At 43.5% G+C, this 72,089-nt stretch overlaps 1 protein-coding gene across 1 annotated transcript; it reads left to right on the forward strand.

Annotated features, from left to right (window-relative positions):
- The first annotated feature begins 1,841 nt into the window (after nucleotides 1-1,841).
- Nucleotides 1,842-39,398, forward strand: HORMAD2 (HORMA domain containing 2). Its single transcript, XM_060249150.1, has 10 exons — nucleotides 1,842-1,941; nucleotides 2,047-2,191; nucleotides 2,730-2,793; nucleotides 3,001-3,037; nucleotides 5,589-5,609; nucleotides 8,375-8,401; nucleotides 10,639-10,706; nucleotides 13,234-13,385; nucleotides 13,997-14,303; nucleotides 38,792-39,398. The coding sequence occupies exons 1-10, from the start codon at nucleotides 1,891-1,893 to the stop codon at nucleotides 39,396-39,398; spliced, it is 1,479 nt and encodes a 492-aa protein (XP_060105133.1). The 5' UTR covers nucleotides 1,842-1,890.
- The last annotated feature ends 32,691 nt before the right edge of the window (nucleotides 39,399-72,089 follow it).

Consider the following 72,089-nt stretch of genomic DNA (forward strand, 5'->3'; position numbering starts at 1 on the left):
TTACCTGTTCAGGGTTACGCTGTAAGGATGTGGGAATTTTTAAAAAATCAATACTAAGCCTGTTTCCAGGGCTTATCCAGGTAGGGCTTCCAAGAAGTGAATAATTTTTGTACAACAAACTTCTACAACCTTGTCCCCAAGAGTAAATGTCTATATGTGTTCAATATATAAGAATTTTCGCATGAGAAATGTATATGTTGAATTAAGAGAAGCCCGTTTTAAAGTTCAGAATGGTTAATTTACTTATAATTAATACAGAAGTCCAGTGGCGCTTTAAAGACTACAGCATCTCCTCTGGAATTACTTAAATCAATAACTTGTAGCTTCCATTAAATTTCTTGGTAACTGCATTGTTTCCTGTACCTTCTTCACAGTCATAGTAACAAAATGAGGATCTCTACCACACCAACACCTTAACTATAGCAAAAATTCAATGTGAACTAAAGAGATTTTGGATGGGCACATGGGTAAAATTTGCAGAACTATCACAAAGATGAGCACAAGCAGTTAATGCTTTGCTTTGAATAATGCAATCTTTCCTTAAATAAACCAGCATACTTCTGTGGATTTAGGAGTTAGGAGTCCACTAAAAATACCTACATTTTCCTCTTCTAAAATAAAATTCAAAATCTTCAAATGGGAGCTGCCATGCCACAGCCTGTTTGTTTGTTACAGCAAAGAATAAACAGGAATTTTGTGGCACTGATGTTGTTCTTAGACATAGTAATGGCTGTAAATAACAGCAGGAGGCACTACTTTATGCAAACTGTACAGTGCAGTCCAAAAACGGTTACACCCTTCTTAGCCCATTGACATCAATGAATTTAGAAAGGTATAGGATTGCATTGGTAGTCTGGTAGGATAGGAAGCAGAAGGGAGAGTTGGCTTTTGAATTATACAGCAGTTATCCAGCCTGTTTAAGTTATAAAATAAACATAACTGTGAACTTAAATTGTATTAAGTTGCTTAATACAATACACCTTACACTCTAACAGATTTTTATTGTAGCATAAACATTTGTAGGCTCTGGAAGAGTATATGCTACAGTAAAAAAAATTAAAGTTTCCACAAGTGTCCTGTTCACTGTTTCATAGGATCTCAGGTAGCAACTGAAAAGACCTTTCTTAGCCTGAGACCTGGGACACCACTGCTGAGGAGAATAGATAGTACTGAACTTCATAGCAGTCTGACTTGGTAGAAGGCAACTTTGTATGTATGTTTATACTGGGCTGCTAAGCAAGTAAGCAAACTAAAAGTCATGAGAAGACTTTTGAGAGACTGGATAGGTCTCTGGTGATATGCAGTGGCAAAGGAAGAAGGTATGATTGAACATAGTATGAAGCCAATCTATGCTTCCCAAAAAGCTGCTCCTCTGTGGCAGGGACCCCTCTTGATCACTTGCAAGGAGGAACTGAAAGTTTGTAGCAGGAGGGAGAACTGGCACAAGTCCTCCTCCTAGCAACAGAAATCTTCTGGGGGATAAAAGCCATTTTCTCTGGAATTTTTTGCAAACTCTAAACTGTTATATTAATGCTATTATTTTAAACAGCAACATGTGGACATGGGACAACTTACAACAATCACAATTTGTTAGTTAAGTTAGAATATAATGCATCAGCCTTGGAAATATGCCCCCCCACCCCGGTTGCCAGCCTATAAAATAAAAACTGGCTTGCTTAGAAAAGGAGGAGGGGCCAGCAGTTGAATATCCTAAATAACTGGTTGCTAAGAACCAATTATTACTATTGACGATCAGGTTAGTTACTGTTTACAGACCTGGCACAGGTAGTGTATATTTAATTTCTTTTTCTTTTTGTATTTCCTAAGTAGCTAATGCTTCTTTTACTGCAGGTCCCTGGCTGCACATGGAAAACAGCTGACTAAAATAATATGGCAACTGCTCAGCTCTTGCACAGTGAACAAAAGCAAAAAACATCCAAGGTACAAAACATGGGACCATAAGAAACATTTGAAAGGGAAAAAATTGACCTATAATTTATTCATTGTCTTCTAAAACCAATAGCAGAAACATCTTTGTCTTTTCAGGAAACGGTTCTGTTTCCAAATAGAGTTGCTACTGAGCAACAGTCTATGCTTCTGGTGAAAAGGCTCTTGGCGATTTCAATCTCCTGTATAACATACCTCAGAGGGCTGTTCCCAGAAAGCTCTTATGGAACTCGCTATTTAGATGGTAATAACATTTGTTGTCTTTAATTCTTCTCTTTGCTCGTGAACGATGCTAGAATTCTGTGATTGGAACTTCAGTTATGTCACTGTGCCGGATTCCTCATCTGATGAAGTGTGCTTAAGAGCTCACAAAAGCTTACGTTCTAGATAAAATTGGTTGGTCTTAAAGGTGAAACTTGACTCCTGCTTTGTTCATTCACTCCAAAGAGTTATGGGGCCCTTGTTCTGAATGAAGGCTATGGTGCTGAAGAGGGGAAAGGTAATCCTTCTCTTGCATGTCACATCTGTGGCCAGAATTGCTCCAGGCTACTTTTGCCCCAGCATGGACAAAAAACCCAAGCACAATTATGTAAACCTATCTTCTGTACCTACCTGGATCAAAGCATTCAGGAAGAAAGGGAATTCCAATTGAGAAAACTGGGGAGGGGTGTTAAACCACATTCCTTAGCACTATGAAACATTTAGGTGGTCTCTTCATGGTTACTTTATAAGGCTAAATTGCAACAATGAAAATGTTAACTCTGTGTTTGTGTGTTTTTCAGACATGTGCCTAAAAATCCTTCGGGAAGATAAAAGCTGCCTAGGTTCACTGCAGATAGTCAAATGGTAAGGATCAAGAAAATGCAGAGAATTTGGACCTTTTAGCTGGTCCCTGGCTTTGTACAAACTTCAAATAAAGAGAGAAATTATGTTATTAATTACTGATTTGTTATTCCAGAGACCCTTCATTTTGTTAGCTGACAGCTTTAGATGCCTTGTAAAAGGTCAGACTATTCCGCTTTTATACACATCTATGCATTTCTGTCTTATCAGGATTCAAGGATGCTTTGATGCACTGGAAAAAAGCTATGTAAGTTATTACTTAATTTTTAAAGTGTGTTTTAAATATTGTGCAGTTTTCTCACAAGCTGTTTGTTGGTATTGTGGTGGTGAGGATCCTTTTCTGCTGAGTTTTCTGCAGATTTCTTGTGAATTATCTGTCTTGTACTACTTGTCTTGATTAATGTCCTCAGTCACCAATGTGCTTGGCGCTTTATAGAGTACAGGATCCATGTCCCAAGGAGTTGACAGTATAAAGGAAGACAACAAAAGGAAGGCCAAAAGATGGGGATTAAAAGGGAAAGGCTATACATATGTGTGTGTATGTTCTTTCCCAGATTTAGATTTGAAGGGCAGTAACTGAAGCAGAGCTTGTGTGTGTGTGTATGTGTATATCTATATCTTTATCTATGGAAAAGATGGAAAAGATTCCTTTTTAACACAGAGAAGTTCAGAGACCCCCCCCCCCCATTAAAGCTCTCTTCTCTCTCCTACCCAGTCAGTAAAAGAACAAAAACATTTTAAAGTGTTTGTGTAGTTAATGAAAGTATAGTAAAGTGTTGTTCCATCCATAATTTGAAATTTCTTTTGCCAACTGTTTTGCTGTAAACAACTGAAGAGCATTTGGGGTATAGAGGACACAGACTTGTGTTGCCTGCTTTCTTCTGGAATCTTTTAACAGTTGCATAACATGGTATAGAAAGGGACTGTATATAGGACTTTAATAAAGGTGGATGCAACTAAAGCAGGGGTGTCAAACATGCAGTTCGGGGACTGAATTAGGCCCCTGGAGGGCTCCTATCAGGCCCCCGAGGAACTGGCTGTCATCTGCTTCCTTCTCCCTCTCTCTTGCTACCTTCTGCATAACAGCTTGCTTTGCAAGGCTTGCTCAATTGCTCAAGAGCTACCTCTGTTTTCTCCATTGGCTGAGGCTCCTCCCCCAGTCCCCCGGGGAAGGAAGAAAAGAGCCAGAGTTTCCTTTGTCCAGTTCCCTGGATCCTATGGGAGAAATACAAAGAAAGCATCCTTAAGACCAATGAGTGCTAATGTTTTAAGTTTTTTAAAATATATATATTTGTGTTTGTCTGTGTTCTTTATAAAATTTATATCTCTGCTACTTAATCTTAAATAGGTACACACATGGGCCGACCCGACATGACCTGGCCCCTCAAGGTCTCATTTATGTCATATCTGGGCCTCATAATAAATGAGTTCTACACCCCTGAACTAAAATATAAACTGAAATTATTGTTTGAGTGCATGTAGGTACCCCAATTAGCCACAAGATGTCAGTGGTGCCTCTTGCACATAGGTCTGAATTGCATACAAAAATCATGCCAGTTCAGATGTTGCCTTGAGGAAGGGAAGGAATAACAGAGACTTGAAATTAATGGCCAAACTATACATGATACTAGAGATCTGATTGTCTCATCCAGTGTACAACTTAGGCTCAGAAATCAGCCATAGAAGGCAATAAAAATTGGGATTTTTTGAAAAGTTTTTTTGAAAAAAACAAAAACACTATGCTTTGTCTGCCCATTTGCTCAGTAAAAATTGGGATCCATTATTTCAGTCCAAAGAAAAATGCACACTTACCTTTTTGCCTACCAGAGCTCAAGGCAACTGGGGAGAATCAGGTTTAGTCAGGGAGTCAATACCAGAAGGATTCATGGTGACTAAGAGGAACCTCCACAATCAGAGGCACTAAGCCTCTGAATCCCAGAGCCAGGAAGCAACATCAGAGCCTGAGGAAGACCTCAGCCTCTATACCCTGTTGTTGGCCACAGTTTGAGACAGGGTGCTGAACTAGATGGACCATTGGTCTGATACAGCAAGGCTCTTCTTACGTTTTTAGGTCTTTTAGGGCTCTTCTAGCTATAGAGGAGAAAGTTAATTTTCCTGTTCCCCACCACTATTTGTCAGGCTTTATGTCCCGCACTGCTTTTTTAGACTAAAATATATTTGGGGACTCTATCTGAGATTTTTATCCCACCTTTCCTTCAGGTAGTTCAGCATAGTGTTCAGCCCTCTTATGAAACATAGTGACTGGTCCAAGGAGCCTCATGGTTGAACAATTATCTGAAGATGGGTCTGTGAAGTCTGTCTTCAACATTCTAACAATTGTGTTATCTGAAACATGGATTGCCAATATATGTTTAGCCCTAAGCAGTTATCAGTGGCTGAGGTCACATTGTGCTTAATAAAAAGAAGCCAGATTTTCTTTTTCTAGAGTTTTGGGTCTCTGTCCTAGATAGCCCAGCTTAGCCTGATCTCATCAGCTCTGGGAGGCTAACCAGAGTCAGCTCTGGTCAGTGTTAGGCTGGGAGACCCCAAATAATACCTCTCTGTATAGAGGCAGGCAATGGAAAACCACCTCTGAATGTCTTGCCTTGAAAACCCTACAGGATTACCACAAGTTGACTGCGACTTGATGGCAAACAAACAAACAAGTTGTAGGAGTTTGTAGTGGTTTGAATAAGGTGATGGGTATACACCAAATTCTTCATTGGCTCTAACTATAAAATCATTGCTTTTTACATTTTAAATGAAGTGCAGATTTTTGACTTTCTTTTTTCTTTCAGCTCCGTGTGGCTGTCTTGGCAGTAAGTAGAATGTGAAACTATCGTACACTTTATGTTTGAGTAATGTTGACGTCAACCTGGGACACTTCCGTCTACCTTGCCTGTCTTTTTGAGATCTGAGCATTGCACTTAATGTCAGTATCTGGGTTGCCTACACAAGTTTTACTTTCACATGTGATAGACATTTCCATGAATGCTTTTTAAAAGCCCTGCCTTTGCTCAAATCTACATGGATTTATTTGGGCTGATGGTGTGGAGATCCCCTTTGCCTTGTGAAAAGGAGACCCCTCTTCAAGCCCCACCTTCAAACCTGAACCCTTGTTAGGGAGAGCCCCTAGGCTTTCTATTGGGGCTATCTCTGCCAAGTGAGCTATGGAGGCATCAAGATGGAATAGCCACAGTTCCTTCCCTTTGTGTCTGCCTTTTGAAAAGGAATGTTCTTGCAGGAGATAAATCAAACCCTATCCATGCATAACATCAAGGGAGCATGCTGACATCCAAGTGTGTAGGTTGGCTGCTTCCATGTGTGACTGACACGGGGTTGTTGTCAGTATGCCACTCCATGGACGGTGGGTATAACCATTGTTGCTCTGGACTTCTTTGCAATTACTATGCTCTTTGCTCCTTGGAAGTGAGTGTTTTTGTTATGTTCTAGGCTGAGAGAGAATAGGATGTAATAGCTATGTTGGCACCACACTAACACTGCACTGTCATCTCAGATTTGAGATTGGGATACCTATCACTCACTTGCAAGGAATTACCTCAAAACAAATTTTTAACCTTTAGCAGTTGGCACAGCTCAATCTGTGTTGTGGTCACCTAAGCATTTGTTTTGGCTTGATGAGGTGCAATGCTGAATACAGTAGGTGACCTAGGGCTTTTTGGAATAAAGAAACAAATGAAACACGGCATTGATAAATTTCTTTGGCTTTAGGAGCCAGCCCAAAAATTTAGAAGCCAGATGCATTTTTCAGCCTTCAGGGTTTTGTGCTATAACGACCATATTTTTCTTTTTTGCAGAAATAAATCTTAAGCTTTCCACCATTTTTTTCTAATTTTATTAAAACTATGACAAAAATGCTGCAGTGTATAGATAAACATGGTGTAGCCCTGTCTGTCATTAACATAACAAAAATATAACCTGTAACCCTAACCTAACTTCTTTCCAATTGTTCAAAATTTAGTAATTACTTTTAAAAGCTCCATTTAATTGAAAATTGGAGCCAGAAGCATGGAAAGCCACTGCAATGAAGAATTGAGTAGGAATGTAACTCTGCATGCTCCATGTATGGGCAGTTGGTTCATGAACAGAACACATTTAGCTCTGAAAGCTTCAGAAGATGGTCTCACAGGATCCCCTCAGTGTGATGTGCAGAGACCAAAAAAAAGATTGAATTAATCTACCACCGGTTAATGGTTTAACATTAAAATCTAAACAAACAGTGACAATAACTTGTTTCATGTGCGGTTTTATTTCATAAAACAAAATATTCTGATGTGAGATTATAAATAAACTCGTACTTTAGAGGATTGCTGAGAGACATTAAAATGAAATCATTGCTGAAAATATTAGGCACCATAATGAGATTTCTAGATGCCATGGCACCAGTATTCCCTCTAAGCTGAGTTGGCGTGAGCTAGCTCATAGATTTTTAGCCTTCTGCTCACACATTTTTGTCTTAGCTCAGAAAGGATAACCCCAGAGCACAATAATTTATGCAGTAGCTCGCAACTTTAATGCCAGAAGCTCACAAAGTAGAATTTTTGTTCAAAAGATTTTGCAGCTTAGAGGGAACATTGCATGGCATGCAAGATTTTTTCATCCCTGTATTGTCAGATAGAATATGATGACATTGGATTTATACTCTGCCCTCCACTCACGAGTCTCAGAGCAGCTCACAATCTCCTTAATCTTCCTCTCCCACAACAAACACCCTGTGAGGTGGGTGGGGCTGAGAGGCTCTCTCAGAAGCTGCCCTTTCAAGGACAAGCTCTGCGAGAGCTATGGTTAACCCAAGGCCATTCCAGCAGCTGCAAGTGGAGGAGTGGGAACCCAGTTCTCCCAGATAAGAGTCCATGCACTTAACCACTACACCAGACTGGCTCTCAGTACAGACAATAGTGCTGAAAGGTATGTTATTTAAAAGAGCTGGGAATCCTTTGGCCACTGAGGAGATGCCCAGCAACAGCGAATTCATGTACATCACATTTAATGTCTGTTAAAAGTGATGTTGGAATGCAATGTAAGGTTTAATTATCCTAATAACTAGTGAGTTTTGTAACTAAAAAGGCAGTTTCTCCAGTTTGCATGATAATTTTTTTTAAAACGTTATAACTCTTCCATTTAACAAAATCCTGAAACCAGTTTCATAGTACTCATGTTTCTAGCTTGGCTTTGTGGTAGGCTTGATACCCTAGATATTGCAACTGAAATTTCCAAATGGGTTAAGATCTACTGTTAGAACTGAAAATTTTTGGGAAGTGCTATCTGGTGGGTGGTTTGGAAACTGACCACAGGTATCATTGTGGGTGGTACAACATGTTGAATTCTTTGAAAAGAAACTGAGCTAATGGAAAACTACTCGGTTGAGGCAAAGATAGATATTATTGATAGTTCTCAGAGTTTTCACAATTTATTCAGTTTGCACAACAGTTATAGGTGTAGGAAGGAGGATGAAAAAAATTATACAGTTTGTCAGGGACCAAACAAAAGTGTACCTAGCTTTATTTTCCTGTAACAATGCAAGGAAATGGCAACATTGATTCAGTCTGCTTTCTTAAAACAGGTCTATACAAATCCCCAAGAACCCGAGGTAAGAGTCTGATGAAACAGGAAATCAGAGCTATCATAGAAATGATGCTTAAGTGAACCAAAATATAAGCTCCCATCAACATGTGCAAACATGACACATGCTTACTAAATGGGGGGAACAGCAGGGAGCCATTTCCAGAAATTTTCTCTAAAGGCTTCAATCACCATTAAAGCGATGCCTCTTGCTACTCTTTATATTTATCTATACAAGTAATGCATCTGCCAAAAGCAGACGGGGTTAAGGCCATCAGCCCTCCATTTATCACCCCCACTTAGGTTAGAATATGACAGTCCATAAGCCAGAAATGTGGGGGATGTTACAAAGACAGGCCAGTTTAAAGTAAGAGCCAGGGCTTTTTTTGAGCAGGAATGCACAGGAACACTGTTCTGGCTGGCTTGGCATCAGGGGGTGTGGCCTAATATGCAAATGATTTATGTTGGACTTTCTCTACAAAAAAGCCCTGTGTGAAACAATGGTGATGTCAGGGGGTATGGCCTAATATGCAAATGAGTTCCTGTTGGGCTTTTTCTTTAAAAAAAAAAGCCCAGGCAAGAGCCAATCCAAAATGTGAGTGAGGGTCATTCCCGACTGTTGTTAAGTAAATAAAAGTATTTTCTACACATGGACAGGCGTGTGTAATTTAATCTGCTACTGCTGCAACTTCTAGTACACTGGTGCACAGTGGGGCTTCTACCTGGCGAGTTTTGTCATAATTGTGGTGCCTGGGTTTCCCAATAGTGCTTATTCACCCCCTGCCCTGTGTCAACAGGGCTTTTTCTTTTTTCAAAAATCAGCAGTTTAATATTGTTGCATTGTTTCAGAGATATACCTTTCCCCTCATATCCTCTCAATGAAAGAATTCAGTTGGGAGAGTAGGTAGTATATATACCATTGCTTGTTTAATTTTAAACATTGATGTTTAAAGCTACTAGGCTTCACCAGGCCAATCCCCAATTTCTCTCTGGTTTTGATAGACTCTTAACTGCTATCAGTGATCTGTATGCTCTAAAGCAGGCTGAGAACTCATCATACTTCCCCCCCCCTTTAGTTAATTTACAGAGTTATACTTTTCAACATAAATAAATAGTTTATTCACAGCCTAAGCCAGCATTTAAAACAATAAAATCATACAAAATTAAAACTGATTGACCATAAAATCATACATAAAAGGCATAAAATACTGTTGTAAAACTACAAATATAATTGAACATGGCAGTTATAGCAAACAGATTGGCAAAGGTGTTTAGCCATTTCCTGACTGAATTATTAGAGTTTTCCTTATGTTTGTGGCAAGCCAGCCAAATTTTGCTAATTTGTATGTAACCTCAGGGTTCTTATCGCTAAGAAGATTCTTAGGAGTTGCAATTTTTGGCTACTTGGTAAAAGGTATGGGTGTGGGAAATGGAAGTACTTCTCAGTGATCATTATAAGCCTCAAATATGACATGGACTAGAGATTCGATACCATCATTGCAGCAGGGACATAATCGTTCTTGGAATGGCACCTTTTTGTATCTCCCCTTCACCACCGCTGAAGGAAGAACTCGTAAGAGTAAACGTTCTCCTATATTCATTATTTGTTAAGCGGTATAGGTACATATCTAGGGATTTCTCCCTAAAAAGAGACCACCATACTTTGGGAGAGTCCCACCACACTTTTGGGAGATACCACCCTCCTCCTTCCTGTGTTTCCCCGGAGGTCCCCAGCTTGTATAAGAAATTACTGCTTGGCAGGAAATGTTTCAGTGGAGCAGCCCTAATTCATGATGGATACTAAGGGCAACGGTATGTATGGACAAAAAAAATCCCTAAGTATGGGATTTCTCCCTAAGTATTGTGGTCTCTTTTTTCTGCTTTTGTAATTAACACAAACCACCTTCTTTATTATTAAGAGTAAAATAAAATCGTGATTAAATTGTAAGAGCAAGGCTGGAAGGACATGTCAGCAATTAAATGGGCACAACATGGTATTATTACCTATGAAACACTGTTGTACATGCAATAAACTTGTTTGTTCTATAAAGCTTGGAACTGCCCTTCATGTAGCATGTTAAGAGTGACTGTGGAAACATAAATTGACTGAAGGAAAAGGGAAATGTTAAAAGCTCACTTGAATTAATCTCAAGAGACTGAAGCAGAGTGGGTATTCTTGTATGATAAGAAAACCCTTGATGGTCACAAGTGTATTTGTTATGATAGCTTGTTACAACTAGTCTCTTTTTCCTTTTGGTTATCTAGCATGTGACAGAACTCTACCAGTTCAAATTCAAATACTTGAAGACTGGAGTCCAGATGGATTTTGCTAGGTACATTATCACTGTTTCTGGAGAAATGGAGAGAGATGTTTGCGTATGTGAATGAAGCAAACTTCCTGCTGTTTGCATAGCCTTTATTTATATTTTGTATCATATTTTAATATGCAAAATATCTTACAGTCCTTGATAGCTCACGCCCCTCAATAGCTTGGTTCATTATAATAAGACGTTTATGGTTGAAGATTGGTGGGAAATTACTGGAGATTCTGTGGTGGAGTTTGAAGAGGGCCTAGGACTTAGGGCTTCAGAGTGGGGTCTGCCAGACACAGGTTCTTGCTGTGGAAGCTGTCTGGGTAATTTCAGACATCACAGACTTCCAGCCTAACCTGGCTCACAGGGTTGTTGTTCAGATCAAAGGGGGGAGAAGAGAATGATGTAAGCTGCTTTAGTTCTCCTTCCCCCACTGTGGAGAGAAATTGTCCATTTCTATGTAGAGGCTCCAGGGAGAGGGGAGCTGAAATCAGAGGGGCAGATAAAGGGAAGGAGATAGGGTTGCCAACTCCAGGTTAGGAAATCTCTGGAAATTTAAGGGGTGGGGCTTGGAGAGGGTGGGGTTTGAGGATAGGTGAGACCTCAGTCAGGTACAATGCAATTTTCTCCTGGGGAATCACTTGCCAATCTCCAGGTGAGGGCTGGAGATCACTCAGAAGTACAACTGCTCTCCAAATGGCAGAGATCAGTTCCCCTTGAGGTGGAGGGGGGGGAGTGAATGTCTTCACTTGGATGGGTGGGAAGACAGCAAGGGAGGGTATTCACCCAGAGCCTCTTTCTAGAGCCTGCTGTATTTTTTCTCCACAATGGGCCTTATTCCTAGTATTCTTTATGTGTTAGTTGATGTTCTATATTTGATACTGGGGCATGGAGAGTGGTACTATTTCTGCTGCTCTTGCTATTTTTGCTTCTGTAATGCCTGAGAGATTGATGTTTCACTCCTGTAGAATAGGTAGTTGCTCGACCAAATACAAATGCTTGCTCTAGTACCAGAGAGTGATACTATGGCTGATAACAGACCAGCACTTTGGGCCGAATCAGAGATGCCTCTGAAGTCAGCCCAAAAAATCCCTGCAGATGGCAACATCTGCCTCCCGTCCCCATTCCGCACTCACCCCATCCTCCAGGTCGATCCACCCGGCCCCAAAAGCTACCACTTTGAAAGTGGTCGCAAATTTTTGGGCCGGCCGCCAGTTACCTTCATGTTGGGCAGAAGGGAAAGGGCGCACACGAGGTGACTTGGCAGTGTGGAATCACCAAGCCGCCCTGAGCCATTTCCAGCTTTCCCCCCCATGCAGCCCGCAGGACCGCTCTGCCCCTTTAAAAAATACCAAGCAGCAGCTTCTGAGGCGCCTCCCTGTGCGGAGGCGTCTGGCTGCTGCATGGACAGGATGGGGCCGCCTCCCTGGTACCGTGGGGAGGCTCTGGGACGGTTCTTTTTGAGCTGTCCCACTTTCGGCTGCCTCCCGCCCCAGAATGCCTGTCTGCTCTCAGCCTATGAATGGTAATCTTATTTATGGGTTGCATTCTTGTTACAACAGTGTGCTACAGTATATCAATTCAGATGTCTAAAATTCTCTATAAGAAGCTCAGCGGTTGTCAGAACACCTTCTGGTGGCAGATGTGTAAGTGAGATGTATTTCTAGTACATCTCTCATACTATATTCCCTCTCAGCCTTAGTATATCTCACTTTTGTCCCCATATTCCATTGGTTGGTCAGTCTTGCAAGCAACTGTTCATGTGATTGGCCTAGTAGTATGACTAATAAAACAAGCTGCAAACCCACATTCAATCATGTTTTCTATACTGTGAACTGGACAATTAGTAGCAATTTTTTAGTTTAAGGAATTGAAGTTGCAATCTTGTAGTCTGATTGTTTATGAGGTATGCAGCTTGTATGAGGAGTTGGTTATCTGCAGGAATTTAGTTGGCTGTAGCAATTGGAATAGATACTTCACATCTTACAATAGCATCTGTTACCAGTTTAGTAGTAGCATTGTTGCATGCTACTCTTTATCTGGTGCAATACTTTGAGTAAGTTCATATTGCCATCATTCAGCTATAAGTCACAATGCTGTTGGCAGAAGTCCAGAATGGAGCCCCTGGATCATTTTCTCCTCCCACCATCCCCCCTTACTGGAGCCAAACAAGGGGTGGCTCTCTCCTTGTATAAGGTAGGTGGGAGCTGCCAGCTGCCCAAGCCTCAAGTGGGGCAGGCTCAAGTGATAACAGGAGCCTGCTGTATTCTTTTCCCCTCTCTTTTGGGGGACAGGCCATGGGCAGTAAGAGCCCCCCTCCAAGCATGGGTGTGGGGCAGCTTTCCCTGTTGTCCACTGGCTAAGACCACCCCTAACAGTGCTGCTCAGCTCCAGCAGAACAATCTTTGCACCTAATGCTGTGCATGTATGTTCAAGCACACTAGCTTTTGGGGTTAGAGTGTGCTTCTTAGCAGTTATTGACCTCTTTTTGTCAATTTTTTACAGTGGCTTGGGAAAGGCTTTGATTTTTGTCTTCTTTTGGTTGTAGCACTCAAGTGAGCTCTATGAAAAGAGTAAACAGTGAGGAAATTAAGGAAGCCAGCATCCTGCTGATCCGCAAATTGTATGTTTTAATGCAGAATCTTGGACCCCTTCCTAATGATATTACTTTGGCTATGAAACTCTTCTACTACAGTGATGGTATGTGGAGAGACTGCCACCCTCCTTTATTTATTTTAATTATTTTATTGAATTTATATCCCACCCTCCCTGCAGGTGGGCTTTAGAGGTCAGTAGATAGCACTGAAGAATGGGAACTGGTTACTGTCTAATTGTGTGTTAGAACTGGCAGCCTGGGAGAAAGCTGGCATGGAATCTGAAAACAAGGGGTGGAGGGGCAGTGTGAGATCCTGTGATGAAATGCTCAGATTGAGCACTCTGGTCACCGTAACTTCAGAGGGCTGTGCAAAGACATATCAGACCTTTGTGTCACCTCCTGTAGAGCTGGAAGAAACAATACCACTTTCTGACCAGCTGCAGTGATAGTCCTGAAGCCACAGCAGAGTGTGGGGCAACAACTCCCTCTTTTCACTTGTGTCTCACTGTTTGAGGCCTTTGATGCTTTGCACTGTGCTCAAGACGCATTTATAAAGGTATGCAGCCATAGTGCCCAGTGGACTAAGCACTATTGCTTTTTTGTGTTCTCTCTTCCTCTGTCCAACCCAGGTTCTTGCTGTCAGAACTGCATTTATCCCTTATTGCAGATTTAAAAGCTTGTGTAATTTAGGATTGCATGTATCTTTCCTTTGCAGTCACACCTGATGATTACCAGCCTCCTGGCTTTAAGGAAGGTAGCAGACCAGATTGCCTGCTTTTTGATGGCAACCCAGTGAACCTAAAAGTGGGATCGGTTTCCACTGCGTTTCATGTTCTGAAATTGAGAGTAACAACTGAGAGCAAAAGGATGGGGATGCTGGAGAGCAGCCTGGTTGAAGAGAGTGGTCCTACTGAGATCTCCCATGAAGGACTAGACTGTGAGGAGGAAGAAGAGGAGAACAGCACTAAGGTACAAGAACAGATTAGATTCATTTTCCAGAACCTACAATGCAAGCTGGGAAGGCAGAGTTACATACTATTATACATTTAAAAGTAACTGCTCAAAGATAGGCCATTATATATTAAAATATCAATGGGGAGTATCTGTTCACTCTTTAAGGTAAGATGGTCTTAGAGGCAGCTTTGTTCATTGATGAACTGCTGTCATGCTGAAGAAATTCTGAGTGCATCTAAATAAATGCTTTTAACATTTATTTGTTTGTTTAAAGAATTTCTATATTGCCTTTCCACCCAAATAGGTCCCCAAGATGGTGAACCTCAAGGCATTAAAACATTAAAGCCACATTTAAAATGTAAAATATTTAACAATACAATAAAAACATCTACACACACACAACGCAACCATGGAAGAGGACCTGTAAGAGTTTACTTAGGGGTACACCGAACAAAACAAAAAGGTCTTCACCTGCTGGTGGAAGACAATGACAGAGGGAGACAGATAAATCTTCCTGGGGAGGGAGTTCCAGCGTTTCAGCACCATGACATTTCTTCTTGGTCTTGATAGAAGGAAATACTACTTCACCCAAAGGGTGTTCAACACTGCCACAGGAGGTGGTGGCAGCTGCAAGCACAGACATCTTCAAGATGGGATTGGATAAACATATGGAGCAGAGGTCCATCAGTGGCTGTTAGCCACAGCGTATTGTTGGAACTCTCTGTCTGGGGCAGTGATGCTCTGTATTCTTGGTGCTTGGGGGGCACAATGGGAGGGTTTCTAGTGTCCTGGCCCCACTGATGGACCTCCTGATGGCACCTGGTTTTTTTGGCCACAATATGACACAGAGTGTTGGACTGGATGGGCCATTGGCCTGATCTAACATGGCTTCTCTTATGTTCTTATGTCAAGCCATTTCTTAGATAGGCCCCGTTAGATAGGGAGGCACCCAAAGCAAAGCCTCCAAACATGACCAGAGTGGACAGGAAGGTTCCCAGCTGCATGACTGAGTAAATGTCTAAACCACAGGCTTTCATTCTTTTTCTGTGTGGAACTCATGGAACTGTACATTGGTGATGGTGATAAGGAATTCTTAGCTGGCCCACCAAACTATAATACAGAGAATTCTTGGGGGGAAGATGTGACTGCTAAATTGATCTAAAATAGTTATAAATTTGCACTGTAGATGTACCTGTGTTTATGCTCTTTTTCCTCATTTCATGACAGATTTGGGTCTCTTACATTTATGTAAAAAGCAGGACTGCAAACTTGAGTGCATTTAATCAGATTGATCAACCAAAAACACAGATTATAACTTTTCACAAACCTAATTACACCACTATGCAGGACACAGATAGTCAGGTTCTGTCCTACCTACACTTAAGTTAATTTAAAAAAAAACTCCCATTGTGCTATAAATTTGTTTTACAGAAAGACCTCCAGTCCATTAGCAAGAAATTGCGTAACAAGAGAATACTTGAAGAGGATGCAGATTCAGGCTGCAAGGCTGTTTTGTCTTTGGATCCAGAGAGAGCAGGTAACAGTCATTTTAAAAAAAATTGAACCCCTGTTGCAACAATGTACTAATATCCAATTTTAATTTTTTTTTTTAAAGGGCAAGTGTCTAATTTCTTCAGTATGGAAAATACTTGCTCAGCCTTTCACTCAGGATGCTTATAGGACTTTAGTTTGTGTCCTGCAACATCCTCCCGCGCCCATCCTCATGAAAAATTCTGGAGGACTCAAAAGATTTCTACATTGTTTTATTAAACCAAGTTTGATTCCAGTGGCACCTTTAAGACCAACAAAGTTTAATTCTGGATATAAGCTTTCATCTGCAAGCACACTTCTTCAGATACATTGAAACAGACTTCCTCAAGTCTTACAATGTATCTGAAGAAATGTGCATGCCCAAGAAAGCTTATACCCAGAATTAAATTTTGTGGGTCTTAAAGATGCCACTGGATTCAAACTTCTGTTGCTTCAGACCAACATGGCTACTCACCTAAATCTATGTCACATTGTTTTATGTCATTTTGGTTGGTCCTAATAAAAGTTATTACATTATGCTTTGTACCAGTATGGCAACTTGCAACTTATATGTATGATATTTGCATTTCAGAAACTACAAAGAAAACTGGAGAAGAAAACACAGAAACAGCATTTGGTGCTAAGACATCTCACCAGGTGAGCATCACTGAGATCTTTCGTACATGGGTTATTTGCTCTTGGTTCAATGCTGTTGGAAAGCAGATATTCCCACTCCCCCCGCACACACACACACATTTCCCCAGGTTTTCCTAGGCTTTTGTCTGATCTTTTCTAAACATGATTTGCTGCTAAATTTTGTGAAAAGTTAAGTGAACCTAGATGGCTGCCATGTGGGTGGGAAAGTCTGAATTTTCTAGTCCAGGCTGCATAACAGCCCTTTTCTCTTCCCCAGTCCTGGCAGCATCTATTCCTTCTGCCACTGAGGGGACTTTTTGAGGATTTTCCAAAATTGGTAATTGACACAGCAAGGTACTGCTAATAATGGTATATCAGTATGTCAGTTAGCAGTTTTAAAATGTACGGAAAAGACGCTTGGTGGCAGGTTGCTGTGGAAATCCCGCTGCTGCTGAGTTATGTTGGCAGTCCCAGCAACAATGGCACTTCCAAAATAAAATGTTACCATGTAGAATGGCGCTATGTGACCCCTGGTCCCCAACATGATGATGTCACTTCTGCATGACATCATCATGTTTGGGCTGTCCCCAGCACCTCCCAAACTGTCCCCCCCAAAGTCCCCCACTGGGGATTCGAAGGGAACTGGCAACCCTAGTCCTATCAGTTTGTTAAATGTCTTCTTTAGTTTCAGTGGTTTTATTTTCAGCTCTGCATAAGGAGTTCTTTTTCTCTGAATTGGAGAATCAGGAATGTTCCAAGACTGAAGTGCTATTGATCAATGAAAAAACTGGTTGTGAACTATGGAGCCAGCCTGTTCTGCACGGGGTTGCACTCCCCTTGAAGGTTTTAGGCCTTCAGGTACTACTGGATTCCAGTCTACAGATGGAGGCTCAGGGCTCCTCCATGGCACATAGTGCCTTTTTATCAGCTATTGCTGGTTTTTCAGTTATGATTTTTATTACCCCTGTGCTAAAAGAGGGGTTATCCATCTGTTTCCAGGCACAATGCAAGTTTTGATTCTTACCTTTAAGGACCTAAATCAGGGGTGGGGAACAGTGGCTCTCCAGATGTTTTTTGCCTATAACTTCCATCAGCCCCAGCCATTGGCCATGCTGGCTGGGGCTGATGGGAGTTGTTGGCAAAAAAATCTGGAGAGCCACTGTTCCCCATCCATGCCCTAAATGGTTTAGGGCCGGGGAACTTGAAGGACTGTCTCCCCCCATACTATCCAGCCTGTCAGCTAAAACACATGCATCAAACACACATCTTTTTTACCCAGGCTTTTAATTAGAGACTTTATTGTAGCTTTTTATCCTTTTGTTGTGTTTTGTAGATAGTTTTTATGCTGCTTATGTCTAATGGCCTGTTTGTAATGGTTTTTGTAAAATGCTGTGTTATTTAATTGTAAATTGTCTCAAGTAGGGCTATAAAGAGGTGGCACTGGAATTTCCAAATTAAGTAAATAAATAATCACAGGACATCCTGATAAGGGAAGGGAAGACCTAATGTGTCTTTTTGTATGGTATATGTTGTCTCTAAACCCATGGAAGTATATCCCAGGTACATTGTTTTAGCCCTCACAGTACTATGCCAGTTCCCCAGTGGCCTATACAGGACTAGATTGGACTGTATAGTCCACAGGGCTGGCAGCACTTTCCACCACTATCTTGAATGATTGCTGCAAGGATTAGGGGGGAAATATATGGGAAATACTCCAGAAGCAATGTATAAACTATGGTAGCACTACACAGGCAGGAGAAATAGGACAGGGTTAATTTTTTAACAAGATAAAGATGATAATGAGATCCTGTGTCTGAGAAAGGATACTTCTGTGCTTTTATTTCTAGCAAGATTTGTAAAAAGGAAAAGTTGCTAGAACATTGCTAGAGGAAATAATCTTGAGTTTAAGGGCTTGTCCACATTAGCTTGCACTTCTTTTTTTGAATCGACAGTCCTAATATGCTTACTCACTGAAAATACAGTAGGACTCCAGCAGTTATCTAGTTAATTAATGCTGCATGAGTCATTCCATGCTCCAGATCTGACTAGAATATCTGAACACCTCTGAAGGCAGTTGGTGGACATGAATACATGTTCCCCTCTACTTTCTTGTACCAAAACAATTTGCCAGTTCTCATTTTCACTGCCATTTTTATCAACAAACAAAACTGACCTCTTTTTTTGCGGAGACACTTGACATGATCATGTGGCCACTTCAAGGAAAAAGGAAATCAGATCACTAGACAAAAACAGACTGTTGGCCTGGAAATGTCATTAGTTTTTGAATGATTCATTCATTCTGTTCTGCATCAAAGGGACTTTCCCTTCCTATTGTCTCACTTAGGAAAGGAAGCAAAGCACATAAACAGTTAGTGCATACTTCAATGGGATCAAGGAGGAAGTAATAACAAATTCACATTAAAAATCTTCAACAAAGCACTGTGAGTCAGAAACATGGATTCAGATTATGCTTAACTGCAGCAAAATGGAGGCACAAGAGTTCACAAAATATATGATGATGTTCTGACACTTTTCCCCTCATAACCTAGGGTAGAACTTAGTACACTGAAGAAGATATTATTTGATAATGTGTCTAACGATGGTTTAATAATTTCTTAAAAAGCAAAGCCATTTCAGGAGGGGTGAACTCAGAAGTAGTAGGGCAAGGAAGGAGTGAGTAACTGGTTCTCTGTTCCAAATTCTCTCCCCTCAGTGGCTTTCCCCTGGTAGGATTCATAAGTTGTTACAAGGATAAATGTGCATTTGGAATCCTGTTCTAGGAAAAGCAATTGAGGAAAAGATCTGAAATGGACAAAAGGTGGGCAAAGAGAAATGTTGAGCACACCTTTCCTGGTTTTATCTTCTCAATAAATACTCCCCTTATTTTTAAAGGCATTAGGGTATTACTTCAAATATACATAGTTCGCCCCTTAGTCTTACTGAAATAGTAGTTTAAATCCTAATCTTTTATATTGACTGGTTTGTGATTCAAACTAGCATTTTCCTAATATAGATTCATTATAAATTAGATATTCTCTCATCAAAGAATTCTTATTTTAATGTATGCTTTTTATAGACATGCTGTGCCTAACTCAGACTATAAGAGACAAAGTGTTATTTTAATGATCTTTTAAAACTCTCACAGGGTTGTTATTGTAAGGGCATAATGGAGGGGAGAACGGTATTGTAAGCTATTTTGGGACCCCATCAGGGACAAAAGTAGGGCATAAATCATTAAATAAACATTATTATGATTTTAATTATAAAGTTAGATATCCTGGGAAGAAATCTTTTAGCTGAAGAGAGAGTTATAAATGTTCTTAGTATATCTGTTTGTGGATCATAATGTCTAGTTTGGACCATAGAATCCTTTTAAATTTTTTTTGCTGCTTCTCTTTACCAGAAATGAAATTTGGCCATTTCACAATTTCATCTCAACGGTTTCATCACCATCATCACTTTTTGTTCAGCAGCAGTTTCATATTTATCAGGATGTGTGGTATATGGGTATACAAGCACAGTGTTCTAACTCAGCATTTTTAAAAGCTAACTGTGCAATTCTGGGACAATTCATAGAAAGACAATGAGGAAATGAAATGAAGTAAGGCTGCTATATACCCTAAGAGTTTTTCCACATGATAGTTTGCCTGAACAGAGATCATATCAGCATTATTGTTGTTGTGTGGAAGCCAAATGTCTTTTAATGCCTTAGGAGCCAGGCAGATGGCAAGGTATACATACTTCTTTCAGGATCAGCTCCTTTGCAGGCCAGCTCTGTTGGGCAGTCTGGTTGGAACAAGGCTACCCAGCAGAGCCTCAGCTGAGGCTGTGGTGGCACACTTTGCAAAAGCCATTTAAAGGGATGTTCCCTTTCCTTTTAAATGGCTTTTGCAAGGTGAACTGCGCAACTGAAGTCCAAGTGGCAAGTTCACCTGGAAGTGAATGAACTCGCTGCTTGAACTTCACTTGTGTGCAGCGTGCCTTGCAAAAGCCATTTAAAGGGAATGTCCCTTTAAATTACTTTTGCAAAGCACACTGCACAAATGAAGTCCAACTGGAGAGTTCACTGGGTCATGAACCTCACAAAACAAACCAGGTCAGTAACAGGGGAGGCTTGTGAAAATCAGTGGGGCCCCATGAACCACAAACCAAAATGAACTTGTATTTTCCCAGTTTGTGCCCATCCCTAGAAGAGGATCTTTTGCCTATTCTTTGTACTCCATTTCCACTCCTTTTGGAACCAGATAATTCGTCAGAAGGTGAATTACTAACTGATCAGCTGCTCCATTCTGTGCCATTGAGTGAGAAGTCTCGTACAGATCCCTCACATCCACCTTCTCAGTTAGTTCCAATGTAACCTCCTGGTTTTGGTGTGCCATGGTCCATGCTCTTGGTCCTTGACCTCCTTATTCTTACCTTATATATCCATCTGGATGGATTTGTGTGGCACTTCCCCTCCATATCCTTCACATTTGACATTAGCTCCATACCAACATTTTGCTCAACCTTTGGTTCCAACACTAGTTTTTTCTAATGCCAGGTGATGATGACACCTCCTGGTCTGAATCAGATCTGAACTTATTTCATACCTGACACCAGAGAAGGCAGTAAGGGATGGGGGTGGAGTCGATGCACTTATGTCACTTCTGATGATGGGGGCACATCAGGGATAGGGTAGGTTTTTGGTTCAGAGGTCGGTCCAGGATTGCCTAGTTCACAAGCCCTGGACCAAACCTGGCTTTCCCGGTCTGTACCCATTGGAAGTCGGAAGCATTTGGGGAAAACCATCTTCTATTGTCAACTTTGCACAAAATAGAAAACACTTATAAAGTCATACAAGACTCTTCCATTGTCTCTTATCACAGAAGTCCAAGCAAAGCACAGACAAGGTTCTTATTCAGCTCCAGTAGATAAAAATGGACATAGACTCTGTAGGCCATAGAGTGTATTCTGCAGGCATGCTGAATCTGCACATTATGAATTATCAGGCCACTATAGCCACAAATCTTTTCCTCTTGGAGTATATGTCTTCTTATACTGACCTCATGCCTGAGGACAAATATTGGTGAGGGTGTTGCAGGTAGAGGTGTGCATTTGGGTTTACCCAAATTGAAAATATCCCCAAAAAACACTTTATTGGTATTTTTCAAGTAGAATTGGGTTTGCTGGGCACTGTACATTGAACTGGTTCTGCTGGACTTGCGAAAATGCCACCTCTTCAGTTTCTGCTGCAGAGATTCTCTAGTTTGGCTTTAGTCCTTTGGAAAAAATTGAGAATGGGGGCACCTTCTTTGGGGAGTAATGTGTTCCTTAACTTCCAGTCTGGTGTAGCTTGCGATCACTGTTTTGTGACCTTTAAGACCAAACTTTGTTCTGCTGCTTCAGACTAGGACAGCTACCTGCCTGAATCTATTTTCTGGCCATTATTATTAATTGTTTAGTTCATAATTATTACTGGGAAAAACCTGTCATGTAGAGGAGGGGCCCTGACCTGCATAGCTCTAGCCTAACCTCGTCAGAACTCAGAAGTCAAGCAGGGCCGATGTGGAGGCAGGCAATGGCATACCACCTCCAAACATATTTTGCCTTGAAAACCCAATGGTCAGCTGTGACTTGATAGGGGGGGGGGGGGGAAGGAGAATGTTAAAAAATTATCCAAGCCAGGCACCAAATAGGCTAGCTATGCAACTGTCCATAGGGACTTTTTGCCCCAGAGCCAACAAGAAGGCAATCTATTTCTGTTCCAGGCTGGCCACAACCCTGACTCCCTTGGGGATGCTTGTCAGATCTCAAGAAGGGAAAAGCTGTTTTATGTTTTATACAGGGCAAGGTTCTAGCCAGAAAATCTCAGAAAACTTACTGTATTGTAGTGGCTTCTTTTTGGCAATGTCAGACATAGTTCTCCTATCCTCATGACCATGTCTCAGGGCTGTTACATTCATTTCCCTATGGTTCCTGATGATAGAAGGCTCTCACTTGAGCTGTGGCTGAGAAACTGATTTTTTAAAACTGCAAAGTCAGTATTGTACCCATTTACAAGCAGTAGTTTATCTCTTGTTCTTTATTATCTTTGTGCTGTATCAAACAGAAACCTCCAACAATGTCTCTCAAACACATCCAGAGCAACATACCTGAAACAGTTCAGAGCTCACTGCTTCTCTTCTTTTCAACAGCCATTTAACGCAGTAGACAGTGACATATCTGGATTTGCCCCAAGGTGCAATCCACTAAGAAGTTCTGTCACATTTGTATCATTTGTGGTTTATTGTCAAGTACCAAAATTAATAATGGGTCAGTTCCAGTCTCTCTTTTCCCTCAACTTCTTCCAACTTAGGGCTAACTGCATTGCTGCCCTACATGAAAATTAATTTTACAGTCCTGCTCTGAATCTGACCATTGTGCATTGGTGGATTGTATTTCCCATGAAGTTTAACCAATTGCAATGCCTTCCCCTTGTTTCAAAAGTGAATGGAGCAAAAGGTAGGAGCTGCAACTGGGAAGTACTTTGGTGGATGGAAGGGATCTGGTGCTTCTCCTGTTAACCTACAGTACTACATGGGAAGCTCTTGGCACCTTTTGAATTTTGATACCTCATGCCATCCTACCTGTGTTGCTTACTGTATTGGTCCAGCCCTTCCCCAGTTTTAGTGAGACTTACATTTTGTGTGTTTGCTCCATTTAGAAGCAAGAGTGTGACTGCATATTGGGATTTATACTGCTCAGACAATTCAAACCTCTGTTCTTGTCCTATTCACAGTAGATGACGAGAACTGTTAATTGGCTCCTCACAACACAGCACCCTTAAGTCTTTCAACACCTCTATATTATAGGTTTGTAGTATTACCCTCTTATTACAGATAGAAGACCGTGAGACAGTGTCTTGCTTAAGGCCACAGTACTGAGTTCAGTTGACTTTTGAAATAATACATGAACACATGAAACTGACATATGCCAAATAAGGCCCTTGGTCCATCAAAGTCATTGGGCGTTTTCGCACAGGGCTTACCCCGGAGCAACGTCCCTCTTCACCACGCAGCGTCTGCGCGGATTTCGCACCAACTGCTCCGCAGAACCCGGAAGAGCCGCAAAGTCCCGCGGCTTTTGCGTTGCAAATGTAAACCGCCAAAAACCAGTTTACATTTGCGACGCAAAAGCCACGGCTCTTCGCGGCTCTGCGGAGCAGTTGGTGCGAAATCCGCGCAGACGCTGCACGGTGAAGAGGGACGTCGCTCCGGGGTAAGCCCTGTGCGAAAACGCCCTTTTATTCAGACTGGCAGTGGCTATCCAGGATCTCAGGCAGAAGTCTTCCACATCACCCACTGCCAGATCATTTAACTGGAGATGCCGGGGATTGAACTGGGGACCTTCTGCATGCCTAGCAGGTACTCTACCACTGAACCACAAGCCCCTCCACACAGTGGGATGATGACTTTCAGCTCATAGCACTATGTTTTAAATACAATGCTAATTGGCTGATCTTTGGGGGGACTTGTGGCACATGGTCTATTGAATTATTTCTTGTCTCCTATTCAATATGCTACTTGTACTATGTAAAACTGTAGCATTGGCCTTTTGTTCTTCAAGATTACATGGTTGACCCATAGATCCAAGTGGGCAGCTGTGTTGGTCTGAAGCAGTAGAACAAAGTAGGAGTCAAGTTATACCTGTAAGGCCAACAAAGTTTTATTTATAATGTAAGCTTTCGTGTGCTCTAAGCACACTTCATCAGACGAGGAATCAGGTACAGTGAGCAGAGCTACATATAGCTGGTAGGCAGTGGTTTAGAATGTAAAATGGTACAAATTTAAGATCCAATGACAGAATAGTAAAATTAACAAATTGATCAGCACTACTACTGATTAGCTACATATTTTTCATAACTAGGTTATGCATTTGGTTCTTTGTTCCTAAACATAATTTGTTAAAGTTCATTGAATTTCATTCACCCCCCCCCCCCCAGCTCTTTTTATTATTATGAGTTAAACCTATTTGGGGAGAGAGAGCACAGCTCACTGGTTGACAATCTGCTTTGATGTAGAAGGTCTCATTTGCAGTTCTCAGCATTTCTACAAAAGGATCAGGTGGTGGTGCTGTAAAAGACCTTTACCTGCGACAGCTTCTGCCAATCAGAGTGGACAGTACTGATCTTGATAGACTAATGGTGTGATTCAACATAAGTTGATTTTGTACGTTCATATTTCAAGATAGATATATGATCCCTGAGCTTACCAGTTCGGAGGAAAAAGGAACTCCAGCGTTAAATCAAACATAAGAACATAAGAGAAGCAATGTTGGATCAGGCCAATGGCCCATCCAGTCCGACACTCTGTGTCACACACTGGCCAAAAAAACCCAAACTAAGTGCCATCAAGAAGTCCACCAGTGGGGTTAGAAGCCCTTCCACTGTGCCCCCTCCAGGCACCAGAATACAGAACATCACTGCCCCAGAGAGTTCCAATGATAAGCTGTGGCTAATAGCCACTTATGGACCTCTGCTCCATATGCTTATCCATTCCCCTCTTGAAGCTGTATATGTTTGTAGCTGCCACCACCTCCTATGGCAGTGAATTCCACATGTAAATCACCCTTTGGGTGAAGAAATACTTTTGTTCTAATCCAACTGCTCAGCAATTTCATTGAATGTCCATGAGGTCTTGTTTTGTGAGAATCTGCCTTCTCTATCCCATGCATAATCTTGTAAACCTCTATCATGTCACCCCACACCCCACGGAGAGCCAGTTTGGTGTAGTGGTTAAGTGTGCGGACTCTTATCTGGGAGAAATGGGTTTGATTCTCCACTCCTCCATTTGCACTTGCTAGCATGGCTTTGGGTCAGCCATAGCTCTGGCAGAGGTTGTCCTTGAAAGGGCAGCTGCTGTGAGAGCCCTCTCCAGCCCCACCCACCTCACAGGGTGTCTGTTGTGGGGGAGGAAGGTAAAGGAGATTGTGAGCCACTCTGAGACTCTTCGGAGTGGAGGGCGGGATATAAATCCAATATCTTCTTCTTCTTCTTCACAGTCGACATATCTCTACGCTGTAGAGCCCCAAGCATATTTCTTCACCTTTCTTCATAGGGAAAGTGTTCTGACCCTTTAATAATTCTAGTTGCCCTTTTCTGTACTTTTTCCAATGCTATACTATCTTTTTTTGAGGTGCAGTGACCGGAATTGTACAAAGCTGAGCAAAGGGGAAAGGAAGAGGAACAGAATTAAGAAAAAAAATTTAAGTTAATGGTTTGATGTTTTTATTGAAAAAATAGGTTTCATTCATTATCATATGATCTGTATGAATTTGTGGAGAGATGAGAATTCTGACAATTTAGCCGAGCAGGTGGTATTCAGTGGGATGTTCTCTTATACAAACTACGAAAATGAATGAATGGTCCTGCAGTTTCCATTTATGTTTGACTTAAGAGGCTTGCAAAGAAAAACTCCCAGTGGATTCTGCCCAAAGTGATCTGTCTTTATTTTGTACAAGGTCATAGTGGTGCCTGCATCACTGTCAATCATTTCAATGGGACTTGCAATGGAGAACATCTTATTCCCCAGGTTAACTGGTGTAGGTGTGGGGATGCCATGTGGATTTTCTGCCTTGAGCATCAAAATATCTTGAGCTGACTATGCATTAGCCACATCTGGAATCCCTAGTCATGACATTTCCTTGGAGCCAGTGAGTCTGTGATCACCAGTGCTTTTCAAAGGGCTTATTTCCCTGCGCAGCAAGATGGTCACTCCAGTAAAATTGCACTCTTCCTTGTTTTACTGTGTGAAGGTATCACTGCAGATAGTCAACAATAACAGAAAGCTGTGGGAACAGATCCTTCCATATGGTAGTGTCTATATTCATTTTTTGCTTTCTAACCATTTGAGGTTTCCTGCCATTCTGTAAAAATAGTTTATTTTTTAGTTAAGGTAAAATAATATTTACACAAAGCCTAGAAGAAAGGCCAGGCCTTAAAAGCAATATATCTGCAGAGGAAATGTGGTCAGTGTGGTTACTGCTGTGTAGCTATGTTAGACTGTGCAGAATTGCTTAGTGCTGGCAGAAAACAACCAATAAGCTTGCATGGGAAATGACCACATGGGGCCTAGCTAAGAAGAGTTTAAATGCAAAACTATATACAATCCTTGTTTTTGTTTTAAGAAGTTTAGAATTCTGCATAAAATGTTAACCAATATATTTTCTTTAATGTGTTTCTTAGATTTATTATTAAGCATAATAAAAATATCATCATAAACTAACATTGTGGAGGGATGGAGCTTATTTAAGAGTCAGAAACAGAAAGGCAACTTACTGCAATGACACAGTGTTGTGGCATCACTTTGGAACAGTGGTTACAGCATCCCCTAAGTATTGAGGCATTGTGTCCATCCTCAGAAGTCTGGGAGAGGGAGGCCGGGAAGAAGCATATTCAGCTGGAAACCAAGAAGAGGCAGTTTAGTGAGGAAGGAAATCCTTATGAACTCACAGCTATGGTCAGTTAACAGCAAACCCATTGCTAGCAAGGAGGAATAACTGGCTGAACCTGTTATAGCTGCCACAGCCCTCTTGATCATACTGGCACCTCCCCTCCCTCACTTCTACAAGGAGATGGCTCATATGCAGAGTACATGTAGAGAAGGTCTCAAGTCAACAGTGAGCTAACGGACTGATCATTTAAGGAGGGTCAAGGTTCAGGGGTAGAGCACCTGCTTTGCATGCAGAAGATTCAGTCCCTGACATTTCTTCCTAAAAGATCTCACCCTCAGGTGTTGTGGTAAGTCCCTGGAGAACTGCTGCCAGCCAGAGCAGATAAGCCAGTTAAATGTGGCAAAAAGCAATTTCATGTGAATACAGACAGTGCATTAGAGTGTTCAAAGTGATTCATATATAATATATCGTTCAGTAATTCTTACAACAGTCCTGCAATGTAAGTAATATTATTCCATAGTGCAGATGAAGGCCAGGGCTGGGAGAGGGAAAAAGTAGCTTAGAGTCATCCAGTGAGTTCATGGCTCACAAGAAAGTTGAAGATGGGAAGCAAGATGTGTGTGTTAAGTGTTATCTAGTCACAACAAATTCATGGCAACCATGACGACGATGATAATGATGATATTGGATTTATATCCCATCCTCCATTCTGAATCTCAGAGTCTCAGAGTGGTCACTATCTTTATCTCCCACAACAGACATCCTGTGAGGTGGATGGGGCTGAGAGAGCTCTCACAGAAGCTGCCCTTTCAAAGACAACTCTTGTGAGAGCTATGGCTGACCCAAGGCCATTCCAGCAGCTGCAAGTGGAGGAGTGGGGAATCAAACTCAGTTCTCCCAGATAAGAGTCCACACACTTAACCACTACACTAAACTGGCTCTCTGTAGGGTTGTCAAGGCAAAAGATTAACAGAGGGGGGTTTGCCAGTGCGTTCCTATGCATAACAACTCTGGACTTCCTTGGTGGTCTCCTATCCAAATACTAACCAGGGCCAGCCCTGCTTAACAAGGCATTTGCAGTGACATGGGTGCATCCACAAAGCAGTTCTCCATGTACTGCCAGCAGCACCAGCCCAAGGGCGCATAGCGCTCTAGGCAGATTGCCAGACTGCCGCCCCCCCTCCACAGTGCCCCTGTGCCTCCCCCCTTCCCACTGTGCCTCCTCCTCCCTCCCCCATTCTAGGTCTATTTCAATGCCCGGAAGGGCGGTTTGAGCTGCGCTCCTGGGTGATCTAAAGGGGCCCCCCGCCAATCAGCTGATTGTCAGGTAAAACAGTGCTCACTGTCTGTGAGTGCCAGGGCAGACCGGCAGCAGTGCGAAGGAACTGTGTCCTGAACGGGCGCTGCCGCTGCTCCCTCCTCCCCCAGGGATGCACGTGCCCACATGTGCATGAGCAGTCTGAATGCTCCTCTCACGCATGCATGGCCTGTGCCTCTCCCAGCAGCAGGATGGAGGCTGTGTGACTGTGCCCCTGCATGTGTCAAAAAATACCAGCTCTTTCAAAGCTGGGATACTGCTGCGCCAGATTCCTTGTGTGATCACACCTAGTCATGGATCTTCCAGCATCTTAACTGGTTTAACTGTGCATTTATAATATCACAGTTCTTTCCAATCTTCTTTTCCTTGGTAACTCTTACAGGCATGGAGAGTGGACCTTGCATTTAGCCAGGAGGAAGTGGGTGGTGCTGTGAAGAAGAGGAAGGTCAGTGAGCCTGTCAATTTAATTCCTGCAGTTCACAGATTATGACTGCCACGGAGGAGGTTGCTTTGTAATGAAACTAGCGGGTATTTTTCCTGTTTGCACAGTCTTCAGATTTTTATCTGCCTTAGCTAACTTAGCATACACAGTATATATTTATGTTTTCTTTCTCTCATTGCATCTGGTTTTTTGTTTTAAACTGTGTAAAGATCAAATAATTAAATTTATTGCCAAATGCTAAAGCCACTCTGATGATATAATGGAGCTAAAAAGTATAATGTACACAAATATTCTGCACTGAGGACTGTGTTATCTTTTTTTAAAAAATCTATTTATTTACCAGTATACAAGTTTAGTATGGGAAACGGTATTAACTGTATTAGACTTTAAAGCAGGACTGGTTCTCCCCTAAATACACAGGCCTTCAAGAGACCATCAAATGGTTGCTTATTGCCAAAGAAGTGCAAAAAAAACCCAAATCCGGACTGCCAAACTCCAACCCCTCCCACCTAAGCAAGTAGACTATGTCCAATACCTAGATACTATCACTCATTAAACATCATCACTGTTTAAGTAATTTTTTCTGGCCTTCATCACTCACAAAGGAAGCATCTATGTCAAAGATAGGCAACCTTTTTGGCTCAGATACTCACTACTACTGTTTGTGAAGGTGTTGTTTTTCTCCTTTGTCAGTCTTACCTTTTTTGTATTTGCCTGCTTTTAAGTTCAGTGCTTGGCATCTCCAGTTAAAAGGATCAAGTAGTAGATGATGCAGTAGACCCCTGCATGATATCTTATAGAGCTACTGTCTGTCAGAGCAGGCAACACTGACCATTAATAGACCAATGTTTCAACTCCTGGCAATGTCATGTGTGCTCTCTCTCTCTCTCATACACACACACACACACACACAAAACCTCTGTGGTTGTCAGAGGCTGGCACACCCTGCAAGGTCTTGACAGAGCTCAGTTCCAAGAGGGGAAAGAGTATAGGGCTTGGGTGGGAGAAAAGAGAAGTTATGGCAATTTTAAAAAATCCTCTTGCCAGCAGGAACTTAGCAGCTCAGGCAGGAGAGGAAGGGGGCTTTCCAGCAATGTAATGACATCACCAATGACACACTGATGTAACTTCTAGAGCAACAGGAAGTGGTGTCATCATGTAGAGTTTTGACTGCATTGTTCCAGACATGTTGGAAGTGGCATCCACTTGTCAGGATGCTTACAATCAATGCTTCCTCTAAGCTGTGGGGTTTGTGAGCAAAAATTCTACTTTGTGATCTACTGGCATTAAAGTTGTGAGTGAGCAATTTGGTTACTGCATTAATTAGCTTGCTCAGGGACCATCCTTCCTGAGATAAGACAAAACTATGTGAGCTGAAGGCTAAAAAACTGTGAGCTAGCTAGCTCACATTAACTAAGCTTAGAGGGAACACGCTTACAATCACCACCCCATTCTGCCCCCCCTACATTTGTCTCCCATGATCCAGCTGAGTGACAGTAGAAAAAGCCCACTGAAGGTAGGAAATTCCTTACCCCCAGCAGGAACCCTAGATGTGGAGACTGCCCTCAGACATAGGGTTGCCAACCTCCTGATGGTGCCTGGAGAACTTTTACTATTACAGCTGATCTTCAGGCAGCAGGGATCAGTTCACCTGGAGAAAATGACTGCTTTGGAAATTGAAGTCCCTCCCCTCCTCCTGCCCTCTTCAGGCTCCACCCTCAAAATCTCAAGGTATGTTCCAACCCAGAGCTGGCAACCCCACTCAGACAATAAACAACATAAATTTTCACTAGAAATGTATAAATAACTTTTAAGCTTCCCTTCATGATCTAGTTTTAAAAATGCAAATATTCACACTGTTTCTTATACAGGATTACCACACTGCAAAGTGCACAGCATGGCCACTGTGGCAAGAATGGTCACCACCGGCAAACACACATTTTAAAGACCACATTGTTCACAGGACCCAAGAGAACAACAAATCAGAATTAAAAGATTAAATTATAGGAATTGCCTTTTAAATTGCAAACAACTGTCTCCCATGTTGTGTACTGCATTATCTATATTCAAACATAAACCATGGTACTGACAGAACTTCATTCTTAGCTGCATCTATATGGAGATTTTCCCCCAGATAGGCTGCAGCAAGCCCCTGCAATAAATAGGAGTATCCACACAACAATGTGCCTAATCTGAGCATAATGGTCTGGCTTCTGGTCCCCCCCACCATCACTTGAGACAGAGAAAATAAAAACCTAATTTTCTCTTGACTCAAAGGAGTAACTCCAAGGTTGTAGTGGGTCCATGTGATGTTCCACCCATAGCTACTACAGGGAAGGGGATGAAGCTAAGTTCCACTTTCAAAGTGGCGGGGGGCATCTTGGTACTCTGTGCCCCCCTTTAGTTATTTAAAGGACCTTTTCCTGTTGAGTTGCAGTGTAGCTTTGCTCAGTCATGAAATAAAAAACTGAGAATTGGTGTTGCATAGTGGCTAGACAAGGAGTGTCAAACTCATTTGTTATGAAGGCCAGATCTGATATAAATGAGAGCATGTTGGGCTGGGTCATGTGTGTATCTATTTAAGATTAGGTAGCATAGAGATAAACTTTTTGCAGGACATAGACAAACATGATTGAAGGGTTTTTTTTTTTAAAAAACCCTTAAAACAAAACATGCTTAAAACATTAGCACTAGTTGGTCTTAAAGGTGCTTTCTTTGTATTTCTCCCATGGGATCCAGGGAACTGGGCAAAGGCAGCTCTGGCTCTTTCCCTCCCTCCCCAGGGGACCAGCAAGCAGAGAAGCCTCAACCGATGGAGAAAGCAGAGGTTTTGCTCTGTACCTCCTGTGTGATTGAGCATGCCTTGCAAAGCAAGCTGAGATGCAGAAGGAAGCAAGAGAGAGAGAAGGAAGCAGGCAAGAGCCAGTTGCTCGGAGGCCTGATAGGAGCTCTCTGGGGGCCTAATTCGGCCCCTGGACCACATGTTTGACACCCATGACCTATACTGTCAAACTAGGACCTTGGAACAAGTGAGTCTGAAGCTCTGCTCTGCCATAGAAACTCACCAGGCCACCCTTGGCCTGTCACAGTCTCAGCCTAACCTCATAAAGTTGTTGCTGTTGAGGATAAGATGAAAGAGTTGCTTAGGGAGTAAATCAAGACATACATTAAAGTTTTTAAAAATGAGGGGGGAGGGGACGTTTCCATGTTGTGGGGGAGGAGGGCTATTGAAAATGCTGCTGAATCTGCACTTCTGTGTAACTGAGGAAGGAGTAGGGGTTGGGAGAGCAGCAGTAATAAGTGGAGAAAGCACAAGTTGTGTGAACACTGTTTTGCCCATATATGCCCTGCTTGATACTGCTGCTGCTGTTGCATGGGTGCATCATCTTTTGTGAAGGTGCACCTTAATCTCTTTTGCTCCTGCCAATTCAGATCTCAGATTAGGAAAATCTCCAGTATGTGCATCATGATGACTTGCCACCCTTTCTGCAACAGTTCCCATACCCGAGGTTTCATCTCCCAAAACACGAAACATAACCACTTCCCACTCCTGTGGCCGGTGCACCTTCAGTTACTTACCTTAGAGTAGGGCACATCATTCTATAACTCCTTCCCCTTAGTCAGGGCTCTCCATGCACCAGCCCTCTTGTCAATTAACATAAACCACTGGCCAGATTATACCACATCAAGGTTACTACACAGCTGATAGCTACAGGTGACTGAAACTAGCAAGTGAAGCCATATGGAGCAGGGAAAGGCAGACATGAGGACCAGATTTTCACCAGTTGTGAAATCTGTAACATGTACCAGATGGAGACCAAACACATTGCCTGGGAATAATCACACCGCAAAAGGATACCTCATTCATTAGTAAGCTGGTATGCAAGGCAATACACATATATACATTTTCTGAGGTCCCATATGCCTGTCATCACCACTTTCTGTTGTCATAATTGAATTCTCATTTTTTGAAAACCATCAGAGTAGTTCCAGGAACACCAGCAACATTTTAATGTGGCACGTTGCCCGGCTAGTGTTGCATGGGCGTTGCAGTCCTGCAGACTTCACAACATACAGTAGTATTACATACAGAATAGGCTGATGCTCTTGGGAATTCTTGGGTGTGGGAGGCAGTGCTGACATCATAACCACACCCTGTACAGTACAGAAAGCCTGTATTGTGAATCAACTCCTATCTGAAAACAGTTTTCCATATGTGATAAATTACTGAGGTGGACAATGCCATTAAATTAGTCCAAATCTGAATCCAGCCAGGATTCAGAATGACACATATTGTGGCCTAAAATTTCTACTATCATAATCTAATCTGACAAATATAATAATAACTAAAGATTACCCAGTTCAAACTGAAGTCCTATTCATGCAATCGATTCATATCACCAGTTAATTAAATTGTGCTATTCAGTCGATGCAAATTATGTTGCAGAAGAATGCTTATAGAACAAATAATTCCATACTAGTATACACTGTAGCAAAAGGTATTTTCTCATATATTTAATTACTAACTTCCTGTTTTGATGTTCCTGTGAAAAGGTCAGAGGGGCATATTTGGAACCTCCAGAGAGATTCCCATGCAGACTGTGATTACTCTGGTGAGGGTTTCTCTGGGGAGATGATTTTGAGTGTAGCCCTCCACTTAAAATTAAAGTCTTCTATGACATTTCATTAAATCAGAAATAAAATAAAACCAAGCTTTTGCTATAGGTGTAGTTTTCTCCAGGCAGGCAGCTCCTATCAGTGAACAGAATGCAGTTCCGGCTGCCTTGGCATCAGGGCCTAATATGTGGCCTAATATGTGTGGCCTAATATGCAAATGAATTCCTGCTGGGCTTTCTTTAAAAAAACCCTATTTGAAACAATGGTGGTATGGGGTGTGGTGTAATATGCAAATGAGTTCCTGCAGGGCTTTTTCTACAAAAATAGCCCTGGTAGAGAGGTGTAATGTTTGTTGCTTAAACATTCCATGGTACAGGGTGGCTTATAATACATAATTTAAAAGATCCAAATAACAATAGAACCACAGTTCACTCTCAACCTAATAAATGCTGCAATGTGTTCATCATTAAAAGTTCTAGTGAATAAAATAGCTTTACAGTGCTTCCTAAAACTTTTCAAGGATGGCACCCACATTATCTCCTTGGGGAGGCCCATTCCATAAAGAGGGAACAACAGCTGAGAAAGAACAGGCCCTAGTCAGTGCCAGGTGATTGCCTTTAGTGAATAAACACCCAGAAGATAGTAAACCAGTGACCATAGCTGGCTCATGAAAACATGTTAGAGATCACAAAAGACTTTAAAGGTCATATAAACAGCACCCTGAATTGAACTGAAAAATAAACTGGAAGCCAATGAAGCTGTCTTAAAATAAACAAGATTTGTTCCCAACTTTCAGCCCCTTAACCGCTACTGGGCTGCTACATTCTGGACCAGCTCCAGTTTTTGGGTTATCTTCAAGGGCAAACCAGCATGTTATAGCAGTCTAACTGCAGATTAGTGCTGAACGAGGTCCCACAAGGCCCACTCTGCCCTGAAACTCACTGGCAACACAATCCTAAACAGGGGCCTGTTCCTCACTCTCAAATGACTGCACTTCATAAGGTTGTTTTGAGGATGAAACTGGAGAGAAGAGAACACCATCCTGAGTTCCTTGGAGAAGCTGGTAGATTCTGAATAAAATATATATATAACAGCTGGGATAGACAAGTGTATTCAGTAGGACAGACAAAAGAAAGAATTTCTTCACACAAAGATGTAATTAACATATTGAAAGTGTACTTCTCTTTTTAGCCTCTTCCTCTAGTTACAAGCCTTAGAACTGCCCCTAGCTAATTCCTGAAGACAGGATTCAGACAAAGTTCAGTAAACAGTAACACACATTCTAATAAAGCAATGAGTAACACAGAGGACCGTATAACATCCTCTCTTTGATCTCTTACCAAGGTACAAATTACAGTGGGTGTTAGTATCTCTTAGAAATAGTCTTTGTGGTACAAGGGTTTTTCAGGAAACTGGTGAGCAAGGGAAAGTCTTTTGTGGTTCTTCTGTTACCCTATGAACACAGGTATTTCCTCCTATACCACTTGGAAATCCCACACCTGCACTTACAGATGTTTCAAAATTCCCTAAACAAGTAGGTATCATTTATCAAGAAACAGCAGCACCTTAGTGAGACTTTGCTGGGAAAAGCAGCACAAGGGTTTAGAAAGGTTTCAAAGCCACTTCCTTTCACATTATATTTCAATTTGTGATAATGAAATACAACCAGGAAAGTTAGAATCAATTATGACTGTACTGTTTGTCACTAAAGCATCTTTAGTATACACACGGCTATTCACCATAGCTTTTTTGTTAGAGCATTAATTCCAGATACAGAAATGGAGCCTGTAAGCAAAAAAGGACCTTTTATTATACTTCTAGTAAGAAAAAGATTGTTCCATAAGATGGTCAAACACAAAGGTAGGACTCCTGTTCCTTTTAACAGCATTGTAAAGCGGAGTAAAGAGATTTTAGCAGTTGCTAAAGTATTTGTTCTGCACAACTATTAAAAGTTATGTGAGGCCAGTCCTAATAAGCATTTGGTCCACCATGTTTTGGATTTGATGGTACTCAGTAATAAATAGGATTGCTGTATTTCAGCCCAGAGATCCCTCAAATATTTTAAATGTTTTAAATTGCATGGTGCCACAGGAGATGAAGCAGATATGTTTTTCTCTCACCTTGTGCTGCCTCTGGTATCTGTGATTCATGTAACCCGCAAACTACCGTATTTTTCGGACCATAAGATGCACTTCCCCCCCCCAAAATAAAAGTGGGGGGAAAAGTGTGTGCGTCTTATGGTCCAAAGGTACGTACCTTTGGGGGGGGCGATGTGCTGCCTCTTCCTCCGATCCGGCATTTCCCCCGTGCCTGCCTGCCTGGCTCCATCTTCAGGCAAGCGCTGGGATCGCTCCACGTGGCCCCACCGCAAACCCAGCACTTCGCAAGCACCGGCTGCGGAGGGGGCAGCGTGCTTCCTCCTTGCCTGTGTGCCTGGCTTCAGCTGTGATGTTTAAAGCAAGCGCTGGGATTGGAGGGGGGAGGGAGCGATCCCAGCGCTTGCTTTAAACATCACAGCTGAAGCTAGGCACACAGGCAAGGAGGAAACACCCGCCCCCTCCGCAAACCCAGCGCTTTGCGAGTGCCGGCTGTGGAGAGGGCAGCGTGCTTTCTCCTTGCCTGTGTGCCTAGCTTCAGCTGTGATATTTAAAGCAAGCGCTGGGATCGCTCCCTCCCCCCTCCGCAGCCGGCGCTTGCAAAGTGCTGGGTTTGCGGTGGGGCCACGTGGAGCGATCCCAGCGCTTGCCTGAAGAAGATGGAGCCAGGCAGGCAGGCGCGGGGGAAGCGCCGGATTGGAGGAAGAGGCAGCGGATCGCCCCCCAGGAGGAAGGTGCGTCCTATCCTCCGGAGCGCCTTATGGTGAGAAAAATACGGTAATTTTTTGTAATTTAAGTTTTCCAAGGCTTGTCTCATAGTCTTCAGGACTGACTTGAGTGCACCTGTATCCTTAAACAGTGCTTGAGAAAGGGTTCTCAAAAAGTCTGTGAAAGGCAAAATGAACAATGGCAGCCAAAAAACATCCCTACTGTGGCACTAGTCAAGGATGGGGTGGAGGCTTTCCATGGCCTGAAGATACACAGATTGTTGCCTGCTAATGTCAGTACAGGAAGTTGCACAGAAGCTGTTGAGCACATTGACTACCCTACCTACTGAGGTCTGTGAACCATCTAACAACTACGGTTGTCAGTAGGTCTGGAGAAAAATGTCCTCTAATAGGGGTTTAATGTGTAGAAATGGACTTTTCATGATATGGAAGCAAGCAATGTCACCTGATAAATGACATCCCATTAAGCCTTTTTTATTTATTGCATGGCAGAGTTACACACAGGAAGCATATAATAATATAAAATATGTAACCACGCAGATACAATGGTTATGCTAAAAGACTGGGCAATCCCCCCAAATACTAATATCTAAATGTTCAATCCACTTAATTGCAACTGGGGATAGCATAAAGAACTCCATCACATCTCCCTAGAAAGCATGACACTCACATTCCTCTGACAGATGAAAAATAGTTTGGTGGGCTGCACCACAAGTGCATTCAGGTCCTGGTGTTTTGCCCCATTTAAACAACAGGTCTGCAAAAGGTCTGCCAAAGACTGTATTCTATTAGCCTTCTTCCATTCTTTACATGGCAAGCCAAATCCTGTGGACCTCTCGATGTTTATCAGGTTATGGATATGGGGCGAAACTGATTTAATTCATGTTTACAGCCATTCAGGTTTACAGCCTATCGGCGGAGTTTGTTACGGTCAACCATCGGCTACTGACCAGCCACCTTGCCGACACAGGGATTCAGGGGTTGGCCTTGCAATGGCTTTCCTCTTTCCTTGATGGTTGGGGACAAAGGGTTGCGAACGGGGGTGAACTGTCCCAGAGGCACCCACTTAACTGCGGCGTGCCATAGGGGGCGGTACTCTCCCCAATGTTATTTAACATCTACATGTGCCCGCTTGCCCAGATCGCCCGGAGTTATGGGTTGGGTTGTCACCAGTATGCTGATGACACCCAACTCTATCTACTGATGGACGGCTGGCCTGACTATGTCCCAGAAAATTTGGACCTGGCATTGCAAACCATGGCAGGATGGCTCATGCTGAGCAGATTGAAGTTGAATCCAGCGAAGACAGAGGTCCTTTGCCTGAGCCGTGGTGATCTGGGAGGGGAAATCCCCCTACCAGCCTTTGATGTAGTGTACCGGATTCGTTACAAGGTGCTGGTTATCATTTTTAAAGCCCTATATGGCCAAGGACCTGCCTACCTTAGGGACCATCTCTCCTCATATGTTCCCCAGAGGGTACTGCGATCTGGTTACACCATTGAAAATGGCGCACAAGGTCAAGAGCTTGGGGGTGCTGCTGGAGCCTGCCTTGTCAATGGCCCAGATAGCAGCCACTGCTGAATCCGCCTTTGTTCATCTTAGGCGGGCGAGGCAGTTGACCCCCTTCTTGGAGCGCGAGGACCTAGCAACAGTGATCCATGCGACGGTCACCTCGAGGTTGGACTACTGTAATGCCCTCTACATGGGGCTGCCCCTGTGCCGAACCCGGAAACTACAGCTAGTGCAGAACACGGCGGCCAGGTTGCTGTTGGGGCTTCCTAGATGGGAGCACATACAGCGGAGGCTGCAGGAACTGCACTGACTGCCAATAGTGTACCGGATTCGTTACAAGGTGCTGGTTATCATTTTTAAAGCCCTATATGGCCAAGGACCTGCCAACCTTAGGGACCATCTCTCCTCATATGTTCCCCAGAGGGTACTGCGATCTGGTTATCAAAATCTTTTTATAGTCCCTTGGCCGAGGGAGGCCAAACTGAAAGTCACCAGTGAACATGCCTTCTCAATTATATCTCCCCACTTGTGGAACCAACTACCGGAGGAGGTGCAGGCCTTGTGGAGCCTTACTCAGTTCCACAAGGTCTGCAAGACTACCCTCTTCCAGCTGAGATTGATAGCACCGAGATTTTAGCACCAATGTTAACTGATGGTTTTTAATTAGATGATTTTAATGTAGGCTATATATTGGATTCGTAATATGTTTTGTAATTGCTTTGTTTTATCTGTTGTAATGTAGCATATTATATTATGCCATGTGAGCTGCCCTGAGCCTGCTTCGGTGGGGAGGGTGGGATACAAATGAAAGGTTATTATTATTCATTCCCTAGATCAAAATTCTGTGATTGCAGGATTTGTGCAGATCTTATTGCTGGGTTTCAGATCTTCTTCGTGGTCTCTGTGCATCACACTGATGAGAGTAGGCGCCAGCGCCGACCTCGATCGGTAAACTTCAAAAGCTGCGGATTTCCGCGCCGACGTCCCAGTGCGCATGCCCAGCAGCCCCCACCACGCATGCTCACCGGGACAGGAGCAGACATCCCGCCAGTTCTCTTCTGACCGCCGCGCTGATCAGTCGATCTTCTCTGCCACGGTCGGTGAACTTTATCTTTGGATATTTTTTCCTCTATAGTTGTTAGTTAGATAGTTGTAGTTATAGTTATAGTATAGTTGTAGATAGTTAGTTAGAGCTGCGGGAGAGCGGGGTAGTTTTTCCCGCCCTTCGGGGCCCCCTCTCCCTACTTTCGTTTTTTCCCGCCGCTAGCTTTCCTCGTATGGAAAGACGGTGGGGATTTTTCCGCCGCTGCTCCTCGTGCGGGAGTAAAATTGCCCCTCCTGACGGGCACGAACTGTGTTTGCTGTGCCTGGGCGAGCGGCACCGTCCTGACTCCTGTGTTCATTGCGCTAAGTTTTCGCGGCAAACCAGGAAGAACAGGGCGGCTCGACTTGCGGCGGCGTTGATGGAGCAGGCTCTTTTTCCATGTCGTCAGCCGATGGAGCAGGCCGAACAGCCGTCTGGTCAGTCCGACCAGTCGGCGCCGAAGTTGGTCGATACCGACCGGGCCCCTTCCGATGCCGATCGCCCTAGAAAGAGATCGGGCTCGGCGGCTAATTCGGAATCCTCGATGCCGGTTAAGAGGCGCAAAGAGGACAAAGGGGCGCCTGCGGCGAAGGCGAAGAAGGACAAGAAGCAGAGACACAAATCGACGCCGCTCTCAGCACCGGTGTCTCCTGCGGACCCTACGGCTCCGATCGTCCCTCCTCTCAAGCTCTTCGCGTCCCCGATACGCCAATCGGACACCCCATTGGAGTCGAGGTCGACCCAACTAGTGATCTCGGGCTCAGACTCGGAGATTGAGTCGGGCCAATGAATCGGTACCGATCGCAGCCCTCTCGGCCGAAGCACTCCTCGATCTAGCCCGTCAGTTCGGCCAAGTGATCGGCATCGAGACCGTTCAGCAAGCAGGTCCCAATCTCCTCACCGCAAGGACGAAGATAAATCGCCACGCGGAGCTCCAGCCCAGGTCCCGTGGGACCAAAGACAGTGGCAGTACTTGTATGGGGCCTATCCAGCCCAACCACCCTATCCATGGCTGCCACCACGGCAAGTTGACTGGGACCAAGCCTCCCAAACATCCTATCGGTCTCGCACTTCCTTCCGCACAGTGCAAGAAGCCCCGTCAGCGTTGGCGTCGAAGCCTCCAGAGCCGCGCAGGAAGGAACAACAGCAGGTCACCCCGTCGGTGAAGCCCAAGTCGACCCCGACAGCTCCAGTGTCCCCGAAGCCGGTGCAGCCGTCGGATCTGTCCAACTCCTCGGGTGAGTCCCCCAGGTCGCAGGGCGGTTCGTCGCCCGACGGAGGACCATCTTCGCCGGACGAACCATCGCCACCGGGGAAGACCTCGGAGGAACAGCCTATCTCGCCGTCGGAGGACCTCAGGTCCTACGGCGACCTGATAAAAAGAATGGCCCAAACCCTCTCATTACCGACGGTCCAACCGCAACCCGTCGTTACCGACACGGTGTTTGATATAGTTCAGCAGGACACATCCACCGCGGTAGTGCTTCCTCTCACCAGCGTTATGTTACAGACTGCCAAGTCCTCATGGGACAAGCCGGCATCCACGCCTGTGTCCTCCCGCAGGCTGGACCATATGTACAGGATCCAGGAGTCATCGGCGGAGTTCCTGTACGTTCACCCCAAACCGAATTCCGTAGTAGTGTATTCCTCCTCGAAGGCGAAAAAGACTCACTCCACGCCCCCTGATAAGGAGGGGAGGAAGTTGGATGCAATGGGGAGAAGGCTGTACTCCACAGGCTCTCTGGGAGTCAAAATTGCGAACTATGCGGCCTGTATGGGCAGATATCAGTACGCCCTATGGGACCAAGTCTCCACCATACTCGGTTCTCTCCCTGAACAGGCAAAGACCGCTCTGAGGAAGCTGCAGAAGGAGGGCATGACTCTGGCAAGGCAGCAGCTTAATTCGGCAAAACACTCAGGAGACACGTGCGCCAAGGCATTGACGTCGGCCATTTCCCTCCGCAGACACTCCTGGCTCCGGTCCACGGCACTGCAACACGACACGCAGGCATATGTGGAAGATCTGCCTTTTGATGGCTCAGGGTTGTTCAGCTCTAACACGGACTCAGTACTCCAAGAGCTGGATAAAAGCATAAAGACATCAAGGAACTTGGAAGTGTCAAGCCCTCGTACTCCAGCCAAAAGGCAATGGCCAAAGACGTGGCACAAGAAGCCCTACTCGAAATCACCCGAAAGACACTGGCGTTCCAAACAGTCGGCGTTTACTCGGCCCCAGTACCAGCAAAAGCCCAAATATTCTCCTCCTGCTCAGACATCCAGGCAGAAGGGATCCAAACAGAAACAGGGCCTTTGACTGCCTTCCACCCCTGGGTGGCCCTGTGGACTCGGACCTCATCCGACTGGCACGTTTTTTCCCTGCCTGGGCCCGCATTACGTCAGACCGCTGGGTATTGTCGATTATTCAACAGGGCTACGGGATAGAGTTCTCCGACCCTCCACCCACCCCGACCTTCGTTTACACCCCTCCTTCGCAGACCCTCCGGGAGGAGGTACACTCCCTCCTCTGCAAGCATGCGATCGAATAGGTCCCTGCGCACCAGCTGCGACGTGGCTTCTACTCCCGATACTTTGCAGTCCCGAAACGGAATGGGGGCCTCAGGCCCATCATGGACTTGCAGGCCCTGAACCTCTTCGTAAGATGCGACAAGTTCAGGATGACAACTTTGCCGTATATCCTCCCAGGGGACTGGATGGCCACGCTCGATCTGAAAGACGCGTACTTTCACATATCAATTCACCCCTTCCACCGGCAATTCCTTCGTTTCACAGTCGGGGAAAAACACTTCCAATACAGGGCTCTGCCGTTCGGGCTATGCACGGCCCCGCGAGTGTTCACCAAGGCTATGGTGGTGATAGCCGCACACCTGCGGCTGCAGGGGATAACGCTTTCCCCATACATCGACGACTGGCTCCTGGTGGCGGAGACCAGGGAGTCGTTGCTGCGGCACATAGAGATCACCCTAGCCCTGGTGGAAGAGCTGGGCCTCCAGATCAATCAAAAGAAGTCCCGTCTCCAGCCTGCATAACGGGTGCAATTCATAGGGGCTATACTGGATACTCAAGAGTGCAGGGCGTTTCTCCCTCCCGATCGCGCAGATGCCATTGTCCAGATGGTAGCGGCCTTTCAGCGGAATCCGGTGGTCTCTGCAAGGAAGGTCCAAAGGCTTCTAGGACTCATGGCAGCCACCACGGCAGTGCTCCCCTTCGCAAGACTGATGATGCGGACACTGCAGCTCTGGTTCCTGCGAAGCTTCAAGTGCAACCGGGAGCCGCTCTCCCGTCTCCTAACGGTACCTCAGGATGTTCTGGACTCCCTGAAGTGGTGGGGACAGAGGCAGCGCCTAGTGGAAGGGGCGCCCTTCCACAAGCCAGCGCCCGCTCTAACGATCACGACGGACGCATCCCTGTGGGGGTGGGGAGCCCACATGGGAGGAGTATGTGTCGGAGACAGGTGGCCGTCTCACCACAGTCAGCAACATATCAACCTGCTGGAACTACTGGCCATCTTCCATGCCATCTTCTCTTTTCAGCCCCTCCTGTTGGGACAGTCGGTAGCGGTGATGACCGACAATACCACGGCGGTGGCATACATCAACAGACGGGGGGATGGTGTCCCGCAGCCTCTGCCAGCTGGCCATCAGGATCTGGGAGCTGTGCAGGTCGCTGGGGGTCTTCCTGCAAGCTGCACATCTGCCCGGCATAAAGAACGTGCAGGTGGATTTCCTCAGCCGCGGGGGAGCCCTATCCCACGACTGGGAGATGAACTGGGAATTTCTGGACCTGGTCTTCCAGAAGTGGGGGACCCCGGAGTTGGACGTTTTTGCCACCAGACACAATGCAAAGTGTGGCCTGTTCTGCTGCAGGGGGGGAGCAGATCCCTTGGCCCTCGGAGATGGCCTCCTGATACCCTGGACTCACCACACGGTGTACCTGTTCCCACCCATCCCGTTGCTTACCAAAGTCGTGCAGAAACTCTTACGGGAGCGTCCAAGGGGGATCCTGGTGACCCCGTGGTGGCCGAGACAGCACTGGTTCCCCCTGGTCCTGCGCCTGTCCAAGGAGAGGTTTCATCAGTTCCCACAGGCCCCGGACCTCCTGCTTTCCCACCAGGGACGGGTTTTACATCACGATGTTCCGCATCTCCGGCTGACTGCCTGGCGCCTGTGATCTCCGACAGGGCACAGTTTGTCATGTTGAACTCTAGAAAATCCTCTACAAGGAAGTCGTATGCGGCCAAGTGGGCGAAGTTTGCTGACTTTGCGTCAGGTCGCTCTACACAACCCATCAGAGCGGGACTGCCTGTAATCTTTGACTTCCTGATTGCATTACTTGACAGGGGCCTGGCCCAGTCGTCAGTGCGTGTCTATCTGGCGGCCATTTCCACGCAGCACGATCACATAGAGGGTCGGTCGGTATTCACGCACCCGGACACCAAGAGGTTCCTTAAGGGCATGGCGAGACTGTACCCGGCGGTACGCAACCCCGCTCCAGCCTGGGACCTGTCCCTGGTCCTGAGGGCCCTAACGGGGAAACCCTTCGAGCCAATGGCCTCCTGCTCTCCACACCTATTGGCATGGAAAACAGCTTTCCTAGTGGCCATCACATCTGCTAGGAGGGTGGGAGAACTGGCGGCACTACGCTGCAATGCCCCCTACCTCATTTTCTCGGCGGACGGGGTGATGCTCCGCCCTGATATCAAGTTCCTGCCAAAGGTGATCTCACCGTTTCACCTACACTCAGAAATCTTTCTGCCGGTCTATTTTCCATCACCGGCCAACGACGATGAACGCCGCCTGCACGCTCTGGACGTGAAACGGGCGTTGTCCTTCTACCTCCATCGCACGAACCCGCCGCGGAAGGGCCCTGGACTGTTCGTTTCATATGCCGAGCCCTCCGCGGGTCAGCGGATATCCTCACAACGATTGTCCAAATGGATCACGGGGATGATCCGCCTGTGCTATCTGCTCAGCAAGATGCCTCTCCCTGGCCCACTCCGAGCTCACTCCACGCGAGTGGTGGCAACCTCGGCTGCCTTCTTGAAGGGGGTGCCCCTGCAGGACATATGTAAAGCTGCCACGTGGGCATCACCACATACCTTCGTGTCACACTACGCGTTGGATCTGAGGCGGAGACAAGCTTCCTCCGTGGGCCGCGCTGTGCTGCAGTCGATCTCCTCGTGATGGACCGTCGCACCCGCCTCCAGGTAGGCTTGAGCTTGCTAATCTCCCATCAGTGTGATGCACAGAGACCACGAAGAAGATAAACAGGTTTCCTACCTGTAACTGGTGATCTTCGAGTGGTCATCTGTGCAGTCACACTACCCGCCCGCCTTCCCCGCTGCTGACGGTCCCTCCTGAGGGGCTGACGCGGCGGTCAGAAGGAACTGGCGGGATGTCCGCTCCTGTCCCGGTGAGCATGCACGGTGGAGGCTGCCGGGCATGCGCACTGGGACGTCGGCGCGGAAATCCGCAGCTTTTGAAGTTTACCGATCGAGGTCGGCGCTGGCGCCTACTCCCATCAGTGTGACTGCACAGATGACCACTCGAAGATCACCAGTTACAGGTAGGAAACCTGTTTGACTTTAGACTGGATAGGCCACTGTCAGGCATGTCTTTGTGGATGGGCAACTCTCTGTTTTCAGTTATCTTTCTATATTCATGAAGAAGAGTGTCTTGTCCTCAGAGATGTGGGAGGTGATGTGGCACAATGTAAGTAACCAATAGGTCAGAATGGGTTTAATATAAATTCTGATGGTTCTCATTGTTGTATTGAGTTGGGCATTGAGTTTGTGGACATGGGGGCTTGTTGAGCCACACTGAAGCACCGTATTGTGCAGTGCTATACACCACACCCAAAGTGGAGCACCTAAGTGTTGTAGCAGAAGCACCCCAAGTTGTACCACATAATTTTTTGAGAATGTTGTCCCATCCATTTAATAGAAGCTTAATTAAAGGGGGGGTACAACATTCTCCATTTAGCCTCTATTAAAGGGATGGGACTTTTTTCCTCCAGGTAGTTGGCAACCTTACCAGCCACTTCACAACATAACTATGAAAGACCCCATTGAGGCCTTAGCATTTATCTTCTCATTCTCAGAAGTCTAAAAATGCAAAGCAGAGCAAACACAGTGCCAGAGATCAGAAATCCTTCAAAACCAAAACTGCTTGAGCACAGGGAGAAGGAGGACTCAGCACATTAGTCACTGGTTATGAAACAGAAAAAGGAGAATTGTTATTTCCCTGTCTCATTTCACTGATCTCTCACTGTCTTCATGGTGGCATTTTGGTGTTTTCTAAGAGTTCTTTGAAAGTGTCTTTCCTCCATCTCCTGTCATCTTAACAGGAACAAGACAAAATAAAGCAAATCCAGGCCTAAATAATGAGTCCCAGAAGGGTTCATTACTTAGGTCTGGATTTGCTTTATTTGTTTATATGTGTTAACCTGACACTGCAAAACCAACAAAGTCAGGCAATCTCATAAGCTTTCATGGATAGAGCCCACCAACAGAGGTATGGAATGGTATCTGAAGTCAGCTGATATGTGTATATGAGAAGAAAATATAAGTTTGTAAACATTGGAGCATAAACACACAAGAAATGCTATGGGTAGCTGTAGGTTCCTTACATTTCTTTGTTGTCCAAATCTATGCAAGATAAAATCAACATGGCCCACTTTCGGATTAAAACAATTTTATTGGTAACATATGGTAATAAATCTATATCTTACATCTTTAAAAAGAAACTTCTTTTATCTACCCCATATATTACTTTCTACCCACCACTCCCCCTGTTACTTGACCCCCGCCAGGGTTATTTACTTAAAATGCAAATATTTAAAGGTAGCCTTAACTATTAAAACAAAAATTTATATTCTTCTTCTTTTTAAAACTTAATCATTATCAAAGATTGTCCAATGTCCTTTTATTTTCCACTCTTTTTCTACATATCTTCTAAACTTTTTCCATTCCATCTTAAAAACTTCTAAATCATAGTCTCTTAATATTCTTGTTAATTTGTCCATTTCACTCCATGCCATAACTTTTATAATCCAATCTCATTTCTCTGGTATTTTTTCTTGCTTCCACAACTGCGCATACAATGTCCTAGCGGCTGAGAGCAAGTACCAGATTAAAGTTCTATCTTTTTTTTTTTTTGAAACTAGAATGCTTTATTGAATTAAGAAACGCGGTACAAGTACAGCAAAAGAAATCAATGGGTATCTTCTTTTGGAAATTTTTCCATTTGTAGTCCCAACAGAAAAGTCTCTGCAACTTTGTTAAACTCATATCCCAAGATCTTAGAAATCTCTTGCTGAATCATCTGCCAAAACATTTTAGCTCTTTCACACATCCACCACATATGGTAGAAAGAACCTTCATGCTTTTTACATTTCCAACATCTGTCTGGCATCTTATTATTCATCTTTGCCAATTTTTTAGGAGTTATATACCATCTGTACATCATCTTAAAACAGTTTTCTTTAATACTTTGACATGTTGAAAGTTTCATAGAGTTCTTCCACAAATATCCCCAAATTTCCATCTGTATTTATTTACATTAATTGCCTATTTAATCATTTGCGATTTCACTACTTCATCTTCTGTAGACCATTGTAGAAGTAATTTATATACTTTTGAGATTAATTTATCATTGTCTCCAAGCAGAACTTTTTCCAATTCTGTTTGTTCTTCCCTTATTCCTTCAGTTTTAATATCGTTCTCCACCAAACTCTTTATTTGTTGCATTTGAAACCATATTGCATTTGAAAACTGCTGAAGAGTTGAATCATATTTATGATTCAACTCTTCAGCAGTTTTCAGATCTTCTTCGTGGTCTCTGTGCAGTCCCACATATGGGTTTATCCGCCAGGATCGGGCCCACCTTGGAGAATTCAAAGCAATCCTTAAGCGTTAATTTTGGAGTGCCTTTCCCCTCGCCCCGGGGAGGAGGCATCGTCTGCGCATGCCTAGATGAGGGGGAGGCGCCCAACCCACTCAGTTTCTTCTTTACCGCCGTCCAGAAAACACCTACCTCGCTGATCTTCCCGCTTTCATTGCAGTCCTTTGGATTTCTACCTTCTTCCCCGTCTCTTCACGTCCTTGGTTCCTCTTCATCTGGTATCGTAAAAAAAAAAGTCTTTATCTTTCGCTTTTCGTCCTCCTCTCCCCCCCCCCCTCTCTCTGGGCGGATGGAAGGGAAGGAAAAGATAACTTTTAAAAGGTGCATTCGCTGTGCCGCGAAAATCCCGTCTACTGACGGACATTCGCTCTGCCTTTTTTGCCTCGGCGAGGCTCACCGAACAGACTCTTGCGTACATTGCAGCCAGTTCGACAAACAGGCGAAGAAAAACCACGCGGCAAGACTCAAAAGCCATTTGCTAGAGTCATCACTGCGCTCAGTAATGTCGCACGCATCGGGTTCGCAGACCTCTCCGTCCTCCCTGACTCAAAAGGGAACGTCTCAACCAGTGGCTTCTGTGGCGCAGGTTCCCAGTAAGCCTAAATCCGGAAAACATCTAAAGAAGTCTGACGAATCCAAGAAGCGGCACCGCACCGAATCGACCTCAAGAGACCCCTCGGATCGGAAGTCTCCTAAGAAGTCCAAGACTAGCCATAAGCTTCTAGACCCGAACTCGACGACTCGACCTCCGACACCTCACCCGACTACGACCTCGATTCAAACTACTCCGGTTTCGAAATCGAGCTCGACTCCTGCCATTCCGCCACTTGAAATTGTCCGCATCAGTTCCAGATCACCTTCGGTGCACGAGTCCCTGCCTGATCAGATTCTAAGTACTGAGTCTCCGGGTTCGACAAAGAGCCAGCACCTTAACATCTTAGATGCACACTCCTTTCGAGAGGTCTCGACTCTCCAGCAGACAATAACGGCTCCTTCATTGACCAGAGCACCTTCGACTCCGAGAGAACCCCCTCTGCGCCTTCGAGAAAAAGGTCCAGAAGTGGTCACAGAGACCGCTACTACTACTACACTCCATCGAGTTCGAGGTCACCGTCTTCTCGTAGGTGCTGAAGATACCACAGATCGCCCTCTCCTGGCTTCTACAGATGTCGCGCCGTGAGCAGTCTCGGTCCCGTGAAGACTCTCAACACCGAGAAATGGCCTACTATCGAGATCGTTCTCGTGAAGACATTCGCCCTCGCTACAGACGCCTCTCCACGTCGAGAGCATTCTTACCACGACGACCGCCCACGGTACCGTGAATATATCACACAACCAAAACCACTCTCACCAGCTGCTTCTACAGCTGTCGAACCCGCTAAACAGCGCACACAACTCCCAGGGCCAGAACAAATCATCAAGACCCCAGAAGTGGATACCCTTGACGACTCGGAAGCAGAACAATCTATATTGTCCCACTCCTCAGCTTCAGGGCTTCACTCTCCAGCATCAGACATTGCCAAACCGTCTGACCTCTCTCCATCTGAGGGACCTAAGTCTTACCTGGACTTACTATCTAATATGGCGAACTCCCTCAACCTTACAACCGATGTGCCTAGAGTCTCAGACGTGGTCTACGACCTAGTGCATGCAGATCTTCCTGTCGGCTCATCCTTTCCTATGCTTCCAGTTCACCTGGAAACATTAAAAGAAGCCTGGGACAAACCAGCCTCTGTACCACCAACGTCTAAGAGGGTCGAATCACTCTATAAAGTACATGCTCCCGAATCGAAGTTCCTCTTCAATCATCCTGCTCCTAACTTGATGATAGTTCATTCTTCATCTAAATCTAAGCAAACCAGACATCCTGTTCCTCCTGAAAGAGAGGACAAGAAGCTTGACACCATCGGGAGAAAATCTATTCTCTCACCACTGCCACTACCAAAATTCATAACTACTTCTCCGCATATGCATACAATCTGACTACTCAACTCAACTCTTTAGTTACAGCTCTTCCTGAGGCTGCACAGAAGCAAGCTACCCATGCTCTACAAGAACTTTCAAGAGTCAGCAAACAGCAAATAAACATGGCTCGTCATGCAGCTCAGTGCTTCTCTAGAACCCTAGCATCTGCAGTCGCCCTACGCAGGCACGCGTGGCTCAGGTCTTCATCTTTACAGCCGGACATTAAGTTCAAAATTGAGGATTTGCCCTTTGACAGGCAGGGCCTTTTCAATGCCACAACGGATGATATCCTGACCAATGTAGATGACAGTAGGAAAAGGGCTAAGAGGCTGGGAGTCACCCAACCACAGTCATTAACCATGAAACAAAGAACCTGGAAGCCAAACTACTATAAACGCTCCAGATCTCCTCGCCAAAATGAACCTTGGAGACGTAAGCCTCCTCAGACAAAACAACCCTTTCAACAGAGGGCACGCCCTCAAACTACAGAGAAGGCAACACCGACCAACAAACGGTCTCTTTGACTCCCTTACCCTCCTCCAACAGCCTCAACATCGCCCAGACATCAGACTGCAGCCGTTCTACCACAACTGGGAGTCCATAACTTCAGACTCTTGGGTTCTGACAATCATACAAAATGGATACACCATAGAGTTCAGTTCAACTCCAAGACACCACAGGTTCATAGCTACCCCCCCCCGTCCCCCCCTCTGCTCCTAGAAGTAGCAACCTTGCTGGACAAGGGAGCTATAGAACCAGTTCCACCTCAATATCATCACACCGGATTCTACTCCCGCTGCTTCCTGGTGCCGAAGAGAGACGGTGGGCTGCACCCCATACTGGATCTCAGGAAACTCAGTCTCCATATCCGTCACAAAAAATTTCGGATGGTCACACTCCAGTCCATCTTACCACTGATTCCAGAGCAAGCATGGATGGCATCAATAGATCTACAAGATGCCTACTTTCACCTCACCATCAACCAGCATCACAGGAGATTCCTCAGATTCGCCATAGGAAATCAGCACTATCAATTCCGCGCCCTTCCCTTTGGCCTCTCAACAGCACCAAGGGTATTCACGAAGTGCATGGCGGTGGTAGTAGCAATTCTGAGACAGCAACGAATCTCCATCTACCTGTACATAGACGACTGGCTAGTCGTTGCCCAATCCAAGGAACAGCTCCAGACCGATGTCTTCCCTACCCTCTCCCTCTTGACCACCCTGGGCCTCCAGGTCAACACTTCAAAATCCAATCTGACCCCTACTCAATCCATACAGTTCATAGGGGCACACCTCTCAACTGTTGCATGCAAAGCCTATCTGCCAGCAGACAGAGTACAACACATCAAATCTCTAGCCAAAGAGATAATTATACATCGTTCTCAAACAGCTCTCACCTTTCAAAGGATGCTAGGACTAATGGCGGCCACCACCTCCGTCCTTCTATTTGCCAAACTCCACATGCGTCCTCTTCAGCTGTGGTTTGTACGGACATTTCGTCCTCAACGTCAACACCAGCTGACCATACTGACCATCCCAGCTCCATCATTCCTTCTCTGAAATGGTGGACAACAGACCATCACCTCCTGAAGGGAATGTCTTTTACTCAGACTCCTCCCTCTGTGATTGTGACCACCGATGCTTCCAAGTGGGGATGGGGAGCCCACTTAGGAAAACTCACTGTACAAGGCCAGTGGATAGATTACGAAAGATCTCTCCACATCAATTGCCTAGAATTACTGGCAGTTCACAGGGCGTTGCGATCCTTCCTTCTGTCTCTTCACAACAGACATGTCCAGGTCACCCCAGACAACATAGCATTGTCTTCTACATAAATCGACAGGGAGGCATGGCCTCCACCAGATTGTGCAAACGAGCCTTAGTCCTCTGGCACTGGAGCATTGCCCATGGCATTTTCCTATCTGCAGTGCATCTACCCAGAGTCCAGAACATTCAGGCGGACGCTCTAAGTCGACACTCTATCAATGACCATGAGTGGACCATCAACAGTCGTTGTCTTCACCCTCTGTTCCAGAAATTTGGTACCCCAGAGATAGATGCATTTGCATCCCCAGACAATGCACAATGCCCCCGCTTCTACATGCGCGGCCCTTCGTCTCCACTGTTGGCAGGGGATGCCTTCCTACAAACTTGAAACGGACCACTGCACTACCTATTCCCGCCAATACTACTCATCACAAGAGTATTGCAGAAAATTATGACAGACAATACCAACTGCATCCTGGTGACTCCCTGGTGGCCCCGCCAACCCTGGTTCACCACTCTTCTTCTACTATCGAACGGCACATTTCACCAATTCCCTCAAGCCCAGGACCTACTCTCCCAACAGGGAGGCAAAGTCCTACATCACAACCCTACTCTCCTTCGCCTTACAGCATGGAGAATCAGTTCATGACCTTCCCACCGGAGGTCCGACATATCCTACTCAATTCCAGAAAACCTGCCACTAGAAAATCATATTCCTTCAAATGGAAACGCTTTTCGGAATACGCAAATCAACATAGATTCAAACCCGAATCAGCCACAATCAACCAAATTCTGACTTACACTCTAACTCTCTCTAACGCTGGACTCTCCCACTCCTCTCTGAAGGTCCACCTAGTGGCTATCTCCGCGTTCCACCCACATATCGAGGGCTCCACTGTATTTTCTCACTGGCTTCCATTCCTCTGCACCTTCTAACCTGGAAAACGGCCCTACTGGTAGCCCTTACTACCGGCAGAAGAGCCAGTGACATCTGCACCCTCAGAGCAGACCCCCCATACACAGTTTTCCACCACAACAAGGTAGTACTACGCCCTGACCCCGCGTTCCTACCTAAGGTGGTCTCACCTTTTCACTTGGGAAAGCCCTCCATCTTGCCGGCTTTCTTTCAACACCCCACAGATGCGGGACAACGCACCCTGCAAAACTTAGACGTACGCAGAGCTCTGGCTTTCTACATTGAAAGAACTAGGCAATTCCGTAAGGACAATAGACTCTTTTTAACTTATGCAACCCACAATCAGGCTGCCAAAATCTCAACACAGATATTCTCGAAGTGAATTGTAACCACTATTGCGCTATGCTACGAACTGGCAAAACAGCCCATACCTGAGCACTTGCGAGCTCACTCTACCAGAGCCGTCGCAACGTCAACAGCCTTCTGCAAGGGCATTCCAATGGAGGACATCTGCGCTGCTGCGGTTTGGTCGTCCCCATCCACTACGCTCTAGACGTTCGTGCCCGGCGTGATACGTCCTTCGGACAGGCTGTGCTGCGATTGATCTTCGATGGATGCCTTCTGCTATCTATGTCGTGAGTACAAATTTATTCTCTTGAATAACTAACAGTGCTTTCACTTACAGATCCAGCACCCGCCTCCTGACAAATAGCTTGCCAGTCACTCATATGTGGGACTGCACAGAGACCACGAAGAAGATGGACAGGTTTCTTACCTGTAACTGATGATCTTCGAGTGGTCATCTGTGCAGTCACACATACCCACCCAGCCTTCCCCGCTGCTGGATGATCATACCAATTCACCTACTACACCTCTACGGCGGCGGGAAGAAACTGAGTGGGTTGGGCGCCTCCCCCTCATCTAGGCATGCGCAGATGATGCCTCCTCCCTGGGACGAGGGGAAAGGCGTGCCAAAATTAACGCTTAAGGATTGCTTTGAATTCTCCGAGGTGGGCCTGATCTTGGCGGATAAACCCATATGTGTGACTGCACAGATGACCATTCGAAGATCATCAGTTACAGGTAAGAGACCTGTCCTTCTATTTTGCCACTTTGTATTTTTAATAATTGATTATATGACAACCACTTTTCTTCGCCTATCTCAGCCATTATTTTTATTACTTCAGCTGGCACTATCCATAACGGTCTTCTCTCATCTCCATATTTCTTGTATTTAATCCATGTATTTAGCAAATTATTTCTTATATAATGGTGAGAGAAAAAAACGTCCATCACACCCTGCTATGGCGACGCCAGCCTATTGCCTCCTGCCTCAGCGAGGGCAGCTAAATATATGTTAGTCTCTTCAGGGGTCTGATACAATATATGAACAGGGGACCACTGCAGATTTGAAGTCTTTCCCAATCACACAGGCACCAGAGAACGTAACAGCAAACTATAATTCTTTATTTACACAATAGGCTTTAACTGGGGGATGGGATGTATATACAGAGGCTAGTTTGTATCTTGTAGAAATAACATTTGCTATACAGTATGTCGGCTAGACCTTCCAGCAGTGCTCTGAGGTATTTCAGGGTACACAGTTCTTCTATTAATCCACTCTCCTAAACTTTAATCAGGCTGGCCTCTTGGGCTTTGAGTGCCTGGTCCCTCGAGTTGTCTGGTTTGACAAGCCCCAGCTCTCCTGACTCCCTCAGACCCACGGCTCTCCCTCAGCCACCTTATAAACTCCTAGGAGCAGTGTATCATATGTCTGTGACCACTAAGGTCTTCTACTTAGACACTCTCTGTCACCTTCTTCATCCGTAGAGGGCACTAGTGACCTAGAGATATGCCTCATGCTCAGCCACCTGGCTGATTTCACAGAGTGTATATAGAGCTTCACTTCACACCAAGCCTCTCTCACATACTCTGAGTCCAACTCTCTCTCTCTGACCATTTTTTCCTGACAGTTAACCTCTGAGCCGTTAGCTGTCACTCAGGACTTGAGAGTTCTGAGCACCCCTGGCCCCCACCTTCGGGTCACATGACTCAGGGCTCTCTGAGTCCTCAGCTTCTCCATTAACCCTTTGATTCCGTCACACCGTCCATATTCTTTTTTTCCATAATACAAATACGCGTGCCAGCCAAATTTATTTCCGTGACCTTCCAACACTAAAAGTTTTTTGTTTAACAACATTATCCATTCTTTCATCCACACTAAACAAACTACTTCCTGATAATTTTAAATTCGGCAGTTGAAACCCACCTCTTTCTTTTGCATCTGTTAAAATTTTCATTTTAATCCTTGATTTCTTCCCAGCCCACACAAATTCTGAGATTTTCCTTCGCCATTTATCAATTTTTTTGCCATCCTTCACAATAGGAATAGTTTTGAAACAAATACATTATTCTTGGTAAAATATTCATTTTGATTGCAGCTATTCTACCCAACAATGACAAATTAAGCTTATTCCATTTTAACATGTCTTCATCCATTTTACTCCATAACTTCTCATAATTATTTTTAAACAGATCAGTATTCTTCATTGTTATCTCCACCCCTAGGTATTTTACTTTAGAGGTGACTTCACAACCCGTTAGTCTCTGTAATTCTTGTTGCTTGTTCATCCGCATATTTTTACACAGAATTTTTGATTTTTCTCTATTAATACAAAGTCCCGCCAATTCCCCATACTCTTGTATTTTAGCTAGCAGCAAAGGTGTAACTTGCATGGGGTTTTCATTTATAAACATTATGTCATCAGCAAAAGCTCTATATTTGTAAGTAAATCCTTTTATTCTTAATCCTATTTCTCTTTCTTCTCAGATCTGCATCAATAATATTTCAAGAGTCATTATAAACAACAGTGGTGAAAGCAGACAGCCTTATCTAGTACCTTTGCTAATTTTCATATCTTCTGTAAGATCTGTTTATACACAACCTTGCACTTTGTTCAGAATATATTGATTTTATCATTTTTTATAAAGTTTTCACCCAGCTCCATTTTTTCCATTACTGCAAACATAAAGTCCCAATTTAAATTATCAAATTCTTTCTCTGCAACTGCAAAGAATAATGCTACTTCTTTTTCTGGACGTCTCTCATAATATTCTACAATATTTACAACAGTTCTAATATTGTTTCTTATTTGTCTTTTAGGAAAAAACCCTGCTTGATCTTCCTTTATAAAGTTTATCAAATGTTGTTTAAGCCGTTCTGCCAAGATTCTTGTAAATATTTTATAGTCATTATTTAATAGTGAAATTGGTCTGTAATTTTTTACGTTCGTGACATCTCTATCTTCCTTAGGTATCAACGAAATAACAGCTTCTTTCCATGTGTTTGGTACTTTCCCTTTTATTCTTATCGTATTCATCAACTTCTGCAGTTTTGGTATTAACTCATCTTTAAAAGTTTTAAAATATTTAGCTGTATATCCATCAGGCTCAGGTGCTTTTACATTCTTCATTGCATTAATTGCTGCTTCAATTTCTATTTTTTCAATTGGATCATTCAAAACTTTTCGCATATTTTCGGTTAAGGGCTCTATTTTTATCTGTTGTAAATACTCATCCATCTTCTCTTTCTTTATTTTAACACCTTTAAACAATTTGGCATAGTACTTAAAAATTCTCTTTTTATTCCCTCTTGAGTAACCACTTCTCTTCCATCTACCACAATTCTGTTAATAATTCTGTTTTCGCTCTTTTTCTTCAATTGCCAAGCCAAATACTTTCCTGGTTTATTTGCTCCCTCAAAGGATTTCTGCTGAAGTCTTTTCAAACTCCATTCCACTTCTTTATTTAACAAATGTCTCAATTGAGTTTGTAATATTGTAATTTCCCTTAAAATTTTCTTTTTCCCTGGCCTTTTTCTCAACTCCCCTTCCTTTTTCTTTATTTCATTTTGAATGTCCAACAACTGTTTTTCTTTTACTCTCTTATCTTTATTATTTAAAGTAATCAACATCCCTCTCATTACTGCTTTATAGGCATCCCAGACCGTCTGAAAGTCAGTATCCTCTTTGTCATTCACTTGGAAAAAAGCTTAAGTTTCATTTTCTAGGTATGTCACTGTTTCTTTATTCTGTAGCAAATCTTCATTCAATCTCCATCTTCTCAACTTCTTGGACAATTTTGTAATCCACATTATTGGGTTATGATCAGCACCAATCTTAGGTAAAATCTCTATTTTCCTTGTTATAAGACCTAAATCTTTAGTTCCCCACAACATGTCAATTCTAGAAAAAGTTTTGTGTCTCGCAGAAAAGAAAGTATAGTCCTGAACTTCAGGGTTAAATTTCCTCCATATATCTTCCAGATTTTCTTGTTTAACCAATTCAAAAAAAGACTTTGGCAATTTTCCTTCTTTACTATTGTTTTTTTTCCCTCCTGACCTGTCCAATGAGTTCTTAACTTCCATTAAAATCTCTCATTATCAAAACTTGGTCATATGTCAGTTCATCAAGCTGTTGTATAATGTCTTTTAAAAAAACATCCTTTGCACCATTAGGCGCATAGAGTCCCAATAACAACGTTTTTTTTCCATCTAATATTGTGTCTACTGCTACAAAACTTCCATCCTTATCTTCAAATACTAATTTTGGCTCCAATTCTTGTATAATATAAAAAAAACACTCCCCTTTTCTTCTGTTCAGCCAATGAAAAAAATTCCACTCCCAATTGTTTATTCCATAAAAATTTATAATTCTTTTGTTTGATATGCACTTCTTGCAAACAAATTATATTAGTTTTGTTTTTTGATCCAATGAAATGTTGCCCTTCTTTTTTGTGGTGAATTTAGTCCATTTACATTCCAAGACAATAATTTGTAATCCATCATGGTGCAAATTCTTTATTTTCTTCAAAAAATATACGCATATCCTGTGCATTTGTAATTGTGATTCTTTTCCCCTGGAGTTCAAAACTCAAGCCTTCAGGTATTATCCATCTAAACCTCATTCCATTGTCTCTCAGTTTTTCTGTCAACTTTTTATATGTTCTTCTATCATTTATCATTTGCCTTGGCAGCTCCTTCATGATTCTCCCTCTACTGCCTCCCACTATCAATGTCTTTTCAAAGTTTTTACTCATGATCCTTCCCACCATTTCCTTTGTCATATATCTTATGACAACATCTCTTGGTAAGTTATTTTTCTCAGCATAAAGTGAGTTCACTCTATACATATAGTCATACATGTTTTTAGTCTCTTCAGGGTCTTCCTCTAAAAATTATGCAATTATTTTTATTATATATTATTTTAAATCACCATCCTCCTTCTCAGGTACTCCTCTCAGACATATCTGAGTCTCCATCAATTTGCAATCATAGATTGTCACTTTTTTTTTGCATTTTCAGCAAGGTGGAATCATATACTTTCTTTCTGCCTTCTACCTCCTGCACTTTCTTAGATGTTTCCTCAGTTTCCTTTCTGAGATCTTCCATATCTTTTTTAATCTCTGCAATAATTTTTTCCCCAATTCATTTATCATCTCTCTCACCCCTTTCATCATTCTGGCCTCCATTGCCTCCAATTGCATTTTTTCCAATGAAGTAGCCCTTGTACGGGGCTGCTTGTGTCCAGACATTTAAAAAACAATGAAAATTGGACCTCACCAATTTCCAGTTCGACTATCAGATTCAAAAGAGTAGGACTTACCCTTTATAACAAGCCCAATTTCGCCGTCCTCGGAGCTCCCAAAGTCAAGATATATTTTTTTAAGTTTTTAAATCTTCCAAAATGGCGGTCACAACTTTTTACTGCTCCTTACAATTTTTTCCCCTTTTAAAAACATCCGAGGTCCACACCAATAATATGACCAATAGTATTTAACTTCTTACCCTCTTCTCAGTTAACTCCAATAATTTTTAACGTCCCAAATTCTTTAAAAACATTGTTTTTATTTTGACCTCCCAGCAATTGCCGCCGATGTTTCTCAATGGTAGTAAATTCCTAGAGTAGGTTTTCCTTCTGCTGCTTCCTGCTTTTGTTGCCACGAAGTCTCATTCATACTGGTAAGGAGATCTCACGATACTTGACGTACTTCCTGTCTTGCTTGAATATGTTGCAGGTCTGTGACGATGGTGCTCTTTTTTCAAAACTGCAAGTAGACTAAACAATAAATTCCTTTCCACTTTTTAGCACTTTTTAACACTGTCTTTTATATTTATAAAGTCCAAATTTCTCCTCTTCCTCCCCTCTTCTTCCAGACTTTCTAGATTTTCCTTTCCCACCTTTTAAATTTATTCTATTAAGCTGTAAATAGTTCCAGAATGAAAGATAGTAATTTGTACCTTCTCTTCCAATTATCCAAGTTCCCACCGGTCTTGCAAAGCTTTAGATGTTTAGCAATGTCCAAGAAGGTTAGGATCCTGTCGAGCTTATATCAAATAAATGACTCTGAAAACTTCTGCGGATGATGAAAATGCAACTCTTCCCGGAGACCCCTCAAAGGAGCCCCCCCCCCCCCGGGACTCTCTTTTAGCCAAGGTAAATCTCCTCAGAGTTTCCTGTGCATATCTTGGACTAATCTCTGACTGAGAAAAGTAGACAGTAGGCATTAAATTGCCTTCCACTACCCAGAACAGAAGTTCCAGCCTGCTCCCGCTATGAGAAGCAGCTCAGCTCGACATTTTCCTCCCCTGGAAGTCCCAGCACATGGCCCACTTTTAACAGCAGCTAGTTAGCACAGCAAGAAGGAAATTTATTTATTGTGTCTACCCTCTGCTTTTAAACAGGTTTTCAAAGTCATTCATATATTTTTAAAGCTAACAATGGGCAAGTCATTTTTTTGGAGCTTGGTTCACACATGGCAGAGAAATGCCTTGCCACTGCTGCCACTGCCCCCTCTGGTGACCACACTGATGGCATTTGGAGACTGGAGGGAGGGGGTCCTCAGTTAGATTGGGTCAAAGCCTGATGGAAGGGATGCACTCTCCCAGCAACCCCAATTACAATGCAGCTTGAATTCATTAGTATCAAATTTTCTAATTAAGGAAGTAAGTAGCATCTCTCTTAGGTAATGTCCCTACAAAATGTTTCAAAACATAAATGAATTTCTCCTGTGATGGGAGCCAACTTTTATTAGTAATCCTATTCTGCTAGCTCTTCAGCGTCATAACTTCATGACTCAGGGTTTTCTGTCTGAAAGAGATCACGTCAAAGCCCTGAATTCTGCAGGTTTTGGCCATGGTACAAGCTGAATGGACTGTGAAATGTGCAATGAATGGTGTTTTAGTGGGTGTTGGGACGTGTGCATCAGATTTCACAGAACTATTTTTTGCCATGGCATCCTCCAGGGCTGAACAAAAGACACATTCAGCAACAGTTTGTGAGCTTCCTTGTGACTAAAAGGCCACCAAAGCAGAGTTTGTGCAGCTCCCTAAACCCATAATATAACTAGGAGAAAATGCACAAGTCCACAGTCATTGAATTTCTCCTTTTCCTGCTTGGTCTTATTCCTGAGTGCGGCAAAAATGCTATCAGTTATTGTGTGTATGACTGTGGCTACTTTGAAGGGTAAAAGGGTTTTAGCCAGCAACAAAGGCCATGATGTCTCATTAAAAAAACACGGACAGCATGTTACTCACTGGTACATTACACCACAGGAACTTGACTCCTGAATCTGATCACTCATACTTCAACTGCCGGAAATTTTATTCTGATATAAGCCAGGACTTTTGCATTCCTTTGAAATGTCCCAGATTTCCCCTTTTTGATTTGTCTGCAGAATGCTCATCATTATGACAAGTCGGGTGTTGCATGGAGGGACAATTTGTATACTGCAATCTGGAATACATATCTCCTTGTTTCTGAAACTAGTACCCAGCTTTAGCTCTTGTCCACCCTGAGTGTGATTTCTGACAGAATTCTGGAGACTGGCTATGATATAACTGCAACTGTCAATTGACTAGATATTTGTGGGATTAGTGGCTGAGAACAATCAGTTGATATATCTTCAATATATGCTTAATTGTTAAGAGAAAGTCTCTCTTAACAAGTATCCATAAGAACTCAGAGCTGCACTTGGAAAAGATAGAAAACAGAGATTTCTATGAACTGGCTGGAGCCTCTTGGGGATTCAGGATTTCTTTCTCTCAGAATGTGATGTGAGGTAGCAGCTCTGTGGCCGAGTAGGAGTCTTTCTGCCTTTACCTGATATTTGTGTGCATATTTCTAAATAAAGTAAATATTATACAAATGTTCAATTTCACTTTCTCCTCTAAATGCCACTAACCCAGGAAGTGCTACCCCAATGATGGTGGTACAGGAAGTGCTAGTAGAAGGCAGATGCAAGCAAACTTCTCCTGGCCCTCAACTGTTCGAACCGCTCACTCTGCAGAGCTCTCCTATCTTGTAGTCCATCTCTGGGCATGACTATGAGTCTTTTAAGGCATTCACCCAAAAAACACATTTACTCTTAATTTGTTACTATGTTCAATAGAGACACAACACGTAGGATTGCATCACTTGAGGATTCTATTGTCTCATTCAGCTGCATGTATTGACTAGGCTTAACTCTTCCATTCCATTAGAGTTACCATATTTTAAAAAGCAAAAATGAGGACATAGTTCGCAACTGACCACTTCAAACAAGTGATCACTATGACAAATCTCATTTTAAATACCCCTACTATTTAAGCTGTGATAATTGCAACTAACTAGGGATATTCCTAACCTTCCAAATCAAAAAGAAGACATGTTCATCAGTTTTTTAAAAAGAGGCCGAGAGGATGGACACTAAAAAAAAAAAAGAGGACATATCCTCCAAAAAGAGGACATCTGGTAACCTTAGTTCCGTAAATACAGACTTCAGTGGGATCCCCATTTGTATCTAAGTATTCCAGGCAATGGTTTGTGGATCAAACTATGTTAGCATTATCTACTCTGATTTACTAAATTCCTAGAGATTTGGGGAGGTGAGCTCAGAAGGGATGTGATGCTGTAGAACCCACCCTCTGAACCTGCAGTCTTGTCCAAGGGAACTGATCTTTATAGTCTGGAGATCAATTGTAACCTGGAAAAACTCCAGACTCAACCTGGAGGTTGGCAACCTTAATTGGACTCTAGCAGTATACATGTAGTAAGAAGGTGGAAGATTTCAACTAGGTGGGAATTTACCTAACTTTCTTTAATATTACCAAATATTCTAGGCTCCAGCTGGCCGGCCAGCTTTGCTGTATTTTAAGAAGCACTTTGTTCTTCTGTGAATTATTTATTTGGTCTGCTTTGGAATATCCAGGGCAAATTTAGACACATACAATCAAATTACTAAACAAATGTTACAGCTTGTTTTTTTTCGACTCAGTCCTTCCTGTGAACTTCAGAAGACAACAGCTACTCAATTAGCTACTTGAAAAAGTAGCGTATATCTTGCTGAATCATAATGCTGTTGAACAGCAGTAAAATTGCCATAAACTCACCAATGAAGACTGCAATAAGACAGAACCGCCATCTATAAATCCTGGGGGACTGAATGAATTATGAAGCAGTGATATAAAACCATTAAGGCTTCACTGTTGGAAGCTGTTGGCAAATTATATTCCCCAGGCTTAGTTCTCCATGCTGTGTTTTCTCTTCCCTGGAATGTAGCTGCCACTCTTGGCTTTCCTTGGCCCCACAACAGAGCCTACCCACATAAGTAATCATTGTGTATGTGAAAGTTTTAAAATTTAAAATACAGGATTTGAATTTCACAGTTTGAAGGCACTCTCATAAATCTGGAATGGGGAGACAAGAGCTGATTCATGATTTTTCTTCTGAAGGAAAACTAGACTCAGCAGAAACAGCTATTAGAAAAGCTCATAAATTGCAGTTTGGGAAAGCAAAGTAAGGAGGCAACATTCTGCAAGCTGATGAAGACTGGCACAAGGTCTACAGCTCTTGCTTCTACTACTGCTGCACCTCCAATAACTGGAATAGAGTTTTAATCACCAGGAACTACTCAGAGGTCTGCTGAGTAACAAGATTCTACAAGAGGGGGAGAAGCAGTTTCTGGAAATGACCTCTTTCTGTCTCCATTTGAGTCCTGAGAAGAGATTTAGGAGGGTGGTAGAGTTTTATTAAATTATATGGAAGAGGCTGCAGTACAGTGGTAGAACATACAGGAAGTCCCAGATTCAAACCCCAGCATTTCTAATTACAGGATAGCAGGTAGTATTGTCAGAAGAGACCCATCTCATCACTGATTTGGAGAAGCTTGTTTTACCACCAATGGGTAGTTTCCATCTAAAGCTTGAAGTCCATCTAAAGCTTTCCCAGCCTTGTTTGAGGATAGAAAAAGGGGTTCTAATTCTGGCAACGCTTCAGGACTTTGAAAAAAGGTCAGCTTCTGAAAGAGGCATTCCTTCTATGGGGATGCTGAGTAGGGGACCAAACTGCCAGGTTGGTGTTCACCCTGCGGGGATGATCAAGCTGAGTAAATAATGCAAAGTTTCATGTAAAGTTTGAGTTGGGTCTGGATTGTGTGAAGGAGCTCACACAATCTGGGGAGGCCATGGTGGATCTTGGCAGCCCTTTCCCCCAAAACCACTGTGAACAAGACAGTTGTCTTTGTCTGAGCTATCTTGGACAGACTTGGCCTCCTGGATATTAGATTCTGGTACAAAGCTCATTGGACCCATAGGTTGGGTGTAGAGGGCAGGATTTTCATTTTGGGTATGAGGGCTAATAACTGCTCTGGAGGATTTGATTTCAGCAGCAGAATGGCTGCATTAGAATTCAGCCTTTAGAACAATAAAAAAAGCCAGGAATTCAGAGCCTGTGCCAAAAATGTTGCTGATGCATCCTCAGAGGGTGTAGATGTAGGAAGAATCAATGTCACCACATGATTTGGAGCAGTAGCAAAATCTGTCTAAGTATGCAGACACAGTGAATGAAGTGACACCATAGTCTACTTATGCTATTGAAGAGCAAAGCCACAGAAATTATGTTAATTTGAAAGCCGACCTTCGGATAAAAAGAAAGGGCTCAACATATGTAGAGATGCATAGAGTGTACATATGTCAGGGAGAAGTGGTCAGATTCAGACTCTTAGGGCATAGCCACCATGTAGACTTAAACTTCTTCAACAGTCATTTTGGAATGGTGAGACGGATCTCTGGCAGAGGCATATTAGCACTTTGCCAAACTGTGCCATCAGTTGCAGTTTGGGAAAGCAAAGTAAGGAAGTTCCTTGCAAATAAAAGGTTGATGCTTTGAGCCAGCTTGTCTCAGCTGAATGGACCTGAGAACTGGTGCCTACTGAATACTTTAACCTGGGAACCCAAAGCCAAAGGGGGATATTACATTAGAGAGCCATTGCCAATCCTAGACTCTGAGCATTTTATATTTTTAGTTTCTGCTGTGATCCTTGCACTTTTTCTTGATTTTTTAATTTTAAAATTGTGTTGTAATTGTAAACCTTAATATATAAACCATTTGAACCCATGGCCTCATGTGTGACCTGTCTTTCTTGTCTTATAAGATGGCATTCTTAATTGCAGTAACATCAGCATGCAGAGCAAGTGTAATCAGAGCACTCAGACACGACCCACTATTTACAAGATTTCACAAGGACAAAGTAGTTTTGAGTCCCAGTCTCGACTTCACTCCCAAAATAGTTTCCCTGTTTTGGTTGTCTCAAGACATAATTTTACCAGTATTTTCCTCTGAACCTCAATCCTCAGCAGAACAAGCAGAAGTTAGATATCAAGAGAGCATTATTATTTTATTTAGATTAGATCATACCTCAACATTTAGGAAAACTAACAAACTCTTTGTCTGCTTTAAAGACCCAAACAGTAAAAAAGTGTGTTTACACTAAAGCGTGTTAAAGTGTGTTCACACTAAAGCAGGTGTAAAATACCCATTTTCCCTAAAGGTGCATTCAACAAGAGCTCAAGCTTCTTCAGCGGCCTTTCTATGCAACCTCAACGTCAGGGCAATGTGCTACTTGGTCCTCTCCATTGACATTAATTAAACATGACTCTAATGATGTAGATTCCAGGAAAGAAGCAGCTGTTGGGAAAGTAGTGTTACAATCAGTGTTTCATTAACTGGCCCACATTCACCTCCATCGTAAGTGAGCGTAAATATCTTCAGTATGGGACTGCACCGAAGACACAAAGATGAAAACATGATTGCACTTACCTGTAACTGTTGTTCATTGAGTGTCTTCTGTGCAGGCACACATTCCTCCCTCCTTGGATCAGATCCACCATGTGATCCCAGCTCTGTATGAGTTTGCCCACTTAATCAACAAACTGCATGTATTTCAGCCCACTGTACCTGATCCCCTCATCTGAAGAAGTGTGCTTTTAGCACACAAAAGCTTACGTTCTGAATAAAACTTTGTTGGTCTTAAAGGTGAAACTTGACTCCTGCTTTGTTCAACTGCTTCAGACCAACATGGCTGCCCACTTGGATCTGTTGTAGCTATAATTTATCTTTATTTCAGTAAGACTTTTGATAAAGTTCCACATAATATTCTTGTTGATAAAGTGGTAAAATGTGGTTTGCATCCTGTTACTGTTAGATGGATCTGTAACTGGTTGACAAATCACACCCAAAGAGCACTTGTGAATGGTTCCTCATCCTCTTGGAGAGGAGTGACAAATGTAATGCCTCAGGGATCTGTCCTGGGATTGTCCTGTTTTGTTCAATATCTTTATAAATGATTTGGATGAAGGAATAGAGGGAATGCTTATTAAATTTGCAGATGATACTAAATTGGGAGGGATCACAAATACAATAGAAGACAGAGACAGGATACAGGTTGCTCTTGACAGCCTGGAAAACTGGGCTAAAACCAATAAAATGAATTTTAATGGGGATAAATGTAAAGTTCTGTATTTAGGTAGGACAAATCATATCCATAATTATAGGATGGGGGTGACTTGTCTTGGCAGTAGTGTATGTGAAAAGGATCTAGAGGTCTTAGTGGACCGTACACTGAGCATGAGTCAGCAGTGTGAAGCAATAGCTAAAGAGAGCCAGTTTGGTATAGTGGTTAAGTGCTCAGATTCTTATCTGGGAGAACCGGGATTCCCCACTCCTCTACTTGCTCCTGCTGGAATGGCCTTGGGTTAGCCATAGCTCTCACAAGAGTTGTCCTTGAAAGGGCAGCTGTTATAAGAGCTCTCTCAGTCCCACTCACCTCACAGGATGTCTGTTGTGGGGGGAGAAGATATAGGACAGGGGTGGCCAACGGTAGCTCTCCAGATGTTTTTTGCCTACAACTCCCATCAGCCCCAGCCAGCATGGCCAATGGCTGGGGCTGATGGGAGTTGTAGGCAAAAAACATCTGGAGAGCTACCATTGGCCACCCCTGATATAGGAGATTGTAAGCCACTCTGAGTCTCTGATTCAGAGAGAAGGACGGGGTATAAATCTGCAGTCTTCTTCTTCTAAAAAGGTCAATGTGATTTTGGGCTGTATCAACAGAAGTATTGTGTCCAGAGCATGTGAAGTGATGGTATTGCTTTGCTTTGATCTGGTTAGACCTCTGTTGTATTCAGTTTTGGGCACTACAATTTAAGAAGGATATAGACAAGCTGGAATGTGTCCAGAGGAGGGCAATGAAGATGGTGAGGGGTCTGGAGACCAAGTCCTATGAGGAAAGGCTAAAGGAGCTAGGCATGGTTAGCCTGGAGAGGAGGTGACTAAGAGGTGATTTGATAACCATCTTCAAGTACTCATTTTGCCCCTCATAATGTGATCAAGAACAGAGCTTGTAGCTCTGTACTGAGGGGAGGGGGAGCATTTAACTAACCCCCCCCCTCTAGAAGCTTGTAGAAAACTCCTACGTGTCAGGCCTGCTCTGAAATAGGTCCCATGTGTGCCTGCACAGAAGACACTTGATGAATGTCAGTTACATGTAAGTGCAATCATATTTTCCAGGGACTCTATAGGGAAAATCATAAATAAACAATTATACAAACTGTACAAACTAAAGGGGTATGATAAAAAGGTAAAGGTGCAAGCACCAGTCATTTCAGACTCTGGAGTGATGTCATATCACAACATTTTCATGGCAGACTTTTTTAATGGGGTGATTTGCCATTGCCTTCCCTGGTCATCTACACTTTACCCCCAGCAAGCTGGGTACTGATTTTACTGACCTCAGAAGGATGGAAGGCTGAGTCAACATTGAGCTGGATACCTGAACCCAGCTTCCGCTGGGATCAAACTCAGGTCATGAGCAGAGCTTGGACTGCAGTATTGCAGCTTACCACTCTGTTTCATGAGGCTCTTCAGGGGGTATGATACATTGGAAGAATTCTGGTTGTCACTTCAGACTATTGATAGGATGTCTTATTTTAAATGTTCCTCCACGGTAAAAAGCACCCAACATGAATACTAGGGCTACAATCCTAAACTGAATTACACCCTATAAACCCACTGTTTTCAATGGACTTGGTTGTAACTCTGCTTGGGATAGCACTGTAAATCTTTCTTCCTGTGCTAGTTTTCCACACGCAGAGAGGTTTGATTTATTTAAAAGGCAGAGGGGGGATATTAATAGTGGCCCTGTCCACCTAATAATATTCTCCATAATATATAGGATAATTCTTAAAGTGATATATGACCAACGAACATTTGTAGCATAGACACATAACCTCTTGCATACTCCTGTTACAGGAAACAGACTTGGAGGCTGCAAAGTGTTGCAAATCACATCCCATAGAGAAAGCCAATATTAAGTAGCCACCCTTACAACACCTCTTCATGTATTAAAGGATGGCATGCATTTTTAAAAAAAATGTTATTTCTGCATGGCTGTCCATTCATTGATTCAGAAACCCAACAACGCCCATTTAAAGCCACCTTTTTGTTTTCCCCACATACCAGCAATGGGAGAGGAGCTAAAAAGCGGTCTGAATGGCATTGTGAATTTGGCTTTAGTCCATATTATAAGTAAGGAGGAAACAATGGGGTCCAAATATTTAACTAAATGATGCATATGTAAAGACTACCTCTTCAGAAGATTCTCTTTACAAGAATGCCTAGACAGGCCCTTTTATCACCTGTCAGTCATCACCTTGCACCTTTAGTCTTTGGGTGTAACTTCTAAAGAACAGCTGTGTGTTCTACGTATATTATAAGCAGCTGTCAGTCAAAACAGGATGAAAGGCTCTGTTTCAAAGAGAACTGTTGATTTTATCAGTCTGCACTGTTGCCTTATATTGAGTCAGACTATTGGTCCATCTATCTCAGTACTGTCTCCTCTGATTAACAGCATCTCTCTAGGGCTTCCGGCAAAGAAGTCTTTGCCAGCACTTGCTATCTGAAACCTTTTAGTAGATGATATCAGGAACTGAACCTGGCACCCTTTGCAGGCAAAGCACATATTCCGCTATTGAACTACAGACCATGCCTAGGCTACAGAGATTATGCCATAGAAAGTGCAATGTCAAACAAACATTTAAACTGAGAAAACAGCATAATGGGAGTTACAAGCTAATAATATAATGTTGAGAACACTGTCTTCCTCTGTTTGCATTCAGTGCATAGGTTCTTCTCTTGCTACAGTGATCCATACCTCTGTAGCTTTTAGGTTTGATTACTGCAATGTGCTCTAAAGGGGGCTGCCCTTGAAGACAGTGCAAAAGCTTTGACTGAAATAGAATAGGGCATGTGGTGATATCATGGCTCAGTAGTGAAGCACATGGTAAGAGGAAGATGAGGAGTAGGAACCTGGGACCAGTTTCATACTAGGCTTGTTCCAGATGGAAAGACTTTTTGCTCCTGGAGCTTCTCCCCATTTTCACAAAAGTTGTCCTGGAGCTATAAGTTGGCATGCCACTATGTTGCAGCAATGGAGATCCTCTGACAAGTGGTTTCTGTTTGCTGCGGAAAAGCAGCACGCCAACTAGCAGCTCCGTGGCAGTTTATGCGAAAATGGAGAGAAGTCCTGAGGGCAAAAGGGCTCTCTACCCAGAACAAGCCCTAATGCGAGATTGGTCTGAGCTTATATCCTGCCCTTCACTTGGAGACTCAGAGCAGCTTACAGTCTCTTTTCTCTTCCTCTCCCCGCAACAGACACCCTGTGAAGTAGATGGGACTTAGAGAGCCCTTTCAATAACTGCTTTTGAGAGAGCAGTTCTTTCAAGAACAGAAGACCCCAGGTTCAGTTTTTCCAGTTAAAAGAATCCCAAGTGACAGGTGTTTTTCTGTCCAGGACCCTGGAGAGTTATTGATAGGTCACAGTAGCTAGTACTGAGCAAGGTTGACTGATGGCATAAAGCAGCTTCAAATGCTCATCAAATGATCATCATTTGTATAAGATTTGATGACATTATTTGCTTGTTCTATAATTGGCCAATATTTTAATTCTGTCTCTCCATGGGCAGAGGAACCCATCTTGGCTAGGTAAGCTTTTGAACCCAATTAATGAGATTCAAAAGAAGAGATCTTCTTAGCTGGACTTGGGTTTATAATGGAACTGAGCTGCTCATGGGGCAAATGTCCTTCTTCATGGTCTTGGGTTGTCTCAGTTTTGAAACAGAGAAATGCTTGTAACCAAGGAAGTTTAGACTCTGCCAGCCATAAAGTTCTCGGTTCAATCAAGGCTTTTTGGCTAAGGAAGCTCACATTTTTTGGGAGTGGTGGTGGTGGTGGATAGTTCCAAACATTCTCTGAAAAAGAAGGTTTCTGAGTTTTACAGCCATCATCACAAACAGCCTGCTTCTAGCTTGCTATTGATGTGGTTTTGTAGCCCCAATCTTAATTTTACAAGGGCTGGAACAGAAAGAGGCAGTCTTTCAGGTATGGGGATCATACCTGAAAGGACTTAAAAGTCCTTAAAAATTAAAACAAGCTCTTTGAACTAAAACTAGAGGACAGGACAACAGATAACCAATGCAAGTGACATAAAACAGGCTGGATCTCATGCTTCTCTATTCCTAATAGGAAGCACACAACTCCTTTTTATTAGGCCATCAGTCCACCAACCTCAGCATTATCTACACTGACCAGTAACAGTTCTCCAGGATCTCAGGCAGAGAAAAACCTGCTGCTTCCTAATTGGAGAGGCCAGAAATTACACCTCTGGCTTTGTTAATACATTCACTGTCACTGAACAACAGCCCCCTCTGGGCTCTGTAGAAATGAGCAGTGACTCACAAAAGCTCATACCCTGCCACAATTTATCTTAGTCTTTAAAATGCTACTAGACTCTTGCTCTTTTCTACTGCTACAGATGACTAACATGGCTAACCATCTTGATCTCTCTTGCTATAGAATACATAATGCTTTCTCTAAGCTATGGAGTCTTGTGAGCAAAGATTCTACTTTGTGAGCTACTGACATTAAAGTTGTGAGCGAGTGAGTTGGCTACGGCAAAAATTAGTTCACTCTGGGGCTATCCTTCCTGAGCTAAGACAAAAATGTGTGAGCCGGAGGCTAAAAAACTGTGAACTAGCTCACACTAACTCAGCATAAAGGGAACAGTAAGTGTAATCTCCTTGTGTAAGATAAGTTTCCTAACCAGGAAACTGAGTATGGACACAATGGTTTAAGTTGACCAAATTTTAGAAATCCATCTGAGACAGACAATTCCACCACACCACCCAAATTACAATCCCCAGGATTTTTTGGGAGTGAAAAAAAATCCTGACAATTAAATTGGAATTAAACTGGTATAGGTTTGTAAGGTCAATTCCATCTCACTCCCACTTTCATAAACAGAAGCCAAGTTAGCATTGACACTTATGTAGTGTACCTGGAAATTTCTCAAGGGTGCTGAAAATCCACTGCAAGAGTAAATTAAAAATAAATAAAAGTCAACACAGTTTTAGAAACTTTCCATATAACAGCCATATAAAGGAAATAGCTAGTTACGTTCCATTGTTTCCTTATAGGATATTTGGCTAAAAGTGTCATCATGCCCCAAATAATCTGTTGCCTGTTCTCTTTCTATGTCAACATATCTGTTTCCTAGGAGAATCTCTTCTGTCTCCTAATAGTGTAAGTGGAAAACTTCTTTATGGAGATTTGACAGAGCATCAGGGCTATGAGAATGAGCTCCAGAACAGGAAAGCCTTGTTTCAGATCTTGCCTTTATAGGCAGCTTTAGGCCATGGATGGGCAGAAGTTAATTTGGAAGTGATCAGTTGCTGTCCAAGCAATTAAATATCTTTCTTTTTCTTGAGAAGGAGGCATGTGCATGCATGTACCTTTGCTCTGGATAGGAAAACAGCACCCTCTCCAATCTGCCTCTCCCTCTCCTCTTCCTTCATATGTATACATATGAAGAAGATACTGGATTTATATCCCACCCTGTACTCTGAATCTCAGAGTCTAAGAGCGCTCACAATCTCCTTTACTCCCCCCACCACAACAGACACCCTGTGAGCTAGGTGGGGCTGAGAGAGCTTTACAACGGTTGCCCTTTCAGGAAAACTACAAAAGCTATGGCTGACCCAAGACCATTCCAGCAAGTGCAAGTGGAGGAATGGGGAATCAAACCTGGTTCTCCCAACTAAGAGTCCGCACACTTAACCAGTACACCATACTGGCATATATACCTTTGTGCTAGATAAAAAAGTGCATGCTGTTGTCTCTTCCCCCCTGCATAAAAGCTACTACTATGTGCCTCTTCTAGGGAAAACATAGAGAAATTGTATATTTCCCCCTTGCAGGGGAAGCTACAATTTGAGGAGGTGGTTTGCTTTGGAAGAACAGCAGCGGAAAGGTTTGTTACCTGAGCACTGCAGAGTTGCTCTGAAACACTATACGTATATGTTTTGTAAATTTTGTGATTGGCTCCATCCACTGAGCTGCCATTTTGTGATGCTCAGGCTCTTGGGTGGAAAAGAACTAAGTTGCTCCTAGAAACATAAAATCTGACCTCCCCTGCCTTAGGCAAATGAATCTTCTTCAGCCCCTTCCCATCTGCAATAGGGAACAATAGTGCTAGCCTACTTTTCAGGGCTGTTGCAAGAATTATGATAATGTACTGGAAGCACTCTGAAAATGCCAGATATTACTGTTGTAGAATCCTACATCTATCAGCTATCAAGATGGTATCTACTACTATCCCTGCTTAACACCTATCTCCCAGCTCTCAGATTGTGAGTGTATCTGTCCACTAATTAAAAAACAGAAATAGCTGCACAAAGAGGTCATTTTCCTTCTGACCTTGGTTGCATCCCAGGGGCTTGTATCTTCAGGTAGGGAAGTTTCCCATATGGGAGCATGTGAACTCACATTTCATTCCATAGAACAGCTCAGAGGTTTTCTAACCCCTCTGCCAACAGCTGTATGTGTCATAATGGAACCAGGAGCCACCAGAGGGCGGAGCTCTAGGCACTATCACAAGGCAGCCTGCTTAGTTCCAGTCTAGGTCCCCTTTGGCCTACCTCAATGCCTAGGCCAATTGCGACTAGTTATGCACCCCCTACAGTAGGTGATATCAGCTACTAATTTCTTGTGGTAGGTGAAATCATGGCAGTGCAATCAGGGTTGCCGGTCCCCCCTGGCCACTGGCGGGAGATTGCCCTATCCAGGTTGGGAAACTCCTGGAAATTTGAGTATGGAGCCTGGGGAGGACAAAGACCGAGGGATATAATGCTATAGAGTCCACCCTCCAAAGCATCCATTTCCCCAGGGGAACCTACTTTTGTAGCCTGGAGAGCGGCTGCAATTCCAGGGGATCCCCAGTTCCCTCCTGGAGGCTGGCATCTCTAACTTCGGTGGGGTAGGGTGGGATATAAATCAAATAAAATAAATAACAGTGCTGTTGAAGCAACAAGGTACACATCTAATTTGAGGATACTTTGTTGTGTGGCAGGGTCTCTCCAAGGACCCTGGGGTTATCACATCCACATAGTGAGCATCAGGATACATGGGCAGCAGAAGACAGATGAGATGTAATGAAAATGTCAGGGAAAAGAGCAGGACAGTATCTAAAGGGGTTAAGTGTCACTACATCCAGGAAATTCCCAGATTGCATCGTTGTGGGGTTTGTGTCCTGGATACACAAGGCAATCAGTGTTGATTCACAGGGCCCTAGAGAGCCTGTTTAGGTTCTATGTTTGTCAGTGCTCAAGGAATCTTTCCTTTCTGCTGCCAATTTTTGCCAATTAGACCAATTTGCAATTTTGCTCACCAATCTTTAATAAATTGAAGTTCCTTTGCTCCTAAACTTAGTAGGTAGGAGTCCTCTCCCAATTGTGAGGTTGGCAGCAAGCTTTGGTTCTGCAGCTGGGCACATTACGGGGACAACCAGGGTTTTTTTCTGGAAAAAGAGGTGCCAGAACTCCTATCAGGCCCACAAGGAACTAATTGTCATCTACTTCCTTCTCTCTCTCTTGCTTCCTTTGTATCACAGCTTGCTTTGCCAGGTTTGCTCAATCACACAGGAGTTACAGAGCAAAGCCTCTATTTTCTCAATTGGCTGACCAGCACATGTAGCATGTATAAAAGTTCATAATACCCAGCCATTTCATGTTTTCCCTTAGGCTCAAAGCATTGACCATGAGATTTCTGTAATGAGTGTCAATAAATCAAAACTAGGTTTGCAATTTACAAACACACACCTGAACAATACCTGAACAGCATACTCAAAATTGCTACAGCACAGGCATTGTTTCCAGATTTTGATGCAATAATTCAGAGCAAGAGGTGTCAGTTATCAGAAACTGTTAAATAAAATATTGCAAGAGTGCTAATCTTTTAAGCATATTTTAAGTTTAAAAAAATCTTTAATTGCGTTTGTGTCCTTTTATAACATTTGTATCTCTGCTACCTGGCATTACATTTTATTAAACACATGGCCCAGCCTGACAAGGTCATTTGCGTCAGATCTGGCCCTCATAACAAATGAGTTCAACACCCCTCGGCTAGAGAATTACTTCTAAAAAAAAATGAAAGTGTGCAGATTATAATGTTATAGTGATTTGTCAAATTACTGATTTCTTTAAAAAA

This window comes from Heteronotia binoei, chromosome 11 (assembly GCF_032191835.1).
Source record: "Heteronotia binoei isolate CCM8104 ecotype False Entrance Well chromosome 11, APGP_CSIRO_Hbin_v1, whole genome shotgun sequence".
Lineage (NCBI taxonomy): Eukaryota > Metazoa > Chordata > Lepidosauria > Squamata > Gekkonidae > Heteronotia > Heteronotia binoei.

Coding starts and splice junctions, on each gene's coding strand:
- HORMAD2 (XM_060249150.1), top strand. CDS start 1,891: ATGGCAACTGCTCAGCTCTTGCACAGTGAACAAAAGCAAAAAACATCC. Junction 2,794..3,000: donor TCACTGCAGATAGTCAAATG/GTAAGGATCAAG, acceptor CTGTCTTATCAG/GATTCAAGGATGCTTTGATG. Junction 10,707..13,233: donor GTCCAGATGGATTTTGCTAG/GTACATTATCAC, acceptor TTTTGGTTGTAG/CACTCAAGTGAGCTCTATGA.